The following is a 72,089-nucleotide window of genomic DNA, read 5'->3' as shown; positions in this document are numbered from 1 at the left end:
ACATTATCCCACAACTGGTTTGACAAATGTGACACCTGGAGGAGTCTGGAACAAACACAACATCTCTTATATAAGTTCTTCAGTTGAGCTCATTAGGGAAACATTTGTTAACTGCACAGCATGTCCTTTTGCTATGCCTTATATGTAGGAAACACATACAGCCATTGTATGGGGTGAATTGCTAGATTGTCATTAAAAGTGTTGGAGGGGTTTTTTGGAGGGAACCCAACCCACCAGAAACACACCACTCATTCATTCTAATGTTGAAAAAGAGAAGTGCTCTTGTGTATTGCTCCTATATCTGAATGCATAATGCAGCCTACTCAACCTAGTGACCTCCAGGTGTTTTGGACAACTCCTGTGAGAATCAACCCCACCCAGGTTGAGGAAGGATGGCATAATGGATTAATAGCTGAAAGAAAAGACACCTGAAAGAAGCGTTTTCTAGGCAGGAGCGCTGTGAGTGTTTCTGACACTGGGAGGATCATGATATATAGTTAGGATCAGCACGCCTCTGCTTTATTACAGAGTACTGGCTATTGCTAGGAATTCAAGGGCAGATTGGCTGCAGATGACTCAAAATTGTAGTTTTGCTAAGCTTCTGGATAGACAATCTGATACAGGTCCCTAAGTATTTTTAAATACGCATGTCTACAAAGCACTGACTGCAGAAAAGGCTTGATATCAATGCTGTATGATACTGTATGATACTTGATGCCTGTAGAATTGGGTGTTACAACATGGTTGGGGATTAATCTTTTTTTTGAACATCTCATCCAGAATTGCAGGACCGCCACATATTATAAAAGGAGCCAGAGGCCCCACATTTCCCCCAGCATTCATCACCTAATGTCAAAATTCTGTTGTGCTGCTGGGGATACATATACCAGCAATGAAATAATTTGACAATATTCTCACAGGCCTTAGCAGAAACTGATTTAAAAGGGAATTTCCCCCACACCAATCCTCTTCATCACTGCTTTCACCCACCACCACCTCCTCCCAACCTTTTCTTAAACCTTCAGTAGAGCTTACAAACTGCTGAGATAAAATTTTATAGAGCTGGAATGAGGCCTTTATCATAAACCCTAATAACAACCCTCTTAAGTTTTCATGGCGATACACAAAACAGAATCCAGACTAGAGTTGAAAGTATAAAACGAGAAAAAATCCAGACCCCTGTTGCCAGTGGTCTCATAATTAGTTGACATTAATTAAAAATTGGTCATGTTCACAGAATACATGTAATCCTATTACTAACCCCCTATACAAGTCCCCAAGGTGTAAATTTCTTTCCTACATCCTTCGCTCCTTGTCAAACAGATCTTTCCTGGAGCAGATATGTATTCTGCTAGCAGGCAACAATACATTTATAACTTCCCAGGTGGCAAAATTTGCTCTAGCTGTGGGGAAACTAAGAGCTAGACTCCAAAAAAAACTTTGGGGTGAGTGGGTTGTGCCACGGCACCATTATGGCTGTAATACCACTAAGCTATGGGGTGGGTCAGTGCACTTGGGAGAGGAGATTTTATTTGAAATTTAGTGCTGTTGTCCCTTTACTGTATGCTGTTGAACTGTGTTTCTTGAAATATGACTTGTATTTTAATGTTTTTTTCCTTCTAAATTTAATCAATTCTGGTAACCTATGGCTTTGAGCAATAAAGATTCATTTTATTTTATTTCATTGCATATTACTTATCTTGTCCCATGCTCTGACCTTCCTCTTCTGCAGTTTAAACATTAAAAAAATGCATGGCTGATTTTAAATTAATTTAAGAAAATTAACATTGGAGTCTATGATAATGCATGCATGCTCAGTAAGAGCCAACTGTTGGTGTTTTAAAAGCCAGACTAACAGCTGTTTCGCTTAGCTAATCAGGGCCACACCCACATCAGACATTTATCCCACTTTAAACATTCATGGCTCCCCCCCAAAGAATCCTGCAAAGTGTAGTTTGTGAAGGGTACTGAGAGTTATTAGGAGACTCCTATTCCCCTGACAGACTTCCAGTAGTCAGAGTGTTTTACAGTCAGCCCCTTTCCCCAGAAAACTCTGGTGACGGTAGCTCTGATGTGGGTGTGGCCAGGGACAGCTTTTGTTTAAATTTTGGGAGGGAGACTACATGTGTCTGCTGCAGAATAAAAAAGTGGGGAAAACCTTGAAAAATGATACCATTTACAATGTTTTCCTTTTGGAAAGGAAAGGAGCTTTCCCTCTGCCCTGTGCCCACCCACCCAACCTCCTTCCCTCCCCTTTCTCCCTACTCTTTCTCCACTCTTCCCCCATTTTCCCTCCTCCCCCAGGTAAGTTTCACCTGTCCTAAGCATGATTGCAGGGAAGTAAATCCCATTGAACTCAATAAGCATGCAAATGATGTCTGTTCTTAGCAAACTTGCACAGGATTCAGTTTCTTACCTTCCAGATTAAAATGAAAATGGATTGCCTTGAAGTCGATCATGACTTATGGTGACCCTATGAATAGGGATTTCGTGGTAAGCTGTGTTCAGAGGGGGTTTACCATTGCCTCCCTCTGAGGCTAGTTCTCCCCAGCTGGCTAGGGCCTGCTCAGCTTGCCACAGCTGCACAAGCCAGCCCCTTCCTTGTCCGCAACTGCCAGCTGGGAGGGGCAACTGGGCTCCTTGGGACAATGCAGCTTGCCCACGGCTGCACAGGTGGCAGGGCACATAACCGCTGAGCCACTCACTGTGGGAGTGATCTTTAGCTGGCCTTGACACCTAGGAGACACGAGCGGGGATTTTAACTCGCAGACTCTGGACTAAAAAGCAGAAAAATTCACTAATAGGCAAAAAAACCCTTGCAGTTTAAGAACACACCTATAGCCAATAGATATTTCTATCGGACTTTAAAAGGCGGGGAAATTGGGCAGCTATAGTGAATGCACCAGGGGAGCAGGAGTCCTGATCTCTCTGAGATATTGTACTGCCCTACAAATCTGTAAAAATGCAAACACAATTTGGGTTGGTCTTTCATAGTCCAATCCACTTCCTGTGTAGCTACACAGGAAGTGGATTGGATTGTGAAAGACCAAGCCAAATTGTGTTTGCGTTTTTATATATTTGCAGGGCAGTACAATATCTCAGAGAGATCAGGACTCCTGCTCCCCTGGTGCATTCACTGTTATATTGATCAGGATGAGACTGAGGATAAAATAGAGCTTCTTTATTGAAAAATTCTTAAACAGTAAAATATCCCAGCTTATTCTGTCCTAGGCCTCATGCAGCACACACAACACTGACTAGCTAACTCCAGTAACTAAATCAGTCTAGCTCCCCCTAGGGTGTGTAATATCCTCTAAAGAAAGTTAACTCTTTCTTTGCTGTGCATCTAACCTAAAGACACATTTCATATTTCACTACATTTCCCTTTCTTTGAGTTCTAACTTATTTTGTGGGTGGGTGGGGTTCTTTATCAGCAAACATTGTGTAGAATAACATTTAGTCTATAATGTTCTGGTTTTTGAATTACTGTTCCTCTGGATGTCATTCTCTTTACTCTCAAGAGATAGGCTGTCTTTTGCAGGGGATGCTTGCTCACAAGAATTTGTTAGTTCTTTGTTCTCAGTCTTTTGAGATTGTTCTGGCAATACATTCTGCTCTTCTGGTATTTCTGCTTCTGAATTCTCACTGTGTTGTGAAATTGGTTGTGGTTTAGGAACCAACTGTAGACGTCCCCTGTTCCTTCTGCATGTTCTGTTTTTGGTAGTGATAACATAAGATCTTGGAATTTGACTTTGGCTCTGGACTATTGCTGGTTCAGACCATCCTTTCTGGTCATCTGTTTCAGTCTTGTGAACCAGGTTGTAATTTTGCAAGTGTCTTCAGTCCATAAAGTCTGTCATAGTAATATTTGTAGTTTCTTTTAGCCATGTTGTCTGTGACACAGACTTTTCCCAAATCAGGCCAGTTAGGATACAAATTTGCTTCTAAGGTTGGAATTGGTGTTCTTTCTTGTCCTCCCATTATCAATTGTGCAAGACTGCACTTCGTTGCGTTGATAGGTGTTGCTCTGTAGCTTAGCAGTGCTAGGAAGGGATCTTCCTGACATAAGATTCAATATGCTGTTTGTACTGCTGTCTCTGCTTCCTCATTGACTTGTGGGTTATGGGGACTGGCTGTAATGTGACAAAAGTCATATTCCTTTGTGAACAAAGTAAACTATTTCCCTGCAAATTGCGGTCCATTATCTGTTACTAGTTCATTTGGGCATCCCCATCTGGCAAAGATATTCTTCAGACAACTGATAACAGTAGAACTTGTTGAATCAGTATGCAATCTCTATGTATCTGGATAAATAGTCTACTGTGACTATGTACTTTTGTCCTCGTAACTCACAGATGTCTGCTCCCACTCTTCCATGGTCTGTCTGGCAATGGAGTGAGAATGAGTGGTTCCTTCCATTGTGAAAGTTTGTCTGGTTAAACTCACAGTTTGCTATTATTGCCTTGAGGTCTTGCCCTATTTGTGGCCACCAAATTCTTGCACATTCTCTGCACTTAGTGATTCCCTGATGACTTTCATGGGGTTTTCCCAACATTTCCTGTCACATTGTAGCAAGAATGACAATTCTATCACCAAATAGGACTGTTCCTTCCAACTCTGTAAGCCTTCTCTTTTCTGCCAAGAAAGGTTTAAGGTTAGTTGTCACTTCAGACATGTACAATGGCCAACCAGTTCTGCCAAATTTCAGCACCGTTGAAAGGTCTGGGTCAGTACTGGTAGCTGTTTGAATATGTTGGAGTGTGGTAGATATTGGTTTAGAAGCTTGTAGAAGATTTACATAGACTGATTTCCTCAACTAACTGGGTTATTTCAAGGTCTGGAGTTTCCAGTGGATTTCTCGATAGTGTGTCTGCTACAACAAGAGTCTTTCCTTGTCTGTATTCTGCTTGAGGATTGTACCTCATCATGCGTAAAAGGACTCGCTGACATTGTATTGGTACTTGATCCAGGTCTTTGCAATTTATCAGCGGTACCAAGGGTTTATGGTCTGTACAGAGTGTAAATGATTCTAGCCCATAAAGATATTTTGAGAATTTTTCACAAGCCCAAACAGCAGCTAGACATTCCTTTTCTATCTGAGTGTATCGGGTCTCAGCTTCTGTTAGTGTTCTTTACCAATAGGCCACTGGTTTCAACTCTCCATCATGATTTTGGAGTAGTACTCCTCCCAGGCCATAACTGCCGGCATTAGACTCAGCTGTGGGTTTGATGAAACTTGAATGGTCTGATGCTAGCAATTCTCCTCTGGGTTATAAAATACATTACTGTCCTTGAAAATAAGACACCACTACAACTGTTACCTAGCGAAAGCCACTCCTACAAAAATGAATTATTTTATTGGCTTTCATTTTAGGAAAGTGCAGATAAAAAAAGTGTGTCCCCATTCTAGAAAGGTTTGAAACAATGGAGTAAATCCAGGAATAGTGTGTGCCTCTATATACCTAGAGATAATGTAAAATTATAACAATGCCTTGTACAAAGATCACTATAGCAATTTTCAAGCTTTGTGACAAATAAAAAGGCCAAAATCCCTCAATAGTGCCCAGACATACCGCTGTGTGAAATAGTGTATTTGTGTTTACTTGATTCTATTTAATATTGGGGGGGTGTCATAAAGGTAGTTCAAGTATTGCCTTTAAGTGTAGTAGCATAGCATTTCCAATAAACTAGTAAAGACTGAAGCTCATAAAGTGATGATAGAAAAGTGAAAAGTTTGTCTTCATTTACATCAGTGCTGAGTGCCACATCTCTCTTGGGCCCAGAGAAATGGCACAATCCAGCTGAAGTCCAATGAAGCTGATCGGAAGATTCCAGTCAGAAAAAGATAGTTTTTCACATAGTTCACTACGTGTTCCCACAAGATGTAGTGATGGCCACCAAAATGGATGGTTTTAAAAGGATTAGAGAAATTCGTGGAGAGTTGTACTACTTCCACTGTTGGTAGGTACTAGGAATCACAAGTGGGGAGAGTGCTGTTGCACTCGGTTCCTGCTTGCAGGCTTCCTGTAGGCATCTAGTTGGCCTCTGTTAGAATAGGATGCTTGGCTAGATGGGCCTTTGACATAATCCAGCAGGGCTCTTTTGTTATGTTTTAAAGGTACCATTGCTTTCAATGGAGAGCAAGCACATATAGACCCTTTGATTTCAATGGAATGGATACATTTTATTGAATCTGCCTGAAGTTTTAGGCAAGAATTTTATTTATTATTGTGTTTAGAAATGCAATATACTTTACTTTCCAGTCTTGCAAAAATATAGGTAATTCATTCTAGAAAATGGTCTAGCGGTCTTCACACATCTTACAATTTCTTGGTTTTTTTTAAAAAAAACCATGATGCATTTCCAGTCTTCTGAGTACTCATGAAATAGCATACAGACTCCCAAACTCCACTATATATCTGGAAAATCTAACTATACCCAAATATCGCCAAGCTTTCTCCAGGGCAAGATTCAATTGCCTTTTCTCCATACTTCTAGAAGGCCGTTACCAGGGTATCCCTTATGAATCCCGCCTATGTTCTTGCAGATATGTAGACGCTGAACCCTTGTCTCATGTATTTTTTGATTGTACCTTATATAATGCAGAACATTCTAGGTATCTAAACCCCATTATAAAAAATTTATTTGGTAGACCCCCAGATCGCCTATTGAAATATCTTCTGGCCGGCACAGATAAGCCAACTACCGTATCTGCAGCTAAGTTTATTTTTGCTGCCCAAACTATACTTAATAGGATCCTTTTGTAGATATTAATATGCTATTTTAACATTGTACTATCATGGTTTTGTTACCTTTTATTTTATAATACATGTTTTTTAATCTTCTTGCTAAACCACTTGTATATCAGGTCTATGGCCGTACAATAAACTTGATGTTGTTGTTGCATACAGACTGGCCAAAATGGGAAGCCACAAATCTGAGACTGCACAGGGAATTTATCTTGAACCCCACCATGTTTTTATATGAAGGTGATCCAGAATGTTCGCCAGAGGATGATACCCAAAAGCACCCTAAACCATAGCCCACAGGAGTACGTATGGTTTATATAACATTTCTTCAATAGTGGACAATGCCAGCTTTTTCATGAAACCACAAGTACTGCTTGAGGTGCTCCATTTCATCATTAGCTGTCTTCAGGAGGGCCTATACATTTTTCAGTCTATAACATTATGCTCAAGATGTGAATGACTAAGACAGGCATAGCTATTTAGATGTTTACATTGAACTTGATGAGCCACAGGGGAACACCCAAGTCCCAAACCAAACTGAGGTAAGACTTACCATACTTTTAGTAGAATTTATTGTCACATAATTGAAAATATACACATACAAATGGGTTACACCTAGGATTGCCAGGTCTCCGGTTTTCACCTGGAGACTGGCGTTTTAAGGGTCCTGTCCAGGTGAGTCACCTTAAATCTCTGAACTCTCAGCTTTCATTTTTTAAAAAAAATTAAGTTTCTGGGTGGTCTGGTTCAAGATATATACACCAAAATGTCAGCTGCCCCCCCTGCAACTACTGTAAAATGAGTTTGTAGCTGGCTGCTCTAACTCTGCCTTTTCAAGTTTGTAGCCAATAAGTGAAGTCAGGGTTGTGATTGACAAAGCTAGACCCCATTGCAAGATGAGAAAACTTTTTTTCTTCCTTATTATCTGAAAATCTCATAAATTTAGTATGTATATAGCTTTCAGTCTTTTTCTCTCTTGTGTGCAGGAGTCAAAGAAGTTTAAATTTCCCTGTGTTGCTGAAGAGGGCAGTATTTGAAAACCTTACCAATAGGAAGCTTTAATCCTATACTCACTTTTCTGCGAGTAAAACTACAATGCTAATCCCGCATACCTGGAATAAACTCCATTGAATTCAATAGGACTCACTTTTGTGTAGACATGGTTAGGATTGTGCTGCAAATTAACAGGACTTTTGAGTGAACATAGTCATGAATTGTGTTTGTGTTGTAAATCTTTCTCCCCCCCCTCCCCAATCCTATTTTTAAAGCAATTAGGCAGGGCTTACTTAGGTGTCACTGATTTTATTATGTAGTAAACTCATATAGTGTTATTTTTAAAAAATGTTCTGCAATGACCAACTGGTTTTAACAATAAACTATTATTTGGGGTGTATGTATCTTTACATCTCCACGTGTATGTATAAATGGAGTCTTTCCAACAACCCTGTGAGGTAGGGTTGCCGACTGGAAACCAAGGAGCTCAGAATAAGAAATGAATTCCTTTAAAATCCAATAACCATAAAAAGAAGTATAAACAGTTGCATAACAGCTTACAGGCATGTTTCTGAATTTTGGGTTGGGTGAGTGATGTTCTTTATCATTTGAGGTTGGAGTCCTGTGCACACTTCCCTGTTTGAGCCCCACTGAATAATATAATAATAATAAATTTTATTTCTAGGCCGCCTATCTGGCCGCACAAGCGGCCACTCCAGGCAGCGTACAAGATCAAGTAAAATACAACATACAAACTATAAAAACCCAAGAACTACAATATAAAACGAGACCGAACCCACCCATAGCTAAAACCAATAAAATTAGGCTACCCCAGGGATCTTGTAGGCCTGCCTGAATAGCCAGGTTTTCAAGGCTTGGCGAAAACTTGGCAGGGAGGGGGCATGGCGAAGATCATAAGGGAGAGTGTTCCAGAGGGTGGGGGCCATGATTGAAAATGCCCTCTCTCTGGTCCGCACCAGTCTAGCTGTTTTGACTGGTGGGACCGAGAGAAGGTCTTGAGTGGCTGATCTAGTCAGGTGGCATATTTGTTGATGCTGGAGGTGTTCCTTCAGATAAGCTGGGCCAAGACCGTATAGGGCTTTAAAGGTTAGTACCAACACCTTGAATTGGGCCCGGTAAACAACTGGTAACCAGTGTAGATCTTGTAACACCGGAGTGATGTGATCGCGGCGACGGCTGTTCTTAATCAAACGTGCCGCCGCATTCTGTACCAGCTGCAGTTTCCGGACCATTTTCAAGGGTAACCCAATGTAGAGTGCATTACAGTAGTCTAAGCGAGAGGATACCAGGGCATGTACTACCCGTGGGAGAAGATGGACAGGCAGATAGGGTCGCAGCCTCTGTATTAGATGTAATTGAAACCAAGCTGCCCGGCTCACTGCCAAAACCTGAGCCTCCATGGACAGCTGGGAATCAAAGATGACCCCAAGGCTGCGGACCTGGTCCTTCAGGGGCAATTTTACCCCATTGAGCACCAGGTCTAAAGCTCCTAATCTTTTCCTGTCTCCCACGAGCAGTACCTCGGTCTTGTCAGGGTTTAGCTTCAGCCTATTTCCTCCCATCCATTCACTTACTGACTCCAGGCACTTGGAAATGGTCTCCACAGCCAACTCTGGTGAGGACTTAAACGAGAGATAGAGCTGAGTGTCATCCGCATATTGGTGGCACCGCAGCCCAAATCTCCTGATGATTGCTCCCAGCGGCTTTACATAGATGTTGAATAGCATGGGGGCAAGGATAGAACCCTGTGGCACACCACAATTGAGAGGCCAAGGGTCCGAAACTTTATCCCCCAATGCCACCCGTTGATGTCTGTCTGAGAGATAGGAACGGAACCACCGTAGAACAGTGTCCCCTATTCCCATTCTCTCCAGACGATCTAAAAGGATACCGTGGTCGACGGTATCGAAAGCCGCTGAGAGATCCAGGAGGACGAGGAAGGTATATTCTCCCCTATCCAACGCCCTCCTCATATCATCCACCATAGCGACCAAAGCTGTTTCAGTTCCATGACCAGTCCTGAAGCCAGACTGGAATGGATCCAAATAATCTGCTTCATCCAAGTGTGTCTTTAACTGTTCGGCCACCACTCGCTCGATGACCTTGCCCAAGAATGGAAGATTAGAAACTGGGTGAAAGTTGTTTAAATCTTGGGGATCCAAGGAGGACTTTTCAGAATGGGCTTTATTACTGCCTCCTTGAGGGCTAATGGCACCACACCTTCTTCTAAAGAGGCATTCACCACTGCCTTGATCCCTTCGCTGAGTTTCTCTTTACAGCCCAAAATGAGCCATGTAGGGCAAGGATCAAACAAGCGAGTGGTTGGCTTCACAGTAGAGAGCACCTTGTCCACTTCCTCAGAGGGAAGAGGCTGAAACCGACCCCACCAGACCAGAATGCAACTGGCCGACTCTGGCACACTTCCTGTATCCACGCCATACGGAATCGCACTCTTTAGGCGCTCAATTTTATCAGCAAAGTGTTTAGCAAATATGTCACAGGAGGCTTTCATGGGTTCCATGGGTTCCTGCACAACTGGACCGACCAGGCTTCGGACCACTTGGAACAACCTCCTGGGACAACACTCTGCGGATGCAATAGAGGCAGCAAAGAATTCCCTCTTTGCTGCCTTCGTTGCCACTTGGTAGGCTGCAATTGCTGCTCTAACCAGTGTCCGATTGTCTTCAGAGTGTGATTTCCGCCACCGGCGCTCTAGTCGTCTCACCTCCTGTCTCAGACCCCGCAACTGTGGAGTATACCAGGGTGCAGTCTGAGTTCTATTCAGGGGGAGAGGACTGTGAGGCGTCCTTCCCTGGCTCTCCCTGTCAGGTTTCTACCTGCTCGTGGTTACTGCCTGTCACTAGGCACCACCAGGGACTCCACCAGTCCGGACCGCTCTCTCTTATGGTTTCTCTCCCCGCTCTAGCACAGATCTCAACAGATCCCCCTGCTAGGCAACCACCAGTAACGTCCCAATACTAGTATTCCCAGAGACTCTGAATACTGGTATTGTTATTCTCTTCACCGCTGCCACCATTTGTTACAGTTCCCCTTCAGCCTTGGTCATTACCTTACCCTCCCTTCTGGTCTGTGAAACCCCAGCCAAGGATCAGGCCTTTGGTAAACCAAATTAAGTATTTATTACAGATAACAAAGCTAACAAGATTAACAAGATTTCTTCTTAAGGCACATAAGCATATGGTTTTACTCAATACTAATCCAAACTCCACCTCCCTCCTTCTCCACTCTCTCCTGTCAAACAACTCTCTAAACCCCACCAAGCAACCCACTCAGTTCTCTTCTCCCCCCAGATTCCACTCTCACTCTTCCTCTTATACGTTCAGCCATTTTAAACACTCAGCCAATCATCTAGCATTCTACTGCCCATTCACTCCCCCTCCTCTTTCACTCCACTTACCATGTATCTTCTAAACAACCAACACTTACCATATATACATTAATATAGGAACATCACAAGGACGTTTCGGAGCCACCCGATCAATTGCCCCGGTGATCTCCCTATTCCACTCCATCACCAGGGTTTTGACCGGGCGACCTTCAGACAACTCCAAATTCTCCAGTGCATTCAGGAATTCCTTAGGCTCCATCAGGCGCCTGGGACAGACCATTCTAATAGGTCCCTGTCCCCTGCAGAGGGTGTGCGGCAATGAGAGATCTATATTTACCAGATAGTGATCTGACCATGACACGGGGTTAACAACAACAGCCCCTATTTTCAGAGCACTTCCATCCCCTCCCGAGACAAACACAAGGTCAAGAGCATGACCGGCTACATGGGTGGGCCCCGTATTACTAAGGTGCAGTTCCCAGGAAGTCATGGTTTCCAAGAAATCCCGAGGAGCTCCTGTGAGAGCTGCCTCAGCGTGCAAGTTAAAATCCCCCAAAACCACTAGGTTAGGGGACAGAGCCCGCACATCTGCGACAACCTCAAGCACCTCGGTCAGGGAGTCTGCTGTGCAGCGGGGTGGGCGGTACACAAGCAGAATTCCTAAACTGCCCTTTGGGCCCAACCTCCAGTACATGCAGTCAACAAACGTGGTCTCGTGGAGAGGAGGTCTGGTAAAAATCAAAGACTCCCGATAAATAATTGCCACACCCCCTCCCCGCCTACCAACCCTCGGCTGCTGCACGTACTGGAACCTGGCCGGACACATGGCTCCAAGAATATATTGGGACTTGCTTCTAAGTAAACATGCATAGGATTGCATTATAAATATCTTTACGGTTGTGTAAATAAACATATTTGACAGTCATGCTTATATAAATATTTCTTCATATTTTACTTTAAAAACAATTTACATGCAAAGTTTATTAAGTTGATCCACACAATACATTTAAAGCACATCCAACTCACATTTAAACTACATGATTTCCCCTAAATAATCCTGGGAAGTGTAGTTTCCCCTTCACAGTTATAGTTCCCACCACCCTTAACAAACAACAGTTCCCAGGATTCTGTGGTGGGATTCATGTGCTTCAAAGGTGTACTGAATGTGCTTTAAATGAATGGTGTGAATCTGCCCTAGGCATGATGTGCATTCATTAGTGGATTGAAAAGAACAATTTTAAAAGATACTTTTTTAAACAGGGGAAGGGTTGTAGCTCATGGGTAGGGCATATGGTTTGCATGCAAAGGCCCAAAATTCAATTTCTGGAAAAGATCATTGCCTGAAATCCTGGAGAGCCAATGCTAGTCCATGTCATCAATACTGAGCTAGATGGCACCAAATGGCTTGAGATGGTATAAGGCAGATTCCTTTGTTCCTAAAAATGGAAAGAGACCCAAGGGCCACAGTGACTCTAAAATTTATTTATGTGTTTTATTTACTTATATACTGCTTTATTGTAAAAAATCTCAAAGCAGTTTACAGGAGGAATTAAAACAATAAATTTTTTGGCAAAAACAGTTAAAGTATTTAAGCACATTCAAAATAATAAAACAAAAAATGAGTTAAAAGAGATAAAAAAACACAATAGCTTCTACATGCCTGGATAGGCTAAACAAAAATGTTTTTAGCAGGTGCTGAAAAGAGTTCAATGAAGGTGTCTACCTAAGAGTTCCAATACTGCCAAGCTAAAGGACTGATTTCTTACAAGAGCAGAACAAGCACTATGTGGCACCCGTAACATGGAAAGAACACCTTAAACTTGGCCTGGCAGCAAATCAGCAACCAGTGCAGATTTGAGCAGAGATATATGCTGATAGGATCTCACACATGTCAGCAATCATACAACAGCATCCTGCATTAACTGCAGTCCCCGGGTCAGGTTGTGCCGCATGGGGATTTCTGTGACCTCGGCTAACTGGCTGCCAGGATTTTTTTAGTTTTGAGTTTTGGTTAGGAATCCTGACTGGTTGTGGGATGCTGAGTTGTGTGCCTTACTCATAGGAATCTTGTGGTGGTTGGTATGGCATTGCATTTAGGAAATTATCATTGTCTTTTGTTTTTGTTTTTCTATTTGCATTTCATCTACCTTTAATCTCACTTCCTTTCATCCATAGAAGCAACAACAGTCGTTCCATGTGCTCCATTCAACCCCCTTAAACCCACTAATAATGCACCTTGTTGGTTGCATGGTTTGCTTCTTGCCCAATAGTGGTAGAAGAGAATTCACATACTGGGCAGGGTGGCTGCAATTATTGTTCCCAAGCAGCTGCCTATGAAGGTAGACCAAACCATGTGAGTTTTCTCTCTGTCAATTATTATTCATTGGAATTGGGTTGGCTGTCAAAGTGAGTTTATAGCAGTCCACAAGGTAGACAGAAAATGGTAGAGAATCATCTTACTCGTACTAATTTCTCAGACCTCTTTCTGAAGTGAAGGGTCAAATCTGTAAAGAAATTTGGAGCAGCCATGTTAAAAGGTAGGGGCAGGGCATTCCAGGCAGGGGGTTGCCAACCCTGGTTGGATATGGATATATTTGCAGAGGATCTTTGCAGAGGACCTTTGCAAAGGCTCTCTAGTCAAGCTTTACCAACAGCACAATCCAAACCATATCTACTGAGAAGTAAGTTCTATTGAGTTCTATAGGGCTTAGTCCCTTAGTAAGTGTGTTTAGAATGGCAGCCTTCGGGGCCATCCATCTTTACTCCTGAGTGCTGCCATCTAACATCTCCACAACACTAGGCTCCTTTCTTCCTACAATGGCCTTCTGGTGACTGGCCTGGCCTGAGGGCACTTAAACACTTTTTGCCAGAAGCAAGGTGGCTGGATTAAATGTTCCCTACCCAGACTCCGTCTTTTAGCTAAGATTTCTATCCTAATTTGCAATCGAATAAACGTTTTTGTTTCAACTGTATGTGCTAAGCAACTGTGGTTGATACTTAATCTATAATGCTTAATGACATCACTCAGGCCCACCCCTGAAATCTCAGGGCTTGGGATGTGTCTGACCTGGCATCCCTAGTTACACCCTTTGAACATTACTATTTAAATTCATCCCTGAGAGAGTGCAATAGTGTGTTTCAACTGAACCTGTCCTTTATATGATACTCAAAGTGCAAATTCATATACTTGCTTGTCAGAACTTAATGCTTTTGAGAAACCCACTCTGTGATTTGATATGTAAATGACTGTGAAGAAAAATATACCATCTCTGTTGAGCACGTAGACAGTTTTGCCATGGGCTTTTAAAAGCTTGTCTTCTAATTAAAAAAAAACACCTTTTCAAAATGTTACGTATGCCTTTTTAGGCTGCCACAGTTTTTAGTAACAGTAGAATTGAATATGGATTAGCATTTTGTTCTGTAAAGAATTGGTACAAAATAGGCAAATATGTACAAGCACTCATTTTGCTGATGTTGTTGCATACATGAAGAAGCATGTGTTAGCTAGAGCTACTTCCCTATACATACTTACCAGGAAGTAAGATTCACTGAATTTCTGAGAATCTTATTTCTGAGAATTGATAGGACTGTACTTCAACTGCAGTGTTTGTACTCATGAAACTCCCTTGGGACACTTATGTATTCCTCTTAATCTTTAACTGGTAAAAGCGAGAGGGGTTTATAAGTGAAGACTGTATAACACTTTTTGTCCTCTTACCAACTCTCTTGAGTGATGTCAGCTCTGCCAATGCTGCTTTATTAGATCACATAGCAAATCATATAATTTTTCATTGTGCTACCTAACATGCAAAAAAAGTTGATGCAATGCAAAAAAGGGGTTGTATTGTTACTGGGTTTTTTTTAGTTATATCTATGAATCTGGCCCCCCACAAAAAAGATGGGATATAATTTATTAAACAAAATGCTTGTAAGGAAATATTTTTAATTTTTGTAATCCTGGCTGCCAAGAGGATTTTAGTGCATAGTACAAAATGTCCTGAGCTGCTTTGAGGAGCATCATTCCCTGTATTTCTGATATTCAGTGGAATTATTTATACATTCAAAATAGCACTACCCACACACAAGAGGAGAATGATTAGGGGTTTGCAGAAGTACAAAAAAACCTTGAGGAAAAAATGTAAAGGTGGGGGTGGGTGGGGGCAAACACTCAAAAACAGCCCAATGAGGACTGAGAATGCCCAGGGCCCACAGAATGCTGACTACCTGTAGTGGATTTTTTTAAAAGCACAAAAATGGTGTGGTGGAGGAATGGAATGGCTGGAATCATGAACAGGGAGCACATCGCATTGCAAATTTTGTTATAGATCCCACTTGCAGAATACAAAAATGGCAGGGCCTAAAGTTGAGCATAACATTGAAATTGGGAAAAATCCACAGAAATGTTGCAGTTTGCTGTGGAATTAACCCAGTCTGTACAATTTTAACCTCTTTTGTTAAACAGTAAAATCTTATTTATCAATACAAAATACATCAGATACCATTTATTTTCATTTAGTCTATTTTTTAGAATTAAAAATTATTTATATTTTTTTCATAAAGTTGGTTTTCCTCTGCAAAATGCCCTGAGATTTTTGCATCTTTTAATTTAATTTTGTTTTTGAAATTTCATTCTTATGTTTATATTTTCTTAAAAGCAGGCCACATGCTGAAGCCCTTTATTTTTGCTTGGCAGGGGGGAAATCACAACATGCTTGTACAAATTTTGTAGGCTTGTCTTTTCACATATATTGAAGCCAGTACTTATGTACTCTGTGACCTATTTACTCTTTCATGGTTAGAAAAATGTCCCTGATATCTAGACTCTTTGTTCTTGGAACTTAATCCCATTACCCCTTGTCCTACTTTTGTGAAAACAGCTGTTTTGCACTGTGAGAAATGACCTTTTTTCATATTTTAAACCTGCTTCCAGATTCTCTAAATCTTTCCTTACATTTCTTAACATACCCTATACTGTGTCAATTGCTCTCTAGAAGATTTTCTCTGCCTTAAATTATGTTATTCAGCTGGCCCCATATAGTGTGTTGACCTTTGTGCTGGTATCAGTAGTGCTGCCATGATTCTCAGTCTCAGGTCAAGTCCTGCTTTTCTGGGGACACCTTTGCTTCTGTTTCTGAGCTTCTTCCACCTTTTTCTTTTCTTCTTCCTCTGCCTTCTTCCTTTCTTCTTTTAGCTCTTTATACCTCCATTTAGGAATCTGCAGGTAAGGCCCGTCACTGGCACTACTGTTCTGCCTGACTCTCTCTGGCTGGAAAGTAGGTGGAGGTGCCTTGTTGATACGGACTTTGGGAATGACAATTCCTGGGCGCATACTGCTCCTTCTCAGTAAGTGCAGAGGCAACAGGCTTGTTTTCCTTGGAACCACAATGCTCACCTGAGGTACATTTAGACTGAAAGGCTGCAGGCTGGCTCGGCGTTCCTCCTTTTTGGAGACTATTGTAATTCTGGAGTTCTGAAATAGCTTCTCATAGCTGTTAAAGTGGTCTCTATTCTCCAAAGATTTAATTTCCTTGGCTTTTTGTTTCCTAAGGATCTCTTGTACAGCAGGCCTGTGTTTCCCTATACCAGGGGGACTTCCAGGACACACAGTCCTACAAGCTATTGCAACAAAAGAGCTCCTAAGACTTGTTGTCACTCTAACGATATGTTCAAGGACACCATCTTCTTCAGGACCTTTGAAAGCTTTGAAAGTTACTACTGACCTCACACCTTCTGAGATCCTCTGCAGACAGGTTTTTGGCTCTGCAGCTTTGGCAAGAAGTTCTTTCATCTTTGGCCATTCTAGCTCATAGTGGTCACAAAATTGCTCAGCACATGGCTTGTCCATAAGTCTTTGCATAAGATAGGCAGATTCTATTCTTCCTGTGAAACATGCCCATTCCTGAGGAGTGAATCCACGGCCTGGGTCTGTTGCATGAATGTTTGCCCCTCAAAGGAGAAAGTTAATAATGAAAACAGTGCATAAGTATATGTAAAGTATACTTGTATAAGTAAAGCTAAGCATATTCTGAAGTTTGTAAAATATTGTATTAACAAACCCTAAAACCTCAGTTACTTGACAGCTATATTTTAACTCATTGATATTTTGATAAAATAACCCTATATATTACACCAATTTTTGAGTTATACCAATAATTTAGATAGGGGTTTACATGTACTGAGAGCTGGCAGATGGGCAATGCAGCACACAGCATTAAGTTAATGTTATTAACCTTCCAGCAGCACCTTCAGAAAGTAGAGTGATATTTAAAATATGTGATAATTATCACACAAGTAATATTTGCTGTTTGAGCTTGGATTTCAATGCCTCTTTCAGTTGAAGTTTTGAAAAAACAGCATGCCAATATCAAGTCTTAATGAATTGAAGTTTTGTGTTAATCTCTCCGAGGTGTTTTGTATGGTTTCTTTGTATGTTTTTGTACTTTTAAATTTCTGTATGTTTTTTGTGTATGCTTTACAATTTTAAATTTTTGTAATCCACTTTAGGGCCTGCATTCCAGGTGAGAAAGAAAAATAAATTTGTTTATTATCTCTCTCTAATATATATTTTTGTTAGCCTCTAAGCACTCACACTGCAATTTGCTTGGCCACAGACATGTGGCATGGCAAACTATAGTGTAACAGCTGTGTTGGGCTCAAGGCTGTGGCGGGGGGGAGTAGAAAGATGGCTGGCTGGACAGAAGAGACTGAGCGGACAGTAGCAGAATGAGCAGGCGGGCAGCCTGGGCGACCTCTTTCCTCCATGCCATGGGGGGGGGGAGGAAGGCAGGCAAGACTAGGGGGTGGCGCCTTGGCAACCTGGGGGAGGGATTGGCACATGAAGTATGCAAGGGTAGAGCCCCTAGTGTTTAATATTTATTTTTAAAATTCAAATTGGCTTCAAAGAATGGTATGGATGACAGTCATGAATAAATGGCTATCCTAGGTTTTGTTCCTAGGAATACATGAATCTAACATACACACTCTTAAGCAGAGCTTGGAAAAGTTACTTTTTTGAACTACAACTCCCATCAGCCTTAGCCAGCATGGCTACTGGATTGGGCTGATGGGAGTTGTAGTTCAAAAAAGTAACTTTTCCAAGCTCTGCTCTTACTTACTTATTTACTTACTAATTAATTAGTTAATTAGATTTATATCCTGCCCTTCCTCCCAGTAGGAACCCTGGGCAGCAAACAAAAGCACTAAAAACACTAAAACATCATGAAAACAGACTTTAAAATATATTACAACCAAGCATCCTTAAAAATACATTAAAACAAAATATCTTTAAAAACATCTTTTTTTAAAAAAGCTTTAAAGTATCTTAAAAAGCAATTTAAATTACTTTTAAGCTTCCGTGTTACAGCCTTATTTTTGTTATAGTCTAAGGCAGGGATGGGGAACTTTTTTCGAGCTGATGGCCACATTACACTGGTAGAAAGCTGTTTAGGGCCACATTGCAACAGTGAGCAGGGCCAGATCCGCAAACATAGCTATTTCCTGTGGAAACAGACACATATGTTTAATTCCTGGTAACTCCCTTCAAGGTTCACCTTTCATTTTCTTCAGACTTTTTTATTTTGTTAAGTTTGTTCAAAAATGTTAGAGCTTTATAAAAATTTGTCATGTGTAAAAGGCAAAAAGAACTCAGTAATCCCAGCAGAAGAATGTAAGAAGGTCAATGCATGGCTGAGCAGCAAGACCTGACTTACAACTATTTAAAGCCTCAAGCTTCAAGATGCAATTGTATCATGAAAACTGTATGTATGCAATTGCAAAATGCATGGATTACTTTTTCCCATATTTTCAAGAAACACAAGTCTGCTGAGAAATTTTCCCCTCTGCTTTGATCTTCTTCCAAAGGAAGGAGCTGCAATTTGCACATTTTCCACAACATTAAAGCCCTTTTATTTCCCTGCTGAACAGTTGATGGTTGGGATGGATGCCAGAGGGCCAGATGAAATATGGTTGTGGCTATAATTTCCCACACAAATATCTATTTACCTGAAAGATCATCTTACCCCTTATATACCCAGTTGATCACTGCTCTCTGCATTTAAGGCCCTCCTGCAGATACCATCTCATCAGGAGTTCCGTTCTGCATGACATAGGAAGCGAACCTGTAGTGTTGTAGCACTTACCCTTTGAAATTTACTCTCCTTAAATATTAGACAGGTACTGTCTCTGTTGTCTTTTTGGCGCTCACTAAAGACCATCCTCTTTCAAAAAGCCTTTTACGTATGGTAGAGACCTTATCTTAGTTTGCATTTGTGTTAGAATTGTTTTTCAGATGTTTTTAAATATTTTTTTAAAGAAGTTTCTAAGATGTTTTGTTTTTAAGATGTTTTATCATTTGTTTGACACCCTGGGCTCCTTCAGGGAGGAAGAATGGGATATAAATGTCACCCCGCTGCTGAAAGAATTGCATTGGCTGACCATTTGCTACCGGGCCAAGTTCAACGTTTTAGTCTTGGTGTACAAAGCCCTATACAGCTTGGGACCAGGATACCTGAAAGACCCCTTATATACCCAGTCGATCACTGCACTCTGCAGGTGAGGGCCTCCTGCAGATACCATCTTATCAGGAGGTTCGTTCCGCACAACATAGGAAACAGACCTTTAGTGTGGCAGCACCTACCCTGTGGAATTTCCTCCCCTTAAGTACTAGACAAGCGCCATCTCTGCTATCTTTTCAGCACCTATTGAAGACCTTCCTCTTTCAACAAGCCTTTTAAGTTGAGACCTTATCCCAGTCTGCATCTGTGTTGGAATTGCTTTGTAATACGTTTTTAAACTTTTTTAAAAAAAATGTTTTTAACTTTTTTTAGAAAAATGTTTTTAACTTTTTTTAAAGATGTCTTGAAAGCTTTTTAAAAAAATGTTTTTAAAGATGTTTTGTTTTAATGTATTTTAAGGTCTGTTTTTATGATGTTTCAAAGTGTTTTTAGTGCTTTTGCTTGCTGCCCTGGGCTCCTGCTGGGAGGAATGTGGCATATAAATCAAATAATAAATTAAACAAATGTAAACATACTGCCTCCAAGTCGATTCTGACTTATGGTGACCCTACAAATAGGGTTTTCATGAGGATGAGAGGCAGTGACTGGCCCAAGGTCACCCAGTGTGCTTCATGGCTATGTGGGGATTCGAATCCTGGTCTCCCAGGTCGTAGTCCAACACCTTAACCACTACACCACAGTGGCTCTCAAAAATAATAAATAATTTAATTTAATTTAATTTAAAATATATATTTTGCACTTGTCTTTGAAAGCAGAGCATCTCTGAATGTAGTAGGGTATGCAGCACCCTTATACAATTAATAGGACTGCATTTCAGAAAGAGATCTAAGTGAGTTTTGCTTATATGTTACTTCTCCTCTTTCCCCCTCACCTGCCTGCCCTGTAAATTCTGCACCTCAACCAGCTCCAAAAAGGGAACAGAAGGGAGAATGGTCAGGACACTGGGAATGTTATGTCTGCAACCGACCTCTGAGTCTTCAGTTTAAAACAAAATTACACATACTCAACAGCCAACAACAACAAAAAAGAAAGTACTAGTAAAGGCAATCAAGTTAACTAAAGGACAAATGGAAAGATGTGAATAATGTTTGCTGACAAAACCAGCACAGCAGATGGTACAGCCAGGCTAATCTCATGAATGGTTAAGAGGTTAATTGGAGATTATATCTGACAACAATAAGAGTCAGTGAAAGGTATATCTGAAACCATTTGATGCCAGACAGGAAGAGAAGGAAAGGTGATAGGCAGATATGATGGTTCGGTTTCCCCTTTTTATCTCTAGTCGTTACACTGGCAAATACAAAGGCATACTACTTTATCAACTGCTAACTTTAAAAATTGACTGTATTTTTGTCTTATTTATCTTTACTTAACAAAAGTATGATATTCAGTATTTGTTCTCTTGTCATTTTGTACTGTTTCATGTCAGGTGAACTTAAAGAAATTGGTAGCTTTTCCTGCTCTAGGACTTCAAAGGCTCTACTCCATCATTATATGACATCAGAAGGTGAGTGCTCAAGACAGTCTTTTTAGCAGTGAGACCACAACTGTGAAGTGCCACCTCTGTAAAGATCTGCCAGAGATCTTTTAATCATCAGGTGATTAATGAGATTTTTCTTTTTTCCATTTCAGGATGCTTTTAATATTTTTTTTCTGCTAGTCTTCCAGATGTTACTTTCTGCTTTTAATTCAAATACTAATTTTAACTGTCTGCTTTTCTTACTGTGTTTTATGGAAGTTCTGCATTGTGCAACCTTACTTAAAATTATATAACTGCTTTATGTACTTCTGATAAAAAAGCAGGGCAAAGACACATAAAATAAAAAATTAAAATAGTGTGTTCCTCCCTAATGCTTCTAGCTTCTACATAGCATCTTCCTGAACTGTATAACTAGTATAGCTGTATAGCACCTAAAATTAGTAAGGAACTGTCAACCCTGCTCTATTTATGCCCGCCCTTCAGGGCTTCATCTGCTGAGCAATGTTTCAACCCCATCACTTCAAGTGTTTTTTTTTTGAAGATCAGATGGAAGCTAAATTGATAATGGATATGGATTTGGTTCCTCAACAAACAATCCTGAACCATTTTATTCCAGCATAATTCCGTTAACATTTGTAGTAAGTGGGTTCAGTAGTAGTAATTTTCCATCCAGGTGTTCATCACATGGGGTAGGGCCAACATGATTGCACCATTACCCTATGTGGCAACATACATGCTGTCTGCAAGTGCATGCATGAAACACCACACATGCAGGGTCAAAGGATCATGCCTTTACTCCCATTTGCAATGGGAATTTAAATCCTGCAGGCATTCAGAGAAAATTTCAGATGCCATAGATCATGTATAGTTCTGCTTTTATAAACTGTTAGAATGTTTATGTGAGTGTTGAACCTATAATTATATTAATGGATTTAGTTTACATAATGAGATCCATTTATATTTATTTATTTATTTATTTATTTCATTTTTAAACCGCCCATAGCGAATAGCTCTCTGGGTGGTGAACAAAACAAGATTAAAATACAATATTACAATAAAATTACAATAAAATCAGCAACAAGTTAAACGGAAAAAAAAATTAAATGAAACACATTGAACATTAAAATGCCTGGGAGTATAGCCAGGTCTTAACCTGGCGCCTAAAAGAAAGTACCGAAGGCGCCAGGCGTATCTCCACAGGTAGGCTGTTCCACAGTTCGGGGGCCACTACAGAAAAGGCCCTAGATCTAATAACAATCCTCCGGGCATCCTGATGAGTTGGTACCCGGAGGAGGGCCTTAGATATTGAATGAAGTGAACGGGTAGGTTCATAGCGGGAGAGGCGTTCCACAAGGTATTGTGGTCCCACACCATGTAAGGCTTTATAGGTCAAAACCAGCACCTTGAATCTGGCTCGGAAACAAATAGGCAGCCAGTGCAGGCGGGCCAGGACAGGTGTTATACGCGCAGACCAGCGGGTCCTCGTTAACAACCTGGCTGCCGCATTTTGCACTAGCTGAAGTTTCCGAACGGTCTTCAAGGGCAGCCCTACGTAGAGTGCATTACAGTAGTCCAGTCTAGAGGTTACCAGAGCGTGAACAACTGAGGCGAGATCGTCACTGTCCAGATAGGGGCGTAGTTGGGCTACTAAGCGAAGATGGTAAAACGCATTCCGTGCCACCGAGGCCACTTGAGCCTCAAGCGACAAGGAAGGGTCAAAAAGGACCCCCAAGCTACGAACCTGTTCCTTCAAGGGGAGTGTAACCCCATCTAGAACAGGATGAACATCCACCATCTGGGCAGGAAAGAGCTCACCAACAGTGTCTCAGTCTTGTCTGGATTAAGTTTCAGTTTATTAGCTCTCATCCAGTCCATTATCGTGGTTAGGCAACGGTTCAGCACATCAACAGCCTCACCTGAAGAAGGTGAAAAGGAGAAGTAGAGTTGCGTGTCATCAGCGTACTGATGGCAACACACTCCAAAACTCCTGATGACCGCACCCAGAGGCTGCATGTAGATGTTAAAGAGCATGGGGGACAAGACCGACCCCTGAGGGACTCCACAATGGAGAGTCCAGGGTGTCGAGCAATGTTCCCCAAGCACTACCTTCTGGCGACGATCCGCTAAGTAGGAGCAGAGCCACTGCCAAGCAGTGCCCCCAACTCCCAACTCCGCGAGCCTCCCCAGAAGGATACCATGGTCGATGGTATCAAACGCCGCTGAGAGATCAAGGAGAATCAACAGGGTCACACTCCCCCTGTCCCTCTCCCGACAAAGGTCATCATACAGGGCGACCAAGGCTGTTTCAGTGCCAAAACCAGGCCTAAAACCGGATTGAAACGGATCCAGATAATCGAATTATAGAAATTCAGTGGAAGAAAACAACAGTAAGCAACAATTTACATCTGTCCCCCACCCTCTGTCCCATCAGCAATTATAGTAGGAAATGCCTACCAACAGGATAAACGGCAGGAACTGCAGGCCTTCATTGAGGATCAGTCTTTACAATGATTCATTGGGCTGAAGGTAATGAAGCAGAGAATATTTGCATACCTGCCAAAATCAAGGCTGTGATGCATTCAGTTCGGCCTTGCATTGCAGACTTCATGAGTGCAGTAAATCCAAAGACATTCCTTTTCTCAATATCAAGGCCAGGATAATAGTTTAGTAAATACTGTGTAATAGTAATATGTCCTACAAAAAAGAATAAAAATTATCAATACAAAAGAGTATTATTTTCAAATTAATATAAATGCCACTTGTGTACTATTGTGTACTGAGGCTTCAGGACAAATAATATACACACACCCTTCAGAGTCAAATGCCCTTTAAAATATGAAACCCGATGGCTTGGTTGCATCCTAAGATTAGTTAAGGAAGCTCACAAAATGTTCTCTATCCTCTCCTTCCCCCTGCAGCCAATGGTACTCCCTGAAAAAGCCTCTCTGAATAGTTGGGAATTATATATGCATACAGATTGGCTGCTTCTTTTCCTTACAAGTGAAACTATGCAAATTTTGTTTATAGGATATTAACTGCAATTTGACTGAAAGTTGGTTTGGCTTATTAACCATATTGCCAATCCCTGGTCAAAAAGATACTTTCAGAGGAGCATAAAGGAGGTGGGTTCTAATACATATAGTGTTCATACAATTTAGTACCTAGTAGATTAAAAGCAGCACTTTTGAATTATGCCTGGAAAGCTATAGGAAGCTAATTAAGACATTGGAGAATGAATGCAGTGTCCTCCCAGCCACTTATTGCCATCATGTACAATTTCCAAGTAATCACCAAAGGCAGTCCTACATAGAATGCATTAGAGTTATAATCAAATATGATTACATTACCAGTAATTCATGGGGTTTCTTGGTAAGCTGAAATAATATTTTAAACATTTTGCTACCTTGCTAGCCATAATAGGGTTCAGTTTCCCATAACTGGTACAAAACTCTGATTAACAAGCTTCTACTATCCTGAACTAGGGACAGGACAGAGACAACTGCAATGACTGAATAAACTGAATAAATAAATACATTTATATTTATACAATATATTTATTCTTAGAACTGCTTTCTGCAGGCCAAATTAATCATAATCTCCAACAGAAGGTCTGCTTATTTTACAAGCATCACTGAAATATGCAGAGTGGTAAAAATCTATCACAGACTAAAATTATAGACGTTAGGGAGTTAACAGTTTGAAGACCAATTAAACCATCAAGCCCTTGTAATTGGACTGGCAGAACAAGACAAACATCTAGTGCCATTATAACTCATTCAAAACATTTTCCCTCACTTGTCATTTGTTGTATGATGAGTTGATGGTTTGTGTAATAATGTAGCCTGTCAGCCAGCTGCAACAACAACTTAATTACTGTAAGCTGTGAAAAAAAAGTTCTTTTATCTTACTTTGCAGTCCAGTTAAATATTCTGCAATGTATACCAGTCAATTTAATTTATCCAAGTATGTTTATGAAGACGTTTCATACGAGCAATTAAAATCCATAGCAGAACATCTGGTGCAGCTTTAATGATCAGTGGCTTCATGACACCCCAACAAATCTACATTTTCTAGGAGAAAGAAAGCTGCATATTTATCTATTAAGCAGCTTTAATTATGCTCAGGTAGTTTATGGACAGTTGCTACAAGCTACTGAGAGTGAATCTGTCCCAATTTTCACAAAATTTGTCAACAAATATGGAAAACAAAACAATGGCCCACAGACTGGAAGCGTTCAATATACATCCCCATTCCAAAGAAAGGGGATTGCAGGGAATGCAGTAATTACCGAACTATTGCCTTAATATCCCATGCAAGTAAAGTAATGCTCAAGATTCTACAACAAAGGCTCTTACCATATATGGAGCAAGACGTTCCAGATGTCCAAGCTGGATTTAGAAAGGGAAGAGGTACCAGAGATGATATTGCAAACATATGTTGGATAATGGAACGGACCAAGGAATTTCAGAAGGAAATCACCCTCTGCTTTATAGATTTCAGCAAAGCCTTTGATTGTGTAGATCATGAAAAACTATGGAATGCTTTAAAAGAAATGGGGATGCCACAGCATCTGATTGTCCTGGACAAGAGGCTACTGTAAGGACAGAATATGGAGAAACCGATTGGTACCCAATCAGAAAGGGTGTGAGACAGAGGTGTATTTTATCATCCTATTTGTTTAATCTGTACTTAGAACATATAATATGGAAAGCAGGATTGGACCAAGATGGAGGTGTGAAGACTGGAGGGAGAAATATCAATAATTTAAGTTATGCAGACAATACCATACTGCTAGCAGAAACCGGTAATGATTTGAAATGAATGCTGATGAAACTTAGAGGAAAGCACAAAAGCAGGACTACAGCTGAACGTCAAGAAGACGAAAGTAATGACAACAGAAGATTTATGTACCTTTAAAGTTGACAATGAGGACATTGAACTTGTCAAGGATTATCAATATCTTGGCACAGTCATTAACCAAAATGGAGACAATAGTCAAGAAATCAGAAGAAGGCTAGGACTGGGGAGGGCAGCTATCAGGGAACTTGAAAAGGTCCTCAAATGCAAAGATGTATCACTCAACACTAAAGTCAGGATCATTCAGACCATGGTATTTCCAGTCTCCATGTATGGATGTGAAAGTTGGGCAGTGAAAAAAGTGGATGAGAGAAAAATTAACTTATTTGAAATGTGGTGTTGGAGGAGAGCTTTATGCATACCATCGACTACGAAAAAGACAAATAAATGGGTGTTAGAACAAACTAAACCAGAACTATCACTAGAAGCTAAAATGATGAAACTGAGGTTATCATACTTTGGACACATAATGAGAAGACCTGATTCACCAGAAAATAATGCTGAGGAAAACAGAAGGTAGTATAAAAAGAGGAAGGCCAATCAAGAGATGGATTGATTCCATAAAGGAAGCCACAGACCTGAACTTACAAGATCTGAACAGGGTGGTTTATAACAAATGCTCTTGGAGATCGCTGATCCATAGGGTCGCCATAAGTCAAAATTGACTTGAAGGCATATAACGTGTTCTTTGGTTGCCTCTTTCCTAACTGGAGCCCTTTCTCAGAGTCCCTCTGCCTAGACAGAAGGGACAAGAATCCCAAATTCTAGGGAATTTATTTATTTATTTCCCACTCTTCTTCCCAGAATTGATTATGAGGCTTCCAAAAGATTATGAAAGAAAGTGAAAATGTGAGGCATTCATGCTGAGTACCTATGCTTGCCTTGTTTTTAGGGACATTCCTGATTTGAACTTCTGAAATTGAGCTTCTGTTACCCTCCTGTACTTATCATGCTCCCATTATTCTGAATGTAAGAGTAATTGTATCTAAAGGCTGCTGAAGATAATTGCATTGCCTGCTAAACAAAAAATGAAGGAATCTTTGCTTAACTGCTTGTCCCCTATTCATATGCAACAGGAATCTCCACTGGTTGTGGAAAACTGCTGCAGAAGGATTAGTGTTGCAATCTGCCATCCCAATTCCTTAACTGTACTGCCACTGATGTTCAAAAGCATCCTGTCACCCAACCCCCCACACTCTCCTAGGCCTACATAATTTCACACCACTCCTAGCCTTTGTAGTTTTTAGATGTTTTGAATATGCTTTTATTTTGTTTTTAATAGTTTTGTTTAAATTACAAATGGGTTTGCCACCCTGGGCTCTTTGGGAGGAAGGGCAGGATATACATTTAATAATAAATATTAATAAAAATAAGTAGTTCAGAGTACAAAACATATCAAGAAATAGGCACACCCAACTTCATAAAGCCTTGTATGGCAGATTCACACAATCACTTAGGAGACTTCCATCATATGACTATTTTATATCACTACTGATGGAGTACTGAGACAGCTGTCTGAGCACAAAAACGTAATCACAAATGGAACAACAGCCCAAAATGTTCCTGTAAAAAACAGCCATCTGACCCCTACAAACACTATTCTTTCAAAGGTTTTCATTATGTGCAAAGTCCTACAGCAATATGTAGGAAATGACTTCATTTCCATAAAATGAATTTTTGTTTTCCCTTTCAATGTGTTTTTTCCTTCCTGATTATTTCTCAGGGAAGAGCTTCTCTGTCCCTTTTTTCCTCAGGAGCTGAGAATTATGGAGTAAAGGTTTATAACATTATCACAATATTGTGTCAACTGTATTTTGTTACTGAGGTGTCTAGTTTTGCTTACGCTCTGAACGTGCTCCTGATTCCTTGAGCTTCTATTTTACCCAAACTGAGAGTCAATGATCTATTGCTAATGTCCTCTTGGTAATTAAAGTACAAGGCAACATCCCTGTGGTGGCACAACTCCGGGGCAAAGATTTTGAAAACTCATGCCTCAGTGGTGACATGTTTTATGCATGTTGCGTATAAGATGTAATCAGGGATACATACAGAATTTGCAGTCTCTCCATTTGTCATCTGATAACTTGCCACATACTGGTGTGATTTGTGGTTAAAGTGCTAGATGCAGAACTGGGCAATCAAATAAACTGAGCTTTGAACATTGGCTATCACACACAAGGTATGGACTCTTGTGGAATCCAGGGCAGTAAACATCAAAATGTTAAAATTTAAAATAAAAACATATTTAAAAAAATAAAAAATAATTTATTTTTAAGCTAAATTGTTTATAAACAATTAAGAACCATCTAAAAATATTAAGGTCAGTCCTTCTGCTCACTATTTCACTAGGCTTCTGAATGAGAAACTGCAGGATGCATGCATGCCTTTCTTCCATAACCTCCTACTATCAAAGGAAGTGGAACTTGGCAGCAGCCACTGTGGGAATTGCTCTCAGTCCCACTTCTTGGTATACCTCTTCCATCTAGCGCTAAAATATAAACTCAGTCACAGCCACCATATCTGCCAATGACAGCAACCAAAAAGAAAGGTTTTGCTATTAGCTTTGTTCTCACCAGAGCTGGTCATGCTCTGCCCTATGACCTGCCCCTGACCAGTCTATCAGAATTGTTGAAATCAACCCTAGGATGAATAATAGAGAATTTAAAACTCTTGATATACCAGTAGTGATATAAAAACAAATAATGTTATACCCGATAGCAGCTGGTGAGGTAAAAAGGCAGCAGCCACCATGAGGCAACTGCTGGGGAACAGGCAGTCTTACTGGAAAGAGATGTGAGGCAGCAGTGGAGGAAGGGGGCAGCAGGAATCAGTACCATGCAGTTGCCTGACTGCTGACTGGCTTAGAAGTGTTCAGTGCAACCTGCCAACTTAAAGGTGCCAAGTTCTTTGTTGCTGTATGGTGGGCTCTTCTTGCCTTTGATTTCCCAGCACAATATCTCACTGGACACAACTATTATGTCACCAATATATGCTCAGATTACAAAAGCCATTTTGTAAGGAAGGAGCTTTCATACTGTAAGAATCTAAGAGCCTGCAATGAACTATTTGCATGAATGAACTACTGACCTGTATCATTTGTCCTTGTCTTCTTCAACACTATCTAAATGCACACAGAGGGTAAACCAAAACCACTATATTGAAATATAATGGCTACAGACAGTAAGCTAGTCGAAGTGTACTTTAAACCAGTTTGACCTTCAAGTATTGCTTTGTGGATAAAATTGTATGCTAGACCTATAAAACTGATATATGTTAGCTTGAGTTCAAATCAATGAGTTCAATGTAGTAGGGCCATTCATATCAATAATTTAGATGGTAAAACTTTGTAAATGGCTCTGTAGCAGAGCTTGGAAGTAACTCGTTATTTTTAACGAGTTACTTGTAATTAGTTACAATTTTAGATAATGAGTGGGTAATTCCATTACATTTGGCAAGTAACGGAACGACTAGTAATTTCCCTACTTTTCAGCTGCAACTTTAACGTTTCCACGTTAGGTTGGACGTTACTTGGGGGCGGGAACAAGGGGAAGTCAGCTCCTGGCTGTGATTGGTTAACACAAGACATGTGCCTCACACTGATTGGACCTCTGCGCAGACTCTCTCTTCCCTCGTGATCTGTGTTAGGAGGCACGAGGGAAGAGGTGAATAGGCAGGGGGGGCCTGCTAGCATCTGACTCTGAGAGGAAAAAATGGACGCCGGAGGACAAAGCCAGGGCAAGGACAAGGAGAAGAAGGCAGCAGTAGAATGGCGAAGAGCTGTGGAGGTAAGTGATGATGATTTGTGTGTGTGTGTGTGTGTGCCCCGGTGTGTCTGTTTTCGGCTGGAGTCTCTGGTTTTTGGGGGGGGCTCCGGCTCTCTGGCTACTACCCCTTACTCTCCAGATTCTCAGCTTCAATTAAAAAAAAAGTAAGTTTCTAGGTGGTCTAATTCCCGAGATATACACCAAAACGTCAACTGCCCCCCCGCACAACTTTTTTTTAAACAGATCCATGCTCTAGCTACAACTCCCATCAGCCCAATCCAGTGGCCATGCTGGCTGGGGCTGATGGGAGTTGTAGTTTAAAAAAGTAACTTTTCAAAGCTCTGGCTGTAACCCCGCCCTTTCATGATTGTAGCCAATGACGCCAGAGTTGTGACTGGCTTCCAGTTGTTTTCCGGGCCCAATTCAAGGTGTTGGTATTAACCTTTAAATCCCTATATGGTCTCGGCCCAGTTTATCTAAAAGAGCGCCTACAACGCCACCAATTATGCCGCCTGACAAGATCGGCCACACAAGGCCTTCTCTCGGTCCCGCCAACCAAATTAGCTAGATTGGCGGGAACTAGAGAGAGGGCCTTTTCAGTGGCGGCCCCTACCCTCTGGAACTCCCTCCCACAAGAACTTCAGCACGCCTCTTCCCTGAATATGTTCTGAAAGGCCTTAAAGACCTGGCTTTTTCAACAGGCTTTTGGGATTTCTGAGGAAGCTTAATGTTCTTATGATTGAAATGCCTCCTACCCTGTATTGTTGTTATCTTAATTTATATTGTTATATTGTATTTTATTGTATTGTATGCTGCTGCGTTTTACTATATGTACGTCGCCTAGAGTGGCCATCAGCCAGATAGGCGACACATAAATTAAATTTTATTATTATTATTATTGTTGATCCAGGCATGCCTAGGCTGAACGTCAGAATATGGTGGCTTTGAGTTTTTTGCAGTTTGCGTAAGTAATATGGCTTAATGTTTTTTTTCCTCTTCTGTCCAAGAGTCAGACCCTGGGCTATGAAATATGAAAGTATTTAATCCAATATCTGCTTTTCTGGGAGTAAAGCCATTTCTGGGAGTAAAGCATGTACCTGGAGTAAACCCCATTGAACTCCATTAGGACTTGCTTTTGAGTAGACATGGTTAGGATTGTGCTGTAAATTAATGGGACTTGTGAGTAAACATAGCGCAGACTTGTGTTTTTTTAAAAAAATGAAGTTTATTTATTTATTTTTATTTATTTATTATTTGATTTATATCCTGCCCTTCCTCCCAGTAGGAGTCCAGGGCGGCAAACAAAAGCACTAAAAACACTTTAAAAATCATAAAAACAGACTTTAAAATATATTAAAACAAAACATCTTTAAAAACATTTTTAAAAGCTTTAAAAACATTTTTTTTCAAGAAAAAGTTTAAAAACATATTAAAAAGCAATTTCAACACAGACGCAGACTGGGATAAGATCTCAACTTAAAGGACTTGTTAAAAGAACAAGTTCCTTATCACTTGAGGCTGCAGTTTTCCCTGGTTGAGTAAGCCCCATTGAATACATTGGGACTTGCTTCTGAGTAAACAAACATAGGATTGCACTATAAATATCTTTACAGGTTATATAAATAAACATATTTGATAGTCATGCTTATATAAATATTTTCATAGAATCATAGAATAGTAGAGTTGGAAGGGGCCTATAAGGCCATCAAGTCCAACCCCCTGCTCAATGCAGGAATCTAAATCAAAGCATTCCCAACAGATGGCTGTCCAGCTGCCTCTTGAATGCCTCCAGTGTCAGAGATCCCACTACCTCTCTAGTAATTAGTTCCATTGTTGTATGGCTCTAACAGTTAGGAAGCTTTTCCTGATGTCCAGTCGAAATCTGGCTTCTTGCAACTTGAGCCCATTATTCTGTGTCCTGCACTCTGGGATCATTGAGAAGAGATCCCGGCCCTCCTCTGTGTGGCAACCTTTCAAGTACTTGAAGAGTGCTATCATATCTCTCCTCAGTCTTCTCTTCTCCAGGTTAAATATGCCCAGTTCCTTCAGTCTCTCCTCATAGGGCGTTGTTTCCAGTCCCCTGATCATCCTTGTTGCCCTCTTTTGAACCTGTTCCAGTTTGTCTGCATCCTTCTTGAAGTGCAGAGACCAGAACTGGACACAGCACTCAAGATGAGGCCTAACCAGTGCTGAATAGAGGGGAACTAATACTTCACATGATTTGGAAACTATACTTCTGTTAATGCAGCCTGATATAGCATTTGCCTTTTTTGCAGCCACATCACACTGTTGGCTCATATTCAGCTTGTGATCAACAACAATTCCAAGATCCTTCTTGCATGTCATACTGCTGAGCCAAGTATCCCCCATCTTATAACTGTGCATTTGGTTTCTTTTTCCTAAGTGTAGAACTTTGCATTTATCCCTGTTGAATTTCATTCTGTTGTTTTCAGCCCAATGCTCCAGCCTATCAAGGTCCCTTTGAATTTTCTTTCTGTCTTCCACGGTATTAGCTATGCCCCCCAATTTTGTATCATCTGCAAATTTGATAAGCATGCTCTGTACCTCCTCATCCAAGTAGTTAATAAAAATGTTGAAGAGCACTGGGCCCAGGACCGAGCCCTGTGGTACCCCACTCATTACTTCCACCCAGTTTTGTCATGCCGTGTCCCTATAAGTATCCAGTTGCATACTATGGTTGTACAATACTTCCTTTACATTTTAAGTATGCCTTGGGGTAGTCATGGTTCTCCATTGTTTTCATCCTGAGGGGCAGATAGGCTGAGAAATGGTGAGTAGCCCATGGTCACCCACTACACTTTATAGCTTATTTCCATTTTGAAAAATTAATTGAAACAATTTACATGCAGGCAAAATTTATTAAGCGGATTCACACAATATGTGTAAAGCACATCCAACTCGCATTTAAAGCGCATGACTTCCCCTAAAGAATTCTGGGAAGTGTCATTTCCCCCTCACAGTTATAGTTCTCACCACTCTTAACAAACTGCAGTTCCCATGATTCTGTGGTGGGATTCATGTGCTTCAAATGGGTGTTGAATGTGCTTTAAAGGAATGGTGTGGATCTGCCCTAGGTATGATGTTCATTCAAGAGTGAATTGAAAAGAACAATTTTAAAAGATACTTTATATATATATAAATATATATATATATACAGAAAGAAAGAAAGGAGAGATGTAAAGGGGAGTATTCCTTTAGATGTTACCCTACTTTCAATTTTTGCTTTCTATTTGCTTCTAGCCCTATTCTGTCACTCTCCAGTACACATGAAGAAGGGGCAGTGAGGGCAACTCCCAAACCTGGGTGTTACGCCTCCAAGTTAGTTACTTAGAACTAGGTTTGTCTTTCCTACCTACGATGTATTTCTATAAATGAAATAGCTTTTCTTATTTTACTAAGTCTTACGTCTCAGTGATCTCAGTGCAGGGTAAAAGCCTGCCACAAACACACACATTGGCACACACAAGCATCATAGACTGTTGACAATCTCTGCTAATATCTATACAAATGTACATAACATGCATCACCTGAACTCACATGATCTAGAGTTACCTTAGATCTTGCAAGATTTGCAAATGAGAAGCAATAGGGTTTTATATTAGTTCTGATTGTCTATTGGTCTATCATAGGTTATATGTTTTTTTCATTTTCTATGGCAAAAACTCCAGCTTCAGTGGAATTTATGTGATGTGTTCTAATCATTTGAATTTGGCTAATGAATGCTTTATTCTTTCATCAGAACTTTAGCAGTAGTACTAAAATATTAATAAAAAAGAAAAGGGAAAGAAAAAATACTTTACATACATCATTCAGCTGTATTGCTAATTATAGATATAGATATAAAAGATAAACGGCATTTTGTCAAAAGTATTTTTGTCTACATTTTATACCTCATCCTTGGTTTTCCAAGCTTGGCATGGAATGCTTCTCATACAGAATTAATTTGAAATGCTGCATATTTATTATCATAATCATCATATTCAAAATAAAAAATATGTGTACCGCCTTCAAGTTGATTCCAACTTATGGTGACCCTATGAATAGGGTTTTCATGAGGCTGAGAGGCAGTGACTGGCCCAAGGTCACCCAGTGAGCTTCATGGCTATGTGGGGATTTGAACCGTAGTCTCATTTTGTTCTCACAACAACCCTGTGAGATAGTAGGTTAGACTGGCCCAGGCAGGGTTATTCAGTGAGCAAAAATGATGCAAATAGGATCTCTTTTAATTGTGCTATCGACCTGCTTACTTCCACTCTGACTGGGGGATCTTGCAGCATGGGGAAGAGATGGGGGCACATCACAGCTGAAGTTCACCCATATAGGAGCATTATCTCTTGTTTATTACAGAGACGCCTGTTGCAGGTTTTGTTGCTGAGAGCAGCAGTCAGTTAGTGCGGCCACTTGAGTCACAGCTTGTTGATCCTGAGGAGGCAAAACTAGAAAGTGAGGTTCAGAAAGGAGGCCCTGTGCACGAGGAGGAGGAGGGCATGAAGCAGTGCCAGTTGCCCACAGCCACATCTGCAGAACAGAAAGTACCATGGTTTGGCTTTGAGAAAGCTTGTACATTTGTGAGCCAGAGTGGGAAAAATGTTGTTGTACGATGCAATTACTGCCTTCCAAGGATCAAAAATCTGAGATCAGCTGTTTCCTCCTCATCCAATGTGAAGAAACATTTTGAGGTAAGCCTTTGTCATGCTGGTCCTCAAAGAGTATCCATTGTCTATTTATGTTTAAATTGTGAAGTTCCTCTTCCATTTTTTCTTGGATTCATGCTTTGTTCTTCTTCCTCAGAGGGCACACCCTGAGAAGCTGAGAGCAATTGAAGAAGCAATAAAGGCAAGGAGACGTGGCCTTCCTGAACCAATGCATGACACCCCTCCTCCCAAAATGCTGAAGCAGCAGCAGACAACCCTTGAGAGGTGGGGATCTGGCCAGGAGCCTGTCACCCAGAGCAATCTCGACAGGAGAATCATTGATTTCATTGTAGAGGAGACATTACCACTTCAGACTGTGGACAAACCATCATTCATTAATCTGGTTCGCATTGGACTCCCCAAAGATCTCACCATCATATGTGCCAAGACTCTGAGAGACAGAATTGAGAAGAGAGCATGCCACATGAGAGAAACTCTTGCAAACCGAATGGGTGCTGTGGCATATATAGCAACCACTGCAGATTGTTGGACCAATGGCAAGAAGAGTTACTTTGGGGTAACAGCCCACTGGATCAACCCAACTACCCTGAAACGTGAGGTCGGGGCCTTGGCTTGAAGGGGCGCCATACATACGATGTCCTTTCAAAAGCACTGCATGATGTCCATGTGCAGTACAGGATCCACAACAAAGTTATGTGCACTACTACAGACAATGGCTCCAACTTTGTGAAAGCATTCAGAGTTTTCATGGCCAAAGAACCAGTGGAAGCTGCAGGCACCAGTGATGATAATGGTGATAACCAGGAGGAGGAGGAGGCTGAGGTGGAGTTTGTGCCTATCTGTGAGATCCTGGACACAGGACCTGAGGCAGAGGAAGAAGCTACAGACTCAGGAGAGGATTTTGTTTTACCACCACACCAGAGATGTGCTAGCCACACCCTCAACCTTGTGGCAACACAAGACATAGAGGCCATGCTTTCTGACTCCTCCAAAAGTAGTCTTCTTGGTCCTTTCAAGAAACAGTTTCGTTCCTTGATGGGAAAGTGCAGCAAGTTGTGGTCCGAGCAGAACCAGTCAGCCCAGATTGCTGAGTATATCCATGCGCAATGTGGTGTGTATCTGAAGGTACCGAATAAGACCAGGTGGAATTCCACCTTTGATGCGTTGAAGCAACTACATGAGCTCCTGTCAACTGTGCCACTAAAAATGCATGCCATAATGGACCGCTGCTCCTTGTCCAGGATCACAGCTGCTGAGATTGAAGTGGTACAGGAATACACAGAGATTATATGGAGCCACTAGCCCAGTCCCTAGATATCCTGCAATGGGAGAATGGCATGTTCATGGGGTATTTGCTACCAACGCTCTGCAATCTGGACCGCAAGTTAGAAGGACTCGAAAACAAACCTGAGAGGTACACATACTGTTTTCAGCTGCTGAGAGGTGTGCGCGAAGCCCTAAGAAAGCGGTTTGCAGCTATCTGGGAGGATAAGAGGCTTCTTCTGGCAGCCTGCCTACACCCTCGCTTCAAACTAGATTGGTTGGAATCGTGTCAGGCCACCACCCATACCAACAAGTAAGAACATTAGGGAAGCCCTTTGGGTGGATTATTCCAAGGGAAATGTTGTCTCGAGGGAGGCATCAGAGGGCTTAAGGTGGTAGGCAGGGGCTGGGCCTTTTCTTCCTGGGGCTCCTCATCACAACCTTGGGTTGCTGCAGGTAATCCTTAAGGGTCTGCTGTGCTGCCCCATGAGTGTGGTGACTTGGTCACCTTCCTACCTTCCATGTCATCATCCACAGGCTCAGGCTGGACCCTGAACCAGGGGACATGACAAGCATCAGGAAATGAAGAGCAGATGATGGTTTCCTAACATATATGTGTTAACATATCCTCTCTCTTTCTTAGATACACAATGGAAGCCTTGCTGAAAGCTGAAATAAAGATGGGTGTACTTAATGAGGACAGTGATCAGTCTTCAGATAAAGACCAGGAAGGAGATGACTTAGAAGATGACTTCTTTAACTTTCTGCCCCAGGGCAAGAAGTCAGCAGTGGACACTGCTGAGGAGGAACTGGTGAGGTACCTGAGGTCTCCCAGCAGGGAAGTGTCATCACTCCATGGCTTTCCACGTGTGCTGCGGTGTTTTTTGCAGCACAACACAGGGATGCCTTCAAGTGCTGCAGTAGAACGCCTGTTCAGTACTGGTGGCAACGTAATGACTGTAAAAAGACATTCCTTGTCTGACATGCTCTTTGAGCATCTTGTTCTTTTGAGACATAACAGAAACATATTATAAAAGCATTTCAAGTGTAAAATTTGATTTCAAGAGTTGGGGTATCTTCATTGCTTGGGGGGATGTGAGATTCTGTTATGCCATTATGTTAATCTTATGGATAATTTTTTTTATTCTACTACCCCCTGTGTGTGTGTGTGTTTATTTTTAATATTGTTTTAGGCTTCTTAGATGTGCAGCAGCCAAGGCCAGCACCTTGAAGGAGTTTTTTTAAAAAGTAACTGAAATGTAATTGTAGTGATTACTTTTGAGAAAAAGTAAAGTAATCAGTTACTTTCAGAGCAACTGCAATTGTAACGGTAATTACTACTTTTTTGGCCAAGTAATTGTAACTGTAATTTATTACTTTTAAAAAGTAATCTTCCAAGCTCTGCTCTGTAGGAACAACAGCAATATATTAAAATTTATTATTTTAAATTGTCTGTCTTTACTGATACAGATATATTTTGTTACAAACATATAGGAGGTGCTTTGTCTAACAGAAGAAAAAGAAGAGGTTCAAAACAACTAACAGTGAAATCCTAACAGCATAAAAGAGCCTGCTGGATTAGGCCAACGGCCCATCTAAGTCCAGCATCCTGTTCTCACAGTGGCCAACCAGTTACCCATGGGAAACCCATAAGAGGACTTGAGAGCAAAGAGCACTCTCCCCTTCTGTGGTTTCCAGCAACTGGTATTTGGAAGCATACTGCCTCCGCCTTTGGAAGCGGAGCATAGCCATCATGGCTAGTAGCCACTGATAGCCTTTGCCTCCATGAATTTGTCTGATCCTATTTTGAAGCCATCCAAGTTGGTGGCCATCACTGCCTCTTGTGGGAGCAAATTCCATAGTTTAACTATGTGCTGTGTGAAGTACTTTCTTTTGTCTGTTCTGAATCTTCCAACATTCAACTTCATTGGATGTCCATGAGTTCTAGTGTTATTAGAGAGGAAGAAAAGCTTTTCTCTATCCACTTTCTCCATGCCATGCATAATTTTATACACCTCTATGTCTCCTCTGACTCACCTTTTCTCTAAACTAAAAAGCCCCAAATGCTGCAACCTTTACTTATAGGGGAGTCGCTCCATCCCCTTGTTTGGTTGCCCTTTTCTGAACCTTTTCCAGCTCTACAATATCCTTTTTGAGGTAAGGCGACCAGAACCGTACACAGGATTCCAAATGCGACCACACCATAGATTTATAAAAAGGCAATATAATATCAGCAGTTTTATTTTCAATACCTTTCCTAATGACCCTAGGACAGAATTTGCCTTTTTTGCAGCCGCCACGCACTGAGTTGATTTTTCATCGAGCTGTTCATTATGACCCCAAGGTCTCATTCCTGGCCAGTCAATCCTGCGCATATCTACTCAGAAGAAAGTCTCTTTGGAGCAACTCCCCTATGAGGAAAGGTTGCTGCATTTGAGGCTTCTTAGTTTAGAGAAAAGGCAAGTCGGAGGTGACATGACAGAAGTGTATACATTTATGCATGGATAGAGAAAAGTTTTTCTCCCTTTCTCATAACACTAGAACTCGTGGACATCCAATGAAGCAGAATGTTGGAAGACTTGAGTCCAGACAAAATAAAGTACTTCTTCACACAGCACATAGTTAAACTAAGAGGCAGTGATGACCATGAAACTTGGATGGCTGTAACAAAGGATTAGGCAGGTTCCTGGAGGATAAGGCTATGAGTGGCTATTACCTGTGATGGCTATGATCTCCCTCCATGGTCAGAGGCAGCATGCTTCTGAATACCAGTTGCTGGAAACCACAGGAAGGGAAAGTGTTCTTTGCCCTCAGCTCCCACAGGCATCTGTTTGGTCACTATGTGAACACGATGCTGGACTACATGGGCCACTGGCCTCTTCTTATGTTCTCTCTCTCAGTAGCTATGCCTGCATCCACACAGGGGTTAGTAGGGCTATTGCCACAGTGTGGCAGGGAACGCTGTATGGCTGAGGGGTTTCTTTTTTGTTTTGGCAGTGGTGCCAATACCATACTAAATTGGGTCAGGAACTGGCTGGCCACTTGGAAAGATTTGCCACAGTCTTTGCTTGACCCTGCATGCTTCTGTGGATGTTTTTTTCTCAGCAATGATACTGGTAAATTGGGCCAAAGGCAAATGGGTGATTTGGGAAGGTTTGGTGAGCTGCAGGCCAGTGATTCCCTGCTCCAGTTTGCAAAGAAGGCAAATGTCATTCAGCTTTAAAGAAGGTGAAAATAACTTCACACAATTACAAGGAAGTTCTTACATATTCTGTGACTAAGTTAACCTCATTTTCTTTGGGGATCAGTATCAAAAACTCACTGACAGTATCAAGTCCATGTCGGCCCTCTGGATTAACGGTGAGCTCATTATAATTAAGTATGAAGGTCAGAAAAGTGCAGCCTTGAATCTAATCCTTTTACAGGCCAGATATATGTCCTGGGTGGACACAACCCAAAGCCGGTTACACAATGCATGAGACCACATAACTCTAGCATAAAAAGCTGTATCAGACACTGGTTTTCTATCAGGCAGCTGTGAAAATACTGTTGCGCGCCTCCCCCAATCTCCGAGCGGTGAGATTTCGGGGGTCCCTGCGCCCATGCAGGGTTTGTTTTCCTTTGGGAAGAAGGTCAGCAGAGACTGCGGTGTCTTTATGAAATATGGTTTATTTATTTGCACACATTCCAACCTGAGCTCAAGGGTGGAGGGGTTCAAGGCATCAGCAGTCTAATATTCAGCTTTTCCATCTGGGTGCAGGGGCATCCTGTCGCCAAGATGCAGGGAGCCAGCCTCTCTCCATGCCTGCAGCCCCAGCCATTCTCTAGAACACACACCAAACTACAAGCACACACCTCTGCCAGCTGCCAGGAGTGGGGGGAGAGACTCTCCTCCAGTAAAGTTTAAAATGACAAAAGGATCTTCCTAGCCCCTTTCACCAGTTGCCGGGGCAACTAAACAGGCCCATTAACTACCTGGCCACTCTATTTGATTAACAAAGGAGATTCATCTGGCTAGCAGAACCAGCCTCCCAGGCATAGGATTCCAAATCAGAGGCTGGAAAGGTGACCCACAGAAATCATCCATTCCAGCCCCCCCCATGCTCATAACACTACGCACACATTTTTATAGTAACAAGTTTAACCTCACAGAACATTTAAAATGAAACAAACCAAAGTTGTCAGGTTCACAGATTTTCAGTGAAATATTTGTTATGAATACCACTTAGAAATAACACAAATATTGTAGTAATGGGATTCCAGAAAATCATCATTGTACCTAGCTTTGCTCTCCTGGCCTCCTGACTCCGCACATTGTTGCCAGTTACCGAGAGGGGGAGGGGCAAGGCAGAGGGGAGCTTGGCATTGTGTATCGTAGCAGTGGAACCAGTCTGACAATCCCAGCACTGTGCCCGCGCTGTGCCAAGCTTCTAACTGCCTCGCCTGTCCCCCTCTTGAAAGCTGGCAGCGATGCATGCTGTTGGGAAGCCAAGAGAGCAATGCAGCCCCACCAGCCACTACTGGCCCTAAATTTGTTTTTGCAATAGCACTGAATGATTCCCAAGGGAGAAGTTATTTCCAAAGCTGGAATGCTTGCATTTCACCAAATATGTATTAAATTCAACAGAACACATTTATAGGTTGCCAATAATTAGTATCTCAGATCTGTTGCTACTAATTTAATTTTTAAGTACTCGTACAGCACAAAATGTTTTAATGTTTATCATTTTAAACAACTCTTAAATAACAATTAAAATTAATTCTCAGAATTTCCCATTTCAAAGCTTTCTGTGTTGCTCTCATATTTTGAAATGAATGGATATTGCTCAGCATGATGTTTGTCATTAGAAACTTGACTTACATTCCTGATTTTTATTTCAAGATAATAATATCTTAAAACATGTTTGCTCAGTGTAAGATTTGCTGCACTCCTCCACTAAAGTGAATAAGAATTCATTTGTGTGCAGGACATATTAGAGCTTTAGTGTGAATCAGGAGCCTTTGGAGCTGGTTGATTAGGGTGAGATTGAAGAGAGAGGGTTTAGTTCAGGGAAGTTGTAGGGTCATTTTTAAAAAAACATTTGAATCCTACCAAACCAACTCTTGCAACTTGTGCTAACCCAAGAGGTTTTTTATTTTCTTTAAACAGCAGACATCACATGGCAAACTACTTTTGAAATTCCAGTCCATTTAAAATAATTTTGCTATATACCATATGCAACTGTTGTATGCATTCTTGGGCTCTCAGAATTTATTTAATAGTTTTTTGGATCCTTGCATATAAATATTAAATTGTTCTATCTTTGTAGTGCATGCTAATAACGCATTCAGGTGGTGAGTGCTAAAAGACTCGAGTGAAAACAGATCATTGAGAAACAAGAGGCACATTGAGAAGTACCACATGTTAAAAATCCTTAAGAAGACAAAACCTGTAAAAAAAAACAACTGACTGTTGTTTAGAAAAGAGAAATAGAAACCCAGTGGAATGTTCTGCCTTGAGGGAATAGCTTCCTTAACAATAATGCTATTAGGAGGACACTACAATACCTTGTTGCAGCTCTCACTTGTAATATTACTACTACTTGGTCAGAAATAAAAATGGGAAATTAAAAAAGACAGTTTTAAGAAGTATAACAGATAATGCATCTCTCTCTCCCCATGAAAAGTACTAGTCATTTCCAGAAGTTCTAACTGAATAAGTAGAGCCTGATATACCTTAAATTAACAGTTTTGCTAACTATAGTGCGGGGCTGCATTAAGAAGGGCAAGCTTCTCAGAAATGAATGGAAGGGGGCACAGCAAAAATTCTTGCTGCACTAGACTAAAGTCTCAATTGGGGGCAAAATCCAGCAATTCACTTGCTCATCATAATAAGGACAACCATAAAATGACATAAAAATGAAATGAGAAGAATTTACCTGCATCCTTCCTTACCTGCCTGGGCAGCTGTAATTAGAGCCGTGTTTCCTTCATTGTCCTGCCAGTTTACATCAATATGAGGACACTGTGCTAAGGCTATTACAATATCCACAAACCCTTGGTAACAGGCAACAATAAGGCCAGTCTATAAATAAAAAGTAAGGTGGTAGTTAAAGGGAAGCATGTTCAGGCACTTTGAACCCCAGATCTTATTTCAGATTTTTTATTATTTTACATGAGGACATTAATATAAACTATATAGCTAGAAGTAGAACCAAATGAAAGTGCCAAATCTGAATGTATTTTTATTATTTCTAATTTATTTCTAACATTTAAAATCTACCTTTCCTACTCCATGGAACCTCAAGACAGCTAAGAAAAATATAAGTGCATAAGATCAAATTAATAAATTAACTATGGAAACCATTCTATAAAACAACACAATACAAAATATAGAAAACAAAGCACTCAACCAAGGTCAAGAGAAAGCAGTACCAGGGGGCAGATCTGTAAGTGTCTAAGGCCACATTAACACTATATAGTTGTTGTTGCTTTTTAATGATGTTACTTGATTTTGAATTGTATTGCTTATACTGATGTACTTGTAAGCCGCCTTGAGGGCCTTCTGGCCAAAAGGCAGGGTACAAATACATCTATAATAATAATAATAATGTTTATTCCACTATTATTCGACTTTAAACAGTCATGGCTTCTCCCAAAGAATCCTCGGCAGTGTAGTTTGTGAAGGGTGCTGAGAGTTGCTAAAATGTAATGTAAATGTACTGCCTTCAAGTCGATCCCAACTTATGGCGACCCTACGAATAGGGATTTCATGGTAAGCGGTATTCAGAGGGGGTTTACCATTGCCTCCCTCTGAGGCTAGTCTTCCCCAGCTGGTTAGGGCCTGCTCAGCTTGCCATAGCTGCACAAGCCAGCCCCTTCCTTGTCTATAACTGCTAGCTGGGGGGCAACTGGGCTCCTTGGGACTATGCAGCTTGCCCACGGCTGCATAGGTGGCAGGGCACGTAACCCCTGAGCTACTCACTGTGGGGGTGATCTTTAGCTGGCCCTTGACACCCAGGAGACACGAGCAGGGATTTGAACTCACAGATTCTGGACTCCCAGCCGGGCTCTCCTCCCCACTGTGCTATACCTAGGACACCCCTATTCCCCTCCCAGAGCTACATTTCTCAGAGTCCTCTGGGAAGAGGAACTGACAATTAAACCACTCTGCAAATTGTAGCTCTGTGAAGAGAATACGAGACAACTCTTAGCAGCCTTCACAAACTATACTTCCCAGGATTCCTTGGGGGAAGCCATGACTGTTTAAAGTGGAAAGTGTGAATGTGGCCTAGCTTAGGGAAGCTTAACTGTTTTGTTTTTTTTACTTTCTGTGAATAATTCTAGGGTTGGATTTCCTTTGAGAGAGAGCCTTGTAACTACAATGGTTCTTTTAAATCTTCTCAGAGTCAGTCAGGTCTGCACTAGTGATGTAGCGCTCAGAGAGACTACAATTCCACCAATGCTGCTTGAATATGTATTTGAATCTGGGAGTGATTTTGAAATTGCAGCATTTCCTTATGACTAGACAATGTTTTGTTGATTTCTTGGGGGGCTAGAGATGGCTATGATAATGATAATGTATATAGTGCTAACATTACATGTACCTTATTTTGCTATAGCCCTTAGAAGAACCCTGTAAAATAGGTGTTGTATTGCAGGGGAGCTGAGGTAAAGATATGGAGGTTGAAGCTAAGAGAATATTTGCTTGCCTACATCTATTCCGTTTTCTGTTTGTGCTGTGCACAGTAAGGACTCAATGCCAGCCGAAAACATGGTGTTTTCTAGTCACACTTGAGGGGCAACATCAATCACGCAGTTTCCTAAAGATCACACCCTCTAATTTAACATTTCCACTCCCTCTGGCAACCAAGCATGCTCAGTTTGTTCTACCAGTAAGTTTCATTTTAAAAAAACAAAAAACAGAAGTGCGATTATTTGGATTTTCACTGGTACAATACAGCTGAAATACAAATCTTTGTTTGAGCAGTGTTATGCTATTGTACACAAGTTAGGAGGGAAAGAAAAATAAGGCACCGTTTGCAGCAACATGAAAAAAGCTAGCAGAACAGGAGAGAGCGGCAGAAGATGCTCTTCAGCCCTTAGGAAACAAAATGAACAAAGGGAGGAGGAGAGAGTGGAGGTGGAGAGAGGAATGATTAACACACCCACCTAAAAGCGTTGGAGCAAAGCATCTGCAAGCACTAGAGATACAGAGTGAAGACTTTTTTTCCTTTCCTTATTATCAAAAAATTGGGTTAGTACGGATTTATGGGGGGAAACTGCGAGACAACTTGTTTGCCAGTAACGTCATGTGAACCATGCGAATTAAAAGGGGATGTGAGTAGCACCAGACACACAGTAAAACCCTGTGTAGATGAGCCCCCACATTCATTTTGCAAAATGTGCATTTGTTGTGGATGGGGATCGTATTGGATTATTTGCGCCTTTGAATGTGTAGCTGTCATGTAATGTGCATCCAATTGCTTTTCTACACCAGATTTATGTTTGTGGTTCCCAACAGAGCAACAGAATCCATGTGTAGAAGCCTGCCTCTGGATACAGAATCCTCACTCCCAAATTTACATTTTGAAAAGACATTCTGAAGAAAAAGCCTTGGAAGACATATTCAATTTTCTCTCAGTTTAGGAAATTACACATAGCCTGACTTAAGGACAGAATTCAGTTTGCTCTGTCCACAACAGCATATTATTACACTCTGATTTCCTCAGAAAGAATCAGCTTGTAAAACAGAGTAGCTTGCTATCCTGTGCATTAGATCAGACACAGGGATGAAGATTTATGCAGATGTAAGAGCATCAGTGAAATAGGGCGGACATTTTCCCTCCCGCATTTTTCAATGTTTCTGTGGATAGTTTTCCATTTCATAAGTTTATTAGTTACAATGAATGGATACAGTTGCATATATAGTATTAGGCAAACTTGGCAGTTTCAACATTGTAATAGTTTTTCAGCTGATTATCCCTAGCAAGTATGTGAGTCAGCATATTGTGCACAGTTTGTTGGGTTGCTAAAATTTATTACTGTGTGAACTATTTCAGTACCTTTGTGGGGCTTTTAAAAAAATTAAATGTAAACAATGTAAGAAAAATACCTGTTATGGGTATTCAATATTAGTCATAGTCCAGAGTAGAGCCATTAAAATTAATGGAAATGACAAACTTACGTTTATTCAAAACTTATTTCAGGTCAAATACTTGTGTATTAGAACAAAAAAAATGATGTACTTTTTAACTAAATACATGTAAAATAAACATGTTAAGCTAGATCACTGTCTAGGACATCAGAAAATTTCCTGATACAAACAAAACATAATATGCAAATTAGCCTAATTTGCACTGGATTTTTCCAATTCAAATTTTTTAGTAAACCCACATCACTAAAGAACATTTCTGTCATAACAATTTATACCACACAATTTTAGTTGTCTTGGTTTCTGTAGGCTTGGTATTTGCAAAATATAATGGGCACAATCCAGCCAAAATTAACACTCCCATTGCTGAACTTTCTCTTTCAAACCAATGGGACTTAAAGTGCTTACCTGTGACTGGCCCATGCCCTTAGTAGCTATGAAATAATACAACATTTTGTACACAGTAAACAAAATATTCTCTTTTACCTTTCTTTTTGAAATCTGCCTTAAACAAATAATATAAACCAGACAACTGGAAGAGCCTGCAGCTGCAAGTGAAGTTTGTCTGACAGCTTTTGCCACTTATGGCCTTGAATCTGCAGAGACTGGTTAACTGACTATTCGCCACCTAGACACACCTGGCCAAAAAACTTTCAATTTTACCTTGAACAGAAGTTTTTTGTTTAGCTAGGCATCTTTAACATATCTATGAGACGCTAAAGTGAATATGTCTGCTCAGATAAATTTTGTTGTATGTAATGTCATCTTCCTTAAGGAATATGGTAATTTATTTTTGTAACCCAAAAGTTCCTGCCAAACTGTTACCAGGGCATGGACAACAGTGGTCAGGCTATCCCGGTCCAGAAACGGTTGCAGTTGTCTTACCAGCCGAAGCTGGTAAAAGGCACTCCTAGCCACTGAGGTCACCTGGGCCTCTAGCGACAATGATGGATCCAGGAGCACCCCCAGATAGGGCTGGTTCTAAAGGGCAGCCAGGTGGGGCCTGAGAGGCCCTTCCGCTCACCTTCCGCGATCTAAGGCAGTAGCTGCGGATCGCAGGGCAGGAGCAACGCCTGCCCGCCATTCCCTTGCCCCACCTACCTATCTCCTGCCTTTTGGCATTGTCCTTAATGAAGATGGTGGCCACGGTTTCCCTAAGGTGCTGAAGTCCCTGCCGCCATCTTGGGTGATGGCAGAGATGCACGCATGTAGCACGCACGCGTGCCATCAACCAAGATGGTGGTGGAGGCTTCATCCCCTTAGGGAAACCATGGTGGCCATCTTGGTTAATGGCAATGCTAAAAGACAGGAGACAGGTAGGTGGGGGCCGTGGGGGGCCATGCATGTATGTGCATGCATGCACATGCACGCACACACACAAACATACCAAGGCCCAGGGGAAGCTGGTGCCCAAGGGCCCTGGCATGCCTGGGGCCGGCCCTGCCCCAAGACTACAGACCTGCTGTTTCAGAGGGAGTACAACCCCATCCAAGGCAGGCAACTGACCAATTATCTGAACTCGGGCACCACCAACCCACAGCATCTCCGTCTTGCTAGGATTCAGACACAGTTTACTAGCCCTCATCCAGCCCACCACAAAGTCCAGGCAGCGATCCAGGGCTTGCACAGCCTCACCCATTTCAGATGTTACAGAGAAATAGAGCTGGGTATCATCAGTGTACTCCTGACACCTTGCCCAAATCTCCTGATGACCGCTCCCAAGGGATGACCGCTCTTCATATGGATGTTAAACAGCATGGGGGACAAGATGGTACCCTATGGCACCCCAAAGTACAACTGTCAGGGGGCCAAAAGACAATCACCCAATGCTATTCTCTGAAAACAACCTTGGTGATAGGACTGGAATTATAATAATAATAATAATAATAAAATTTTATTTCTAGGCCGCCTATCTGGCCGAATTAACGGACACTCTAGGCAGCGTCCATAGACTAAAATATAACATAGAGTAAAATATAACATATAATACAAAACAAAACCCCAGTAGTCTATAGACATCCCGAGCAGCAGGTTCACGCACACATACACACACACGGTCTCTGGCCCCTTCAGCAGTTGCTGCTTTTGTAGCTGGAGAGAGACAGGGCCCCGCCCTTCCAGGCCAGGTGGAAATCAGCCAGAAATGCAGGGAGCAGGTCTTGCAGAAACACACAGGTAGATGGTCTCTGGCCCCTTCAGCAGTTGCTGCTTTTGTAGCTGGAGAGAGACAGGGCCCCGCCCTTCCAGGCCAGGTGGAAATCAGCCAGAAATGCAGGGAGCAGGTCTTGCAGAAACACACAGGTAGATGGTCTCTGGCCCCTTCAGCAGTTGCTGCTTTTGTAGCTGGAGAGAGACAGGGCCCCACCCTTCCAGGCCAGGTGGAAATCAGCCAGAAATGCAGGGAGCAGGTCTTGCAGAAACTCACGCAGGTAGATGGTCTCTGGCCATTACTGTAAGACAGTGCCTCCGATACCCATCTCACTGTCAGCCCAGAAGGATACCATGGTTAATGGTATCAAAAGCCGCCGAGAGATCAAGTAAGAGTAACAGGGTCACACTCCCCCTGTCCTTCTCCCAATAAAGGTCATCCATCAGGGAGACCAAGGCCAATTCAGTCCCATAACCAGGCCTGAACCCGGATTGGAACGGTTCAAGATAATCTGTTTCATCCAAGAGTACTTAAATTCTGAATGTAATGAGACATGCAGAAATTCTCCTAAGGCTAAAATGTTTTTCAGGCAAACAACCACAGGCTATGTTGCTACTGCACCTACCTCAACAGTTAGCCCCCACCCCACGGCCTATGCTGCCACATCTCCCTCCACATCAACCACTGGCTCCCTCTGCTGTTGCTCATAGCCCCCCAGCCCCTCACCATGGCTTCATCTTTTCCTTCTTTAACAATCCCTAGAGAGTGTGCTTCTGCTTCTCAGTACTGCCAAGCCTACAATTCCCACAGATGGTGCTTCTGCCATTTCTATCTCCCATGTTTCCTTGATCCCAGCATTTAGCTGGGGAAACAGCAAAGAAAGCAAAGACTATTTTGACATGACATTTTCTGCCTGGAAAGCAATATGTGGCTCTGAAGTCATACTCTGGCTACTCCTACACTAAGAAGCAAACTACTGGAATTTTGTACAGAAAAACATGTCAGACCTAATATCTCTTATTTATTTTATTTATCCAAGTTATATCAGCCAATACTGACTGCTGTTCTACCACTGGTATAACAGCATGAATGGCACAATCACTCAAACAGGAACAAGTTCTTAATTATTATAATGATATTTTTCTTCTAAGGACAATGGTATTACTACCTACTAAGCACAGGATGCTGCTTTAGTTTCAGCGGCAAAAAGCACTATTTGCCAATGCAGATTTCTAGACTCAGGCTATTAAGTACCTAATTGTGCACTTTATATTGCTGAGGTTTTAACACTAATTTCAATGTAATCTACCAGGTACCTCACAAAAAATCCCAATGTGCAATCTAACTGATTCATACCAAGGTGCTTATTGCAATCTTGCATCAAACTGAAATTTAAAGGCCAGGTTTTGCAGTACTAATGCAGACATAACTCCTACTTATTTCAATACACCTTTGCTCACATAAATCCTGCACCCCTCAAAATACTTAGTTCTATCATTTTGAACACCTTTCAGCATTTCATTCACATGGAAACCTCAGAGACTTTAGTCATTGGTACAAGTGAATAAGAGATATATGGTACATAAACAGAAATACTAGCATGCCACAATGAAGGTTCATTGGCAGTACATAATATGTCTGAATTCATTTTGGTTCTCCCCCCACAAAACTCCAAGAACTTAGAAATAAGGACAGAAATTTGCACAGAAAACTGAGTAGGTCTGATTTTCATAGAATAATTTGAATTGTTTCCCATAAGAAACAAACAAAATTAATAAACTTGAATCTTTTCCACATTGTGGATTAAATAATTGATGTAATTACTAATTTGTCTCCAGATGTGCAAATATGGACTGTGCAACTCTAATCTTCATATAGTTCTTAATTATTCTTTATTATGACATGTAGTGAACATTGCCAAAATCTCTTAACTGATTGTTTGGTTTTTAAGAGAGAATACCCATTTAAATGCAAAGTATAAATCCACAGTACATAATATATGGAAGATGTTTTTCAGGGGGGAAAAAGTTCCAGAATTAAGTTGCTATATCTAATGGTTTCTAGAATATTCTACCAAAAAAGGTCAGCTATGAGAGAGCAAGAGCGCTGTTTTTTAAACAATGTATTCTGTTGGTGCAAGTTAATATCAGTCACAAAAAAGTGTGTAAGATGTGAAACAAGATGGCAGCATTTCTGGAGGATAATGCAGATCAAAAATGTTAGATGAATGAATGTTGGACATCATGTCCCCTAATTTCATGTATTTAAAAACCTTTACAATAAACAATTCATTAAAAAAAACATTTAGGTGAAGTGGAGGGGACCTGTTATGTTATAATCTATTATGAGCTCAGGTGATTCAAGTGTAGCAGTGAGCTTAATGTGATGTTTTCACTTTCTTAGAAGATATAGTTAGAATAACTAGTCTGTGTTCCTGCCCACGTTTGGATACTTTCTTGCACAACTCTATGTGCAAGAATGGCTTAAGATGTAAGATTATAGACTCATTGGGTTGGAAAACACAACTTGATGTCTTATCAATGGACTGTCACAACTTGATGATTCCCACTGTACAGTTAGTGTGTAATGCCACCATTTAAAATGTGCTCGCTCTCTACTTAATATTTGCAAATCATTTGATTTTGCATTTACTGGAAGATGAATATGCTTGTGGGAATGCATTCCTTTTTAAACCAAAGTTATTTGTTTAAATCATAGAAATCTTTGCATAGAAATATTCATTGAGTTCAGAACGGGGTTAGCAAAGTGAGATATTATCCCCAAAACTGGAGAATAGCTTGATTTCCCAAACACACACACAGTTCCAAATTATGGACCTTCTGGGCTCCTGATGGCATCAATAAGAACGTCATACCCCATGAATCATCCAATCCTCTGAACCCTGTTCCACTATAACATATCTTCTCACTTGCATGGAAGTGACAGCAGGGATGTCTAACTGTGGACCTCTGTTTTAGATTTCTGTTCCTCTCTATCTTTTTCCCTGGTGCTTTTAACATTGAAACAGCAGTCAGGTGCCACAAATCCTGGGCAACATAGATTTCCAGCGTGTCTCCATAGTGTGGATGTGAAGTGCCCTAGAAATTACCTGGGACACTGCTTTTGCATAGTTTAAGATGCCAGAAAGCGGGGGGGGGGCTTACAGGATGGCTTCTTCAGGATAGTTGAGGTTTAATGGGGTGAGACTCCCACTGATGACATCACAGGATCGTGATGGGATCTGAATTTCAGAACTGTGTTCAGGAAAAAACAAGCTATTTTCCATTGGGGGGAGTAATAGTTTGGTTTGCTGAGACTTTATCACTAGTGTTGAGTATTCAATTGATAATGTAATATTGGGGGTTTGGATGAGACAGGGTTATGAAGCCAGAAGGACTGCTGAAACGTCCTTACTAGTTGTTGACAAAGTTTTCAGGTATGTATTTTTCTAGGGAGATTGCTAGCTGATTGCTCACTAATTGCTTCCTCAGGATTTCTGACTGACATATATTCCCCCTCCCACCAGTTTGAGTTGTGGAGTGAGAAAGAGAAAGGAAGGGATTTGAATCTTGGGTTCTGTCAGCTGCAGAAGCATTAGGGGATATTGGCTGACTCTCCAGAGATCTAAGGTAAAGCAATGGGTTTTCCTGCTGCAGTGTTTAAGCAGTCTCCACCTACATTGAACCTGCATATTTGTAAATAAATGCAAATATTATTAAACATCAAAAGCCTGCAGTGGCATCCTTTCAAAGGAAACCAAGCCTGGGTAAGTGCTGCACCTGTCAAACTTCTCACTGCTTAGAGAAGTGGAGTAAGCATAACTTTACATTAGGTAACTTACACAACTGTGTGAATTAGCCCTATAAGGTATATTTTCAAGAAGAGCTTCAGTCCTTGGTCTGCCATGATACTGAATACTTCTTCAGTATTATTAGACAGTTCAGAGCTTGGAAAAGTTACTTTTTTGAACTACAACTCCCATCAGCCCAATCCAGTGGCCATGCTGGCTGGGGCTGATGCGAGTTGTAGTTCAAAAAAGTAACTTTTCCAAGCTCTGATTAGACTTCCCCCCACATGAACAACAACAACAAAATCTTAAAGGGGGCATGCAAGTCAATTCAGGCAAATTCTTGAGAGAACAGTCTCTAATTATATTCAGTTCAGATTGTTTTTTTTTCTTAAGCATGAATACTATAATCAGTTTACTAACAATTAAATCCTACATGTTTTAGGCCATGCTTTAGTAGCTGATGACAATCTAGGTATGGAATTACAATGAGACATAATATTGATTACAGAATTCAATGTGGACTAGCTTTAAATTTTACAGAAAGAACATATAAAAATGATCAATGTTGTATGCAACAAAGCTTCTCTCTGCTTATTCCAGTGTCTTTATTTTTGAAGCTCTCAAAACATTTAATTCCTTTTGAAAATCTTCAATGGTTTTGCTCAATAGCTGGCCTGAACTCCCATGACAAGCTTTCCAGTGATTAAATTTTTTCAATTTGTGTTTATAATGGGTAACAATAGTTTCTTGTTTGTTTGTTAGTGTGCAAAATAATGTATACCAATGAGATTTTGATGCTTCTGTGCTCTTCTCTAGTGTATTACCTCATACGCTTATGTTTAGCAACAGGCTACTGAAGTGGTTCAAAGGAAGTATTGTTCATGCCGAACAACAGTTTCACAGTACATTTCATGCTTTAAAAAATAGCATCTCCTATTCTGTATGTTTTAATATCAAACATACCCTTAAATCACCCCTTTAAAAGTGAATTCTTTCCAATGACTATGGGAGAGAGTAAAAGCTGACCCTGCCTCACCTGAATGGCCCAAACATTAGGGGAGGCTATCAACAAGAACTGGATAAAAGACAAAACTATATCTCTGCACTAATTTTAATTATTAAATTTGGAACGGCTTACCCTTTTAACCTTAGTAGTCTTGTGATATTGTTTGTTATTCTACATTAACAAAAGGATGTGCATACCTCTATGCATGCATTTGCATCCATACTCACAAAATAAATACATACACATGTGACACAATCCAGCCAAATCAAGTGTAAGCACTTTTAGGTGCAACTAATTTCAATAGTAGATGGTCAAGCACTTGGTTAATTCTCACAATAAATCAATGGCATGAGAATGGCTGGATTATACACATAATATTTATGTATTTGTATGTTTTCAAGATGTTTATACTGCCAAAACAAGGTAGTTCACAGCAATTAAAACAACTGACACAGGGTTGTATTCAGCTAAGTCCTACTCAGAGTAGACACATTGAAATTAATGAACCTAATTTTAGGGAGCAATCCAACTCATATTTTCGCTGGGCTGAGGGGAATTGGACATGGCGGATCTCCAGCTGAGCCGGCATGAAGTCCTTCAGCTCGGCTCAGCCGGGGCTCAGCCCGAGACCAGTGTAAGTGAAGCCAGCATAAGTCCCAAAAAAGAGGCATGCATGGTGCGTGTCAGGGGAGGGGCTAAGGGGAGGGGACTTAGGCCACACCCAACTTGTGTTCGGAGCACTCCTGCAAGTCTCAATTCAGGCAAAAGGTAGGTCTAAGAAAATTAATACAATAGAAGTTAATGGAGAGGGCTTACTCCCCGGTAGGGGTATTTAGGAGAGCAGGCTTTTACTTTCTGGTCCCTGCGTGCAGAAGCTCCTGAACAGCAACTGGATGTGGTGGAACTTTACCCCAGCTTCTCTTGTGCCAGCACCACTTATGCCAGCTTCCCCTAAGTTGGATTGCTCTGCCAATCATGTACTTTAATTTCAGTGGGTTTACTCTGAATAGTAGAGAGCCAGTGTGGTGTAGTGGCTAAGGTGTTGGACTACGACCTGGGAGACCAGTGTTCGAATCCCTACACAGCCATAAAGCTCACTGGGTGACCTTGGGCCAGTCACTGCCTCTTAGCCTCAGAGAGAGACAATGGTAAGCCCCCTCTGAATACCGCTTACCATGAAAATCCTTTTCATAGGGTCACCCATAAGTCAGAATCGACTTGAAGGCAGTCCATTTCATTTTCACTCTGAATAGCACTGAATATCACCTACAGTTCATAACCAATGTGTTCATGAAAAACATATGTATGTATAGTGTTTCTCAAACAGTGAGTCTGGAGCCACCAGTGTGCCTTGGGTCACTTTCAGGTGGGTCTCAGTGCCTCTGCCTGCTCAGTGCCTCCTCACTTGCCTTCTCTACTTCCTAGCTATGCCAGAGCTTTTTGGCTGAACCAATACTAGCACCAGCAGCTCCTTGTATGCTGAGGAAAGGTTGCCAGGAAACAGTGAAGTTCAGGAGCAAAGGAAGGTGTTCTTCCTGAGGAGCAACAGCCAGAAGAGGCATTGCAGGAAAAAGTGAGATGATGATGATGATAACTGGGAATAGAAGGAAAGGGGATAAAAGAGGAAAGATGTTATAGGAGGAAGCAGTGAATGTAAAAAGACCAGGGAGGAATGGTGAAAAAAACTGGTGGGGTGGGTGGAATAAGGTAGAAGTTGCGTGTGGAAGGAGACTGGAAGAGTAAATTACAGGGGATGGGTGAAAACACTTTGAGAGGTGTGAGGGTGGGAAGGCAAAAATATACAAGGAAAAGCTTTCTCCACTTAAGAGGCACCGGATCAGCAAATTCTATCTAAAATGAGGAGGCTAAGTCATGACACCTCCAAAGCAAATGTTGGTACTCAGCTTGAGCTATGGAACTCCTTGCCACAAGGAAAACATTATGGCAAATGATTTAACAATTTCTAAAGATGGATTAAATATCAGTAGAAAATGATGTCTGTAATTGCCAGCTGAGTATGCCAAACTCTGCCTCCATCTGCCACTATTTTTATGACTGACTCTGCCCATGCACCATCATCTTGCGACTGGTGGGCCTCAGTTATTTTTAGCTGTCTCAAGTGCGCCCTGGAGATAGAAAATTTGAAATCCCCTGTAATTCTGCATATATTAAAAGGAGTACTTGTAATGCAATGAAGCCTGCAGTCCTCCTATACCCACTTACCTGGGAGTAAGCCCCACTGAACAAAGTGAGACATATTTCCAGTCCACACAGGATTATGCTGAACAATTCCAAGTATATACCTTGAAACATATCTTCATTACTGTAAAATTGATCAAAACCTCCTCTTCCACATTAACCAGCTTCACAGTTCACTTTAAACCAGGTGTAAGGAACTGGATCCAGGCACTGGGCCTGATCCATAATTCCCCCACCCCATCCCACAGGCCAACTTTGACAGGTGTATAGGACCACCCATCTGTCAATCACCTGCTAACATAATTATGTCATGATTTCCTCAGGTTATTGATACCAATGGAGGTTGCTGATGACCCTCAATATTTTTTTCTGTTGGGGGATTATTTTATAAAGGCTCGGAAGAGAGTAAATAGTGCAGAGTAGTTGTTGAGGCTGGAAGGGCCCACCCCCTTGCATTATAGTTGAAAATGGGGTGGTTTCAAAGTGGAAGGAAAAAGGGAGTGGGGGTGATTTTGAAGGAAATGGGGTATTGTCATAGTAGGAAAAAAAAAAGAAATTGGGAGGTTAGACCCAGCTCATTTCCACCTGAAAATAACTGGAATGTTTATAGGTCTACCTTAAAAAATGGGATGATATACCACTACATTTCAAGCACTAGCTCTAGGAGCTGTTCATACAGAATGTCATGCATCAAAGGCAAGGAGGTGGGTAAGCAAAATTACAAGCAAGAAGGGCTGAATATTAGTCAAAATGTGGCAAAATATATTGTGGGGAGAAAGGCCTTTGAAGGTGTGACATTCTTTATTGATGGCCCCTGTGATGAGGATGTACAAACTGGAGATTGGTACTAGACATGCAGCAGTCTCTTTGTGATAATCATAACATGTAAAAAGGAATGCAATGTATATCGAAAAAATGAAATTGATTAGATTGAAAAAATCATTTCATGTTGTTTCTACATTTTACCGTATCTATATTGCATTGCACTTGTGGCGGTAAAGCATCTGACACTGATTGGCTAAGGTGGTGGGATGGCATGAAATGTTCACTTTCTCAGGGAACTGAACAGTCCAGCTTCCAGGTAAGGAAAAGCAGTCAATGTGACTGGGATTAAAGCTTCAGAGAGGGAGTTAAGGATTGGGGAGAAATCCCAGGACATACAGAGAAGTAAGGAGGTTGAAGGACAGGTGCAGAGTAGGCGATAAACAGAGAAAAGAACCTGAAGGAAGGGTAAGTATTGAATGAGCCGTAAGGTAAAAGAGCAAAGGAGACAGAGAATTGGGGGGGGGACCAGGGGGCTCTGAAAAAACTTGACACTGTTCACACTCAGGATGTGTTGGGAAGGGAGAGGGGAGTGCTAAAGAAGAGACAGCTGGCTAAAATAAGTGAACAAAGGAAACAGTTATCTTTCTCAAGCTCTCTTCCATACATCCAACATAAGAGGCTCGATGCATCTACTACTCTATTCTTACATTATGCCCAATACACGGAGGTTGGGGCCAGCTGCGAGTTGGGAGTGGAGCCCAATGGTCATGATCCCGTCTCCTTCCTGCATTCACTGAACACGTGGAAGGGAGCATAAGAGAAGAGGGCTAATGAAAAGAGGAGCCAGAAGTAGGAATGGGGCTGGGTACCATTGGCAGGAAGAAAATGGACTGGCCTGAGAGTTCAGGGAGGGAAAAGGGCAAAGTACTGCTAGGGGGATCTTGTCCCTTGTGGTTTCTATTGTATCTGTAGAATTGTGACTAGGCACTAAAGAACCAAAAAAAAAAAAAAAAGCTAGCCAGCCAATTTCAGCTAACCAATCTGGTTTGCACCATAGTGATTGTGAGGAGGGCAGCAGGCATGGGATATGGCCAGTCCCGCTTAACTAATGCAGACAACAGGCCCACATGGGGTCTGGTACCGCATGTGACCTAAACACTGAAATGGAGCACTAGGGTGCGTTAGCAACAGAAACTAAAGCTACTTTGTGTGCGTTTGTTGCGGGATCGGGGAAAACAATTAAAACCCTCCACTCCCATTTTCCCGCCCTTTTCTCCCTCCTCTTCCCGGCGGTGTGAAGTGTTTGCCCCTCACCCGGTTGTTGAGGTCGGTCGCCTTCACGTCGTTCTCCTCTGGCCCTTGGCGGATGAGGGCTCGCAGGACGATGACATTGTTGGTGCAACAGGCTCGGAAGAGAGTGAGCGGATCAGAGCTGTCAGACTCATCCGACTCGCCCAGCGACCAGTTGACCTCCTCCTCGTCACCCCGCGGGAGATAGAAGGAGTCGTCTGAAGCGATGCTGCGCGCGTCTGGAAGCTCCGAGAAGTCCTCATACTCCTCATAATCGTCTTCGTCGTTCTCCTCTTTTCTTTCGCCGCCTCTTCGCGCCCGCTCTGCTCGTACAGCTGGGCTAATGGTAGGGCCGCCGCCATTGGCGGGATTCCCTTCCGCCCGGTCCTCGCCTCCTGGCTGCACCCCCTGCTCCGAGAGTGGTACTTGCAGGTGTTTCCCTGCGGTGGGGCTCCAGCATTCCCCGACCGTCTTCCCGTCTCCGGACAGAAGCACCATCTCCTTCCACAGAGGAAGAAGAGCTGCTTGGACCTTGATTTTTCTCCCCTCGCCCAGTGCAGCGAGTTTTTACCCCAAAGAGCAAAAGGGCGCCCCTGCAGCATCACATGCAAGTTCAAGCGTGCAAACCCAGCTGAAATATCAGGGAGAAAAGTGGGACGAAGGACCCGCAACGTAAGATCAACCCCCCTGCATCTGACTGAAGGTGAAATGACCCCCCCAGGTCATTCGCAGTACACAATCCAACTATAAAGGACAGGGGACCCCAAATGTCTAGGACCTCCACTCAGCTAAATCCTAAATTTGAAACTGTGCTGCAACACACACACACACACACACACACACAAAGCTGCGCTTTAGACAAAGAAGCAGGTCCCCAAGGCTGACGTAATCGCACCCTCATAACACAGTTGAGCGCTAGAGAAGAAAAGAGGGCACCGACATGTCAGGTTCCTTACAGTACACCGATAAGCCCTTACAGTACAGCTCAAAAGATAAAGGAAAGTCCCTCAGTGTGCAGGACACTCCCCCTCTCCCCATTCACAAAAACAAAGAACCCGGCACAAATATAGGAAAGAAAGGGGGCCTCCACTGCATGGACAGCCAACACAGTCCACTTAAGATACGCAAGAAAAAGCAGATCTCTCGGTCCCAAAGTTTATACAACTCGCATCAGACTGACAGGATCAAATGGGTATTCTAATATATTGGGAACCACATGCCCCCACCCACCCCATGATCTACACCAGATGGCAGAGACCCTTCTACACTCCAGATGTACCTTAATGGAAAAACGCTACTCATCCTTCCAGACACTGTCCTACCTCGACTTCTATTGAAAAAACACTTAAGGATAGGGGTTTCTTCACTCCTTTTTTGGAACACAAAATCTGGTATATATGACTCCGGGGAATCCCAGCATTTGAGAGATAGGTCATTTCTTGTCAGAGTAATTGGGGTAACGCTGTTCTCACCACTCTCTCCTTTTCCATCACAGCTGCCTGATGGATATTGGTGGGAGCAGTGAGAAGTTTTGGGAAAACACAAGAGAAAAATCCTCACCACCGCCTATCAACACTCTTTTGCAAACGGGGAAAATCCAGGCTCGCTTCTACGGAAGAGCTGAAAAACGCTGAACCAAACTATTTGCTGACAGATAGCAACAACTTTTTTCCTCTGCTTTCTGAGCAGACGCTCTCTATTTCCAGTAACAAATTAGCTTCTCACGCTATCCGATTTCCAATACTGATCCTCTTGGGCAAAGATTTTCAAACTCCTCGCTTTCTCCTGACCTTTTGCAGTCAGGAGAATGGATCACGTGCTTTTCCCGCCAGAAAACGTAGCCAAACAGTTTGAGTTTCTTCCGCAACGAGCGGCGCACACGCTGAATCCCGCCACAACAATTCAAAACTCAAAATTTCCTGAAATGTTATTGAAACGATCAGATGAGCTGAGTAAAATTTCTCCACACCGGCCTCTGCTTTCAGAAAGTCACCTACTTTTTTCCAAGCCCTTCACAAGACGAGGGAGAGGAGTGTTGGAGAAAGCCATAATAAAAACAATCTTGCCAGTGATCGATCCTGTTCCAAATACGCTTAGGGAAAGGCTCAGAGGAGAGGCAGAGCGACTGACACGTTTAGAAAACTCGTGGCAGTGACTCCTAATCCGATCACCAGAAGACAGGAGGCTCCAGTTTACCATTTGCAAAGCGATTTACATGCAGCTGTCCATGTGGGGTTTCATGCACCAGCGAAGAAAATTGCCATTGACAGATGAGTAATTTGAGTACCTTCAAATTGTCAGTTTCTTCCTGGGCTTTCCTTCTATTCTTCTAAGGTCAGTAGTCTGCATACATTTATGGCTTCGATGATATTTTGCACGACCCAACCCCCAAGTTTCCTCTGGGTTGTTGTCAGATGCATGATTCCATACTTTCTGGGCAGCAAGTGTGAAAAATCGGTGAAAGATTAAACATAAACGGAGTTCCTACAGTTGCCGAATACAACTGTTCAGGAACCCACAGGTATTGGGTACAAATACATTTTATGGAGAAACGTGTACAAGTTATACTCATTTTAGTAGTATATTTTAAGAAAGAAAGATGTGTTTGAAAATAATCACGCACACCTTGCGTTCGTGGAATCAAACATGCCACGTTTGAAGTGAGTAAACCCCTTTAAATCGTCGCACAATCTAAAAAATTGAGAGATCATGGTTAATTGAATTTTGCCGAGGAAGGTAGAGAAGCTAGTTCTGTATGCCTTGTGGCATTTGCTTAACTAATACTAACAACAACAGCAACGACATCATCACAGGAGCTGCAAGCGCATGCTTCCTTTCTCAAAGGGAGCAGTGTAATCAGTATGTCAGAGTACAGGCTGTCTTTGTTTTGTTGCAAGGTAGCCAGTTCACACAGAGCTATCTAATAGGATTACGGCTTTAAATTACTGTGATTTGTTCCATTCATCCTGTATTTCAGTGATCCATATTTAGAACTCTCTTTGCTTAGTGGATGCCTGTGTGTCACTAGTGAACCTGTTCTTTATTTTAAGTTTTGCCTGCAGATGGGTATAGATTCAATCCTACTTTTCTCTACTGCTTCTTGGGAGTGAAGGGAAAGGAACGGGTTATTTAAAATTTAATAGGATCATAACAATATTAAAAAGCTATAGGATAGACATATACATAGTTGGATTTTCAGGATAAGTGTACATCATCCTTGCAAAAAATTATATGCACAACTTGTTCAGGGCAAATAACAATTCCAGGCAAGTAACTTTCCAGAGCTACTGCCAAATGTGAGCCATCACACAGGAAAAGAACCTAAAAGAACAGCAGTAAATGGGTGTTGCCTTATAAACTTTTGTCAGCTTTATCTTATTAGACAGTGAAATGCTGTATCAAGCTACCCTATTTGTTTTAATTACTATTTTCATTGTAACAGTATGTCTTAAAACAATATTGGTAATCTCAACAGCGATTCTGAAAGCATTCAGTACCTGACATGGGGGAAGGGGACATAGTCACTGGGACTCTGCTCTGTCTTGCCCCTTGCGTTTCTGTACTTCTGTTGTCATAAATGCTATAAGCTCCACCATCACCATTTTTGCTGGATCTGGGAAGAAAAGCATGTTTGGGGAGGGACTGTAGTTGGGTGATGGAGCACTTGGTTTGCATACAGAAGGTCCCAGGTTTGATCCCTGCAATCTCCAGTTAAAAGGATCATTTAGCAGGTGATGTGAAATGCCTCTATGCTTCCCATGTTGCTCTTCTCATTTTTCTCCTGGAGCATACAAAATGGTTGATCTGGATGTGAGCATTTGATAGTGGGGGGGGGCAGATTGTGGCAGGAGAAGAAAAAAGTTCTTTCTTTGGTGCTACCATTAAATCAGTTCTAAGCTGTTTAAGAGTTGTGCTTAATTTGTAATTTTAGATGTGCTTGAGCAAAATCCTGACAACATGGAATTCAAACCCTCTAACCTAGAAGCCCTTCTTCATTAATCCCAGATATATGTGAAGTGACTGTGATTACTCAGAGGTGACAGTCACTCTACACATGCTCAATGGCACTGCCTTTATCATGATTCATGTGTTTCCGGTTTGAATAGTGGCATTAACTATGCATTCAGAAGCTAAGCCTTGAGAGCCCAAGCTCATATTAAGCTCTGCCATTAACAGAAAATTGTTTTTGCATTATAGTTAAAGCCTGCCAAAAAAATCCCAATTAACAGGTTGAGTGTATCCGGAAGCCTGTTGGCATTTAAAAGAAATATGTTATGTTTTATTACTCTCATGGTGTTTTATCCACACTCCTGAGTTTGAAATACAGATGATGAAGGAACAAAGCCTCAGGCAACATCAGTTGTTTCACTTAAGGGACTTCCCCATTCCAAGATTCACATGTTCTTCTGCAATGTGATGCCAAGCATCATTAAATAAATTTGAAAATCTAATTATTCCTACATTTAATGAAGCTTAGATAGGTGTTTCCATTATTCTTAATGATACGGGCACAATCCACCAGAAACTTCTCCCACATAGGTTCCACTGAAATGAATGGGATTTGCAAGTTGCAAAGGATTTTCAATAAAACTTGAAAGTATGCAGAATTCTTGTGCTTGGTGCAATGGCTCCACTGGTAGGGGCCTCTTACTCCTCAGTTCTGCCCTCTGAAAGTTTAGATAAATGTCTGTACATGGGGCTCCAGGTGCAACTAGTTACTATACCTCTTAAATTATCCACTGACATGAGGAAATATTACTTTTTTCCCTTGTAGGCTAGCTAAAAGTTTGGGTTGCACATAACAACAGGTGTAAGTTGCTATTTTTGCCATTCACTTGGCTCTTGTCTTAATTCCATTCTTTGTAAAATAATGATAATAACATCTCATCACCATGATTTCTCAGACTATATAGTTCCTTTACACAGGACTTTCAATTTTCTATGTCTATAGAAAGTATAGCCTAATGGAGCTCCTATGTTTTCTGGAGCTTCTCAAACAAGAGGCAGTGGTGAATATAAATATAGCTAATTGCTGATCTGCTACTACTAGTCTGAAAGCACCTATTACAATTTTCTCACTACCTAAGTAGAACCGGCCTTGGCTAGTAACTGAATGGAAGAGTGCCTTTCAAGGAAGATAGAAATGTAAAATTAACTGCTACCCAATATTACTTATGCCTATATGATCTATTACAGACAAATACTATTCCTATCATTAAAAATACCATTTAATAACATTCTTTGAGAAAATTCTTGATCAAACATTTGAAAGACTGTATTTTACAATAATGGTTGGATGTTTTGACATTAATATTAGGTGGGTAACTGGATCTGACAGACATTTCTTCAACAGTCAAGCAGTTTATTTTGCTGTTCCTAATAGTCTTAAACATTACAATGTACCTGCAAAAATGCCTACTTCTTACTTCCTTTGCTTATCTTTGTTATTTATAATTTATAAAGTACCCATTGTGTTATAGGCACTTTACTTAAAACTAAACTGTGTTAAATCTAAATTTATCTAGTATATATAAAACAGTCTGTTCCTCTAGGTTCAGTAAGTTACATCAGCATTGATATTTGCCGCCCTTGGCTCCTGCTGGGAGAAAGGGCAGGATATAAATCAAATAATAAATAAATAATAAATAAATAAATATTACATATGTTAATGGAGACAAGATTTTCATTTAGCTTTTATATTTTGGGGGAGGATTGTTTCAGTTCTGGGCCCTGGTATAATACAGTACTATAGCTCAACTTTTCACAACAGTTATGCACTTCTTCATAAAAGCACCAAATTTGCACCATTTCTGGACTTTTGGTCACATTTTTTTCCTTTTTTTGGACTCTGCAGCTGCACTCAGCATTGTTAAGATTTTTCAGAATCAAGGGCTTAGAGACAGGTTTCTCCCACTTTTCCTGCCAAATCGGATCCTGAGCAGCATTTTAGAAGAGTCTGAGAAACTCTGAACACTTTTCATATTTTTTGGCATTCCTGACCTGCGGGTCACGTTTTTTGCCTTTTTTTTGGTCTGCTGAGCTGCACTCAGGTTTGTCCAGATTATTCAGGATCTAGAGCTCGGAGACAGGATCCTCCCACTTTTTCTGCCATTTTGGATCCTACGCATCATTTTAGGGGAGTATGAGATACTTTGAACACTTTTCATATTTTTTGGCACCCCTGACCCGCGGGTCACTTTTTTTCCCTTTTTTTGTCTGCTTAGCTGCACTCAGGTTTGTCCAGATGTCTGAAAATCTAGAGCTGGGAGACAGGTTCCTCCCACTTTTTCTGCCATTTTGGATCCTGCGCCTTATTTTAGGGGAGTTTGAGACACTTTGAACGCTTTTCATAGTTTTTGGCACTCCTGACCCGCGCGTCACTTTTTTGGCTTTTTTTGTCTCCTGAGCTTCACCCAGGCTTATCCACATTTCTCAGAATCTAGAGCTGGAAGACAGGTTCCTCCCATTTTTCAGTCATTTTGGATCCTGCACATCATTTTAGGGGAGTTTGAGACACCTTGAACACTTTTCATATTTTTTTTGTGTCACATTTTTTTACCTTTTTTGTCTACTGAGCTGCACTCAGGTTTCTCCAGATTGTTCAGAATCTAGAGCTGTGAGACAGGTTCCTCCCACTTTTTCTGTCATTTTGGATTCTGCACATCATTTTAGGGGAGTTTGAGACACTTTGAACACTTTTCATAATTTTTGGCACTCCTGATCTGCGGGTCACTTTTTTTGTCTTCTGAGCTGCACTCAGCTTTGTCCAGATTGTTCAGAATCTAGAGCTGGGAGACAGGTGCCTCCCACTTTTGCTGCCATTTCTTATCCTGCGCCTCATTTTAGGGGAGTTTGAGACACTTTGAACACTTTTCATAGTTGTTGGCACTCCTGACCTGCGGGTCACTTTTTTTGGCTTTTTTTTTTGTCTCCTGAGCTTCACCCAGGTTTATCCAGATTTCTCAGAATCTAGAGCTGGGAGACAGGTTCCTCCCACTTCTCCTGTCATTTCAGATCCTGCACATCATTTTAGGGGAGTTTGAGACACTTTGAACACTTTTCATATTTTTTTCGTGTCACATTTTTTTTTGCCTCCTGAGCTGCACCCAGGTTTGTCCAGATTTCTCAGAATCTAGAGCTGGGAGACAGGTTCCTCCCACTTTTTCTGCCATTTTGGATCCTGCACATCATTTTAGGGGAGTTTGAGACACTTTGAACACTTTTCATAATTTTTGGCACTCCTGACATTTTTTGCTTTTTTTTTTGTCTCCTGAGATTATCCAGACACTTTGAACACTTTTCAAATTTTTTGGCACTACTTACCCGTGCGTCAGGTTTTTTTTTTTAATCTTTTTTTGTCTCCTGAGCTGCACCCAGCTTTGTCCAGAAAGTTGAGAATCTAGAGCTGGGAGACAGCTGCCTCCCACTTTTTCTGCCATTTCGCATCCTGCACATCATTTTAGGGGAGTTTAAGACACTTTGAACACTTCTCATATTTTTTAGCACTCCTGACCAGCGGGTCACGTTTTTTCCCTTTTTCTGTCTCCTGAGCTGCACTCAGGTTTGTCCAGATTTCTCAGAATCTAGAGCTGGGAGTCAGGTTCCTCCCACTTTTTCTGCCATTTTGGATCCTGCACCTCATTTTAGGGGAGTTTGAGACACTTTGAACACTTTTCTTTGTGTCACATTTTTTTTACCTTTTTTTTTTGTCTTGAGCTGCAATCAGGTTTGTCCGGATTGTTCAGAATTTAGAGCTGGGAGACAGGTTCCTCCCACTTTTTCTGTCATTTCGGATCCTGCACATCATTTTAGGGGAGTTTGAGACACTTTAAACACTTTTCATATTTTTTGGAAATCCTGACTTTTTTTTGCCTTCTTTTGTCTCCTGAGAATGTCTAGACACTTTGAACACTTCTCAAAATTTTTGGCACTCCTTACCCATGGGTCACGGGTTTTTTTGTCCTTTATTTGTCTCCTGAGCTGCACTCAGGTTTCTCCAGATTGTTCAGAATCTAGAGCTGGGAGACAGGTTCCTCCCATTTTTTCTGCCATTTCGGATCCTGCGCATCATTTTAGGGGAGTTTGAGACACTTTGAACACTTTTCACATTTTTTGGCACTCCTGACATTTTTTGCCTTTTTTTTGTCTCCTGAGATTGTCCAGACACTTTGTTTTTTTTTTTTCAATAATTTTTATTCAGATTTTCATAAAACATACAAGACAAAATCATAAAACATTCAAAGACAAAAAACAAAATCAAAAATAGTTAAACAAAAAGAAAAAGAAAAAAATAAAAAAACAAAAATAAAAAATAAAGAGTAAAATATTGACTTCCCATTTGTCAAAGATCAAATCAGTTATAAGTCTATAATATATAACAATCCTGTCTCTTAAGTCATATTATAAAATCACTTTCCTCCAGTAGTTATCTTACTTAATCATCAAATCTCATATACATTACTTTATTCTTTCCACAAAAAGTCAAAGAGAGGTTTCAATTCTTTAAGAAATATATCTATCAATTTTTTTTTTCCAGATAAGCATATCGATTAATCCATCTCATTACTAATTATGATAATCTTATTGTCATAACCATAGTCAAAATAAACATTTCAATTAATCCATCACATCAGAATCTGTTAGGTTCAGTAATTTCAGTAGCCATTGTTCTATTATCTCTATTAGTTCCATTTTCCGTCTTCCATCTTCAGTAGTCTTGTTAAGTCCAGTAATTTCAATATCCAATCTTCCATTATCAGTATTCCATAATAATCTTGCTGTCAAAGCCATAGTCATATAGTAAGAGTCTGATGGGAATTACCTCTATCCCAAATATTTTCTTGCCATCCATTCTGAATAGGTTGCTGAAATACTGCTGTAAAATCATATCTCTGTTCTTTTTTTCAAAATACACTGGGTCATCTCTTAAAAGTTTTTCCATTGTCACATGGCTGCAGTTAATTCCATAGATTTTCTCTATATTGGGCTCCATCACATCATTCCAGTCCAGAAGATTATCCATGCCATTGATAACTTTATCTCTAGAATCTTCATTAATTTCTTCAGAGATAACATTGAGTTCCAAACAATAGATTTTATTTCTGAAGTCCATAGACTCCAAATCTTGTTCCTGTTCCACGTTTGTTCCAATCTCCGGGATCTCCTCTCTCACAGGGACCCCTGTTCCAGTCTCCAGGGTCACCTCTCTCACAGGGACCCCTGTTCCAATCTCCGGGGTCTCCTCTCTCACAGGGACCCCTTCCAGGGTCACCTCTCTCACAGGGACCCTTATATCTTTAATCTCCTGCTTCATTTTACTCAATTCAATTTTCATTATCTCAATCTCATCCATTATTTTCTGAAACATAGTTATTTCCAGATTCTCAGCCACTTTCTTAATTGCCATTTTAAAAGAAAAATATAGGAAAACCACTTCTTATTTCAGCAACAATTGGGTTAATACTCCAAACTTGGTGACATCACAGTATAAACAGAGCAGACAGCCTTATCTCTCCATAGTTAAGTAAACAAAATGCAGTTCCCAGGAACGAAACAATTAATGGCAATCGTCAAGAAACAGATTCGTCAAAATAAAATAGACCAAAAAGAGAGTAGTCTCAAAACAGTATAATATTTTTCAAAATAAAAATCTGGAATAGAAATCCCTCTTCTGTGTATATCTTTAGAATGCAAATCCAGGACAGCTTTTTGCAACAAAAACAGAGATAAGCTATTAATTAGTGCGTAGCAGAGAGAAGTTATGGCTCCCCAGTGAGATGTCAAAAACCGATCAATCTGGCAAATCTCTTTTAAACAGCAACAATTTAAGTCAAGTAAAAGAAAAATATAGAAAGAAGGGTGCTTGCCTGTTAGTGCGTTCTCTCTTAGAAGATAAGATGAACGTTCGCTTTAACAGATAGAGCTTGCTGTTGAAAATCCGTCCCACCTTCGTCGGCTGGACCTCGTCCCATAAATTAATGAGATCTGGTCGTCCCAACAAAAATAGGCTTTGAGGTTAATCTCTTCGTTTCTCCCTACCCGGGAGAAGTTTAATCAGTCAAAAAAAAAAGAAAAAACTGACTGATATATCTGAATAAGCTTCTTTTGAGGCAGGAGCCCGTCTCAAAAGCAGGCACAGGCTAAGTCACCCTTCCCGGAAGTCCAGACACTTTGAACACTTTTCAATTTTTTTGGCACTCCCGCGGGTCAGGTTGGTTTTTTTTGCCTTTTTTTGTCTCCTGAACTGCACTCTGGTTTGTCCAGAAAGTTCTGAATATAGAGCTGGGAGACAGCTTCCTCCCACTTTTTCTGCCATTTCGGATCCTGTGCATCATTTTAGGGGAGTTTGAGACATTTTGAACACTTTTCATAATTTTTGGCATGCCTGATGTTTTTTGCCTTTTTTTTGTCTGCTGAGATTGTCCAGACACTTTGAACACTTTTCAAATTTTTTGACACTCCTTACCCGCGGGTCAGGGTTTTTTTGTTTGCCTTTTTTTGTCTCCTAAGCTGTACTCAGGTTGGTCCAGAAAGTTCAGAATCTAGAGCTGGGAGACCAGATTCTCCCACTTTTTCTCACATTTCGGGTCCTCCGCATCATTTTAAGGAAGCTTGAGACACTCTGACCACTTTTCATATTTTTTGTGCGCACTCCTGACCCGCGGGTCACGTTTCCCCCCCTTTTTTGTCTCCTGAGCTGCACTCAGGTTGTCCAGATTTCTCAGAATCTAGATCTGGGAGACAGGTTCTTCCCACTTTTTCTGCCATTGTGGATCCTGTGCATCATTTTAGGGGAGTTTGAGACACTTTGACCACTTTTCATATTTTTTGTGCGCACTCCTGAACCACAGGTCACATTTTTTGACTTCTTTTGTCTCCTGACCTGCACTCAGCTCTGTCCAGATTGTTCAGAATCTAGAGCTGGGAGACAGGTTCCTCCCACGTTTTCTTCCATTTTGGATCCTCCACATCATTTCATGGGAGTTGGAGACACTTTGAATACTTTTCATATTGTTTGGATATGCTGACCTGTGGGTCACGTTTTTTGTTTTGTTTTTGCCTTGTCTCCTGAGCTGCAGTCAGGTTTGTCCACATTGTTCAGAATCTAGGGCTGGGAGACAGGTTCCTCCCACTTTTTCTGCCATTTTGGATCCTGTGGATCATGTTAGGGGAGTTTGAGACACTTTGAACACTTTTCATATTTTTTAGAAATCCTGACCTGGAGGTCAGTTTTTCGCCTTTTTTTGTCTGCTGGGATGCAGTCCGGTTTGGCCAGATTGTTCAGAATCTAGAGCTGGGAGACAGGTTCCTCCCACTTTTTCTGCCATTTCAGCTCCTGGGCATAATTTTAGGGGAGTATGAGAAACTTTGAACACTTTTTATAATTTTTGGCACTCCTGAACCGTGGGTCACATTTTTGGGGGCTTTTTTTCTCTCCTGAGCTGCACTCAGGTTTGTCCAGATGTCTCAGAATCTAGAGCTGGGAGACAGGTTCCTCTCACTTCTTCTGCCATTTTGGATCCTGTGCATCATTTTAGGGGAGTTTGAGACACTTTGAACACTTTCCATATTTTTGGGGAATCCTGACACACGGGTCAGGTTTTTGGCCTTTTTTTCTTCCCTGAGCTGCACTCAGGTTTGTCCAGATGTCTCAAAATCTAGAGCTGGAAGACAGGTTCCTCCTACTTTTTCTGCCATTTCTGAGAAATCTGGATAAACCTCGTTGATTCTGAACAATCTGGCCTAACCGGACTGCAACTCAGCAGACAGAAAAAGGCAAAAAACTGTGACCCACGGGTCAGGATTTCCAAAAAATATGAAAAGTGTTCAAAGTCTCTCAGACTCACCTTACATGATCTGCAGGATCCAAAATGGCAGAAAAAGTGGGAGGAACCTGTCTCCTAGCTCTAGGCTCTGAACAATGTGAACAAATCTGAGTGCAGCTCAGCAGACAAAAAACACACACACACAAAAAAGTGACCTGTGGGTCAGGATTTCCGAAACATATGAAAGTGTTCAAAGTGTCTCCAACTTCCCTAACATGATCCGCAGGATCCAAAATGGCAGAAAAAGTGGGAGGAACCTGTCTCGCAGCTCTAGATTATGAAAAATCTGGACAAATCTGAGGGACGCTCGGGAGAGAAAAAAAAGGCAAAAAAATGGCAAAAAATGAAAAGTGTCCAAAGTGTCTCAAACTCACGTCAAATGATGCCCGAGATCAGAAAGGGCAGAAAAAGTGTGCGGAACCTGTCTCCCTGCTTTAGAGTCTGAACAATCTGCAGAAACCTGAGTGCAGCTCAGGAGAGAAAAAGAAGGGAAAAAATGTAACCCGTCGGTCAGGATTTTTTCAAAAAAAATGAAAAGTGTCTCAGGTCAAATGATGCCTGAGATCCGACAGTGTGCGGAACCTGTCTCCCTGCTCTAGATTCTGAACAATCTGCAGAAACCTGAGTGCAGCTCAGGAAAGAAAAAGAAGGGAAAAAATGTGACCCGTCGGTCAGGATTTTTTCAAAAAAAATGAAAAGTGTCTCAGGTCAAATGATACCTGAGATCCGAAAGTGTGCGGAATCTGTCTCCCTGCTCTAGATTCTGAACAAGCTGCAGAAACCTGAGTGCAGCTCAGGAGAGAAAAAGAAGGCAAAAAGTGTGACCGTGGGTCAGGATTTTTTCAAAAAAATGAAAAGTATCCAAAGCGTCTCAAACTCGCGTCATATGATGCCCGAGATCCGAAAGGGCAGAAAAAGTTTGCGGAACCTGCTTCCGTGCTCTAGATTCTGAACAAGCTGCAGAAACCTGAGTGCAGCTCAGGAGAGAAAAAGAAGGCAAAAACTCTGACCCCGAGTCAGGATATTTTCAAAAAAATGAAAAGTATCCAAAGCGTCTCAAACTCACATCATATGATGCCCGAGATCCGAAAGGGCAGAAAAAGTTTGCGGAACCTGTTTCCGTGCTCTAGATTCTGAACAAGCTGCAGAAACCTGAGTGCAGCTCAGGAGAGAAAAAGAAGGCAAAAACTGTGACCCGCGGGTCAGGATTTTTTCAAAAAAATGAAAAGTATCCAAAGCGTCTCAAACTCGTGTCATATGATGCCCGAGATCCAAAAGGGCACAAAAAGTTTGCGGAACCTGTTTCCCTGCTCTAGATTCTGAACAAGCTGCAGAAACCTGACTGCAGCTCAGGAGAGAAAAAGAAGGCAAAAACTCTGACCCCGGGTCAGGATTTTTTCAAAAAAATGAAAAGTATCCAAAGCGTCTCAAACTCGCGTCATATGATGCCCGAGATCCGAAAGGGCAGAAAAAGTTTGCGGAACCTGTTTCCCTGCTCTAGATTCTGAACAAGCTGCAGAAACCAGAGTGCAGCTCAGGAGAGAAAAAGAAGGCAAAAAGTGTGACACACGGGTCAGGATTTTTTCAAAAAAATGAAAAATATCCAAAGCGTCTCAAACTCGCGTCATATGATGCCCGAGATCCGAAAGGGCAGAAAAAGTCTGCGGAACCTGTTTCCCTGCTCTAGATTCTGAACAAGCTGCAGAAACCTGAGTGCAGCTCAGGAGAGAAAAAGAAGGCAAAAACTCTGACCCCGGGTCAGGATATTTTCAAAAAAATGAAAAGTATCCAAAGCATCTCAAACTCGCGTGATATGATCCCCGAGATCCGAAAGGGCAGAAAAAGTTTGCGGAACCTGTTTCCCTGCTCTAGATTCTGAACAAGCTGCAGAAAGCTGAGTGCAACTCAGGAGAGAAAAAGAAGGCAAAAGGTGTCGTGGGTCAGGATTTTTTTAAAAAAACGAAAAGTTTCCGAAACGTCTCAAACTCGCGTCATATGATGCCTGAGATCCGAAACGGCAGAAAAAGTTTGCGGAACCTGTTTTCCTGCTCTGGATTCTGAACAAGCTGCAGAAAGCTGAGTGCAGCTCAGGAGAGAAAAAGAAGGCAAAAACTGTGACCCGCGGGGTCAGGATTTTTTCAAAAAAATGAAAAGTATCCAAAGCGTCTCAAACTCGCGTCATATGATGCCCGATATCCAAAAGGGCAGAAAAAGTTTGCGGAACCTGTTTCCCTGCTCTAGATTCTGAACAAGCTGCCGAAACCTGAGTACAGCTCAGGAGAGAAAAAGAAGGCAAAAACTGTGACCCGAAGGTCAGGATTTTTTTTAAAAAATGAAAAGTATCCAAAGCATCTCAAACTCGCGTCATATGATGCCCGAGATCCAAAAAGTCAGAAAGTGTTTGCGGAACCTGTTTCCCTGCTCTAGATTCTGAACAAGATGCAGTAACCTGAGTGCAGCTCAGCAGAGAAAAAGAAGGCAAAAACTGTGACCCGCGGGTCAGGATTTTTTCAAAAAAATGAAAAGTATCCAAAGCGTCTAAAACAAGAGTCATATGATGCCCGAGATCCGAAAGGGCAGAAAAAGTTTGCGGAACCTGTTTCCCTGCTCTAGATTCTGAACAAGCTGCAGAAACCTGAGTGCAGGTCAGGATAGAGAAAGAAGGCAAAAGGTGTCGCGGGTCAGGATTTTTCAAAAAGATAAAGAGTATCCAAAACATCTCAAACTCACGTCATATGATGCCTAAAATCTGAACGGACAGAAAAAGTTTGCGGAACCTGTTTCCCCTCTCTTTAGATTCTGAACAAGCTGCAGAAACCTGAGTGCAGCTCAGGAGAGAAAAAGAAGGCAAAAACTGTGACCCGCGGGTCAGGATTTTTTCAAAAAAATGAAAAGTATCCAAAGCGTCTCAAACTCGCATCATATGATGCCCGAGATCCGAAAGGGCAGAAAAAGTTTGCGGAACCTGTTTCCCTGCTCTAGATTCTGAACAAGCTGCAGAAACCTGAGTGCAGCTCAGGAGAGAAAAAGAAGGCAAAAACTGTGACCCGCGGTCAGGATTTTTTCAAAAAAATGAAAAGTATCCGAAGCATCTCAAACTCGTGTCATATGATGCCCGAGATCCGAAAGGGAAGAAAAAGTTTGCGGAAACTGTTTCCCTGCTCTAGATAATGAAAAGTATTCAAAGCATCTCAAACGCGCGTCATATGATCCCCGAGATCCGAAAGGGCAGAAAAAGTTTGCAGAACCTGTTTTCCTGCTCTAGATTCTGAACAAGCTGCAGAAAGCTGAGTGCAGCTCAGGAGAGAAAAAGCAGGCAAAAACTGTGACCCGCGGGTCAGGATTTTTTCAAAAAAATGAAAAGTATCCAAAGCGTCTCAAACTCGCGTCATATGATGCCCGAGATCCAAAAGGGCAGAAATAGTTTGCGGAACCTGTTTCCCTGCTCTAGATTCTGAACAAGCTGCAGAAACCTGAGTGCAGCTCAGGAGAGAAAAAGAAGGCAAAAACTGTGACCCGCGGGTCAGCATTTTTTCAAAAAAATGAAAAGTATCCAAAGCGTCTCAAACGCGCATCATATGATGGCCGAGGTCCGAAAGGGCAGAAAAAGTTTGCGGAACCTGTTTCCCTGCTCTAGATTCTGAACAAGCTGCAGAAACACGAGTGCAGCTCAGGAGAGAAAAAGAAGGCAAAAACTGTGACCCGCGGGTCAGGATTTTTTCAAAAAAATGAAGAGTATCCAAAGCGTCTCAAACTCGCGTCATATGATGCCCGAGATCCGAAAGGGCAGAAAAAGTTTGCGGAACCTGTTTCCCTGCTCTAGATAATGAACAAGCTGCAGAAACCTGAGAGCAGCTCAGGAGAGAAAAAGGAGGCAAAAACTCTGACCCCGGGTCAGGATATTTTCAAAAAAATGAAAAGTATTCGAAGCGTCTCAAACTTGCGTCATATGATGCCCGAGATCCGAAAGGGCAGAAAAAGTTTGCGGAACCTGTTTCCCTGCTATAGATTCTGAACAAGCTGCAGAAACCTGAGTGCAGCTCAGGAGAGAAAAAGAAGGCAAAAACGCGGGTCAGGATTTTTTCAAAAAAATGAAAAGTATCCAAAGCGTCTCAAACTCGCGTCATATGATGCCCGATATCCAAAAGGGCAGAAAAGTTTGCGGAACCTGTTTCCTTGCTCTAGATTCTGAACAAGCTGCAGTAACCTGAGTGCAGCTCAGGAGAGAAAAAGAAGGCAAAAGGGCAGAAAAAGTTTGTGGAACCTG

General features: G+C 41.5%; 1 protein-coding gene across 1 annotated transcript; it reads right to left on the bottom strand.

The window, feature by feature from the left end:
* Nucleotides 1–16,204: 16,204 nt before the first annotated feature.
* On the bottom strand, nt 16,205–56,495 carry ANKRD33B (ankyrin repeat domain 33B). The gene is made up of 4 exons (XM_061638859.1): nt 56,022–56,495; nt 41,600–41,729; nt 23,659–23,799; nt 16,205–17,058 (listed from the first exon to the last, which is right to left on the bottom strand). Exons 1-4 carry the CDS (start codon nt 56,493–56,495, stop codon nt 16,205–16,207), a joined length of 1,599 nt encoding a protein of 532 aa, XP_061494843.1.
* Nucleotides 56,496–72,089: the final 15,594 nt, after the last annotated feature.

This window comes from Rhineura floridana, chromosome 1 (genome assembly GCF_030035675.1).
Source record: "Rhineura floridana isolate rRhiFlo1 chromosome 1, rRhiFlo1.hap2, whole genome shotgun sequence".
NCBI classification, from domain to species: Eukaryota; Metazoa; Chordata; class Lepidosauria; order Squamata; family Rhineuridae; genus Rhineura; species Rhineura floridana.
This window is presented reverse-complemented; position numbering and strand designations above follow the sequence as displayed.

Bases quoted from the DNA above. Each gene is read 5' to 3' on its own strand.
- ANKRD33B (XM_061638859.1), bottom strand. From the start codon at position 56,495: ATGGTGCTTCTGTCCGGAGACGGGAAGACGGTCGGGGAATGCTGGAGC. The intron at 23,800-41,599 runs GTAAGGAAGGAT...TCTTTTTTGTAG, and splicing joins AATTACAGCTGCCCAGGCAG to GACATATTACTATTACACAG. The intron at 17,059-23,658 runs GTATGCAAATAT...TTCTCCTTTGAG, and splicing joins CACAGCCTTGATTTTGGCAG to GGGCAAACATTCATGCAACA.